Consider the following 62,505-nt stretch of genomic DNA (forward strand, 5'->3'; position numbering starts at 1 on the left):
AGCTTACTTAGATTGGAAACTTAATTTTGAGTGCCTCTTTGGAATCTACTGTGTGCTCTGTTCTGTGGTCGTGGTTTATGTTGCCCCCTTCCTCCTCTGAAGGGCCACGGGCATTTTGGGATCAGTTCTATACTTACTTGTCTATCTTTCACAAGACAGCCTCTGGGGTGCCTGGGTGGCTCAGTCGCTGAAGCATCTGACTTCGGCTCAGGTCATGATCTCAGAGCTCGTGAGTTTGAACCCTGAGTTAGGCTCTGTGTTGACAGCTCAGAGCCTGGAGCCTGCTTCAGATTCTGTCTCCATCTTTCCATCTTTCTCTGCCCTCCCCTGCTCTTTCTCTAATATAAACAAACGTTAAAAAAAAATCAAAACAACAACAACAAGAAGATAGCCTCTGGAAGCTACTAAGAGAGGGTAGCTGTGCCAGGAAGTCCAAGACTGTACGTAAAGTCCCCCTCAAAGTGCACATAACCTTGTGATTCACTTATGCTGACAGTGGCATAAAATACATCTTCCGTTATTAATTTCTCTTCAGCTGACATGCTTAAAAGTGGATCAAGAGAATAGAAACTAGCATCAATATGTGCTTTTGACCAAGTGGGAAAATTCTGTTCGAAGATACCTGTGTTCTCCAAGCATCCAAGATGTACAATTAGTGAGGATTGCTCTGCCCTTATTACTCCCAGCCCAATACAACCCAAGATGAAGAGCTTATCTTCTCTTCAAGGCCAAGGGCTTTGCTCAGGATAGCAGATAAACCTCAAAATGAGAACACCTGGATTTGAATCCCAGCTCCATTACTCTCTTGGGCAAGTTGCTGGGTCTCTCTGAGCCTCAGTTTCCTTATCTATAAAATGGACATATCATTTTCATCATCACTTCATACAGTGATTGTGAGGACCAAATAAAATAATTTAGGTAAAATACTGAGCAATATACCATGCATACTAAGTTCTCACTAAAAGTTAGGCTCTGGGTCAGAGCCTAGCACAATAATGTGCCATACAATAGATACTCAGTAAACACACACACACACACACACACACACACACACACACGTTCTGTGTCTGAAGGGAAAATCTCAGTAGAAATGCTGAGGTAAAAATTTGTTACTACGTTCTCAACGTTAGTTTTCAGACATTAACGATGTAACCTGACTTACTTGCTATTTAATCTTGCTCATGAATTTGTCTCTTGTCTCTCTAACTGATGACTTCTCCTAGGACCCTTGCTTTTCTGTGGTAAATTCCTTTTTTTTTTGAGTTTACTTGAAAGAGAGAGAGAGAGAAGCAGAGAGAGAGAGGGGGAGAGAGAGAATCCCAAACAGGCTCCATGCTGTCAGTACAGAACCCAATGCAGGGCTCAAACTCACAAACCATGAGATCATGACCTGAGCCAAAATCAAGAGTTGGACACTTAATCGACTGAGCCACCCAGGTACCCTGTGGTGAATTCTTAGAGCAGACTATATGAACACAATCTCTTCTTTCCATGACAGTGCCCTTCTCTTCTTTATAGATTCGGATATTTCTCAGACCCAGAACCTCATTTCCTTGCTAGAGTCCCGAAGCAGCAAAGCATTTTGAAGGAAAGCTTTTAGAAAACTAGATATTTGCACCTGTGCCCCAAGGAAAAATTGGAATGAACTTTTCTATGATTCCAAATCATGGATTGGGAAGAAAAGGAGTTAGGGGGACAGGCCCTGATGGTTGGTCTAGGGCACTTCATATTGACACAGAACCCAACTCAGTTCAATATTTTATCCTGTTACATTAACATTTTTCAAAATCTATTAATTACCAATAAATACATATATGTTCTTCTTCTGTCCACACGCCTCTTCAGCCCCCACCAAAAACGAAAACAGAAACACATCAAAAAATGCACTTCTCAGGTTGCTGAAAATCTGCCATAGGAGCCAAGCCTGTTTCTGAAACTTTCAACTCATCCAATCAGACAAAAGGCTGAGGAAAGGGGAGGCATTTATCAAGTTACAGGGAGGACTCCATCTGTTATCTTAGACCTTTGTTACCAAGTGACACAAGAGGAGATTGTCGAAGGCAGCATGAAAGAGTTTTATTTTACAGACTCTTAGTCCAAAGCTTCCAAATTAGAGAGAAGCAGCAGCAGAAAAGAAGTCAAGTAAGTATGATGAAGAAGTCTCCATATACTGCCATTCTACTGACGAGAACCACCGTTGAGGGTGAAGGTGCCTCTGTGGCCGGGATCTGTCCGTTCAGCTTCTACAATAAATGCAGCCAAAGGGGCAGTCACTTCTCATCAGTCACAAAAGTCTCCTCTTTAGACCTCACTCTCACAAAAGCCATTTCTCATCATGCCAAACCAACAAAAGAAAGTCATTTTTTGTATGGCTGGGGTGTTAAGCTTCGTGTGCGCCCTTGGAGTTGTGACAGCCCTGGGGACACCGTTGTGGATCAAAGCCACCTTCCTCTGCAAAACAGGGGCTCTGCTCGTCAATGCCTCTGGGCAGGAGCTGGACAAGTTCATGGGAGAAATGCAGTACGGGCTTTTCCACGGAGAGGGTGTGAGGCAGTGCGGGCTGGGAGCGAGGCCCTTTCGGTTCTCACGTAAGTAACAATTGCATTTGAATTATTTAATACTTTAGGCGCGCTCTCCCAATTGTTACAAGGACTTACTTTTAAGAAGGAATTATTTTTAAGAGCCTTGCCCTGTCTATTACAAGCCTCTTAAAACAGACGTGAACCATTTGAAATACCTAGGACTCTTCTGAGCAATTTCTTCTTCCTAGTTTTTACTATTTTGTTCTTATTATTTCATTCTGTTTTTATTATGACAATATATAGTTAATGAGTTGGTATGGAATTAAGCTTTTTGAGAAGGTAAGCAATTAAATTCTCTTAAAAATTAATATTTATGCTAGAAATTTTGGTATCTTTTTAAAGGGGGGGCAACTTGGAGAAATAGAAAGCTGTAAGAGACGATCTTCTTTTTGTTCTTAAAACAAAACAAGAAGATCAGTGTCATGGGCTCCTTAAGCAACTCTAACTTCTTTTCCACCTTCCTCATGACTTTGTACCCCATCTATCCCTCTTTTATCCCTGCTAGCACCTTTCCTGCTGCTAATATTTTTTTTTTTCTTTTTTCACCAATGTGAATCACTTGGCTTTTGGAATTTAAAGCGGATCTGCTATGCTAACTGGGAAAGAAACAGATGCCTATTTAGGATAGAAAATTTGCAACTGATTGACCTTCAAATCATGTAGAGAATATGAGATGGGTTTTCTGTTCGATTTTTGTGAGATGGAAGTGTTACCCACAGTATTTATAACCTGTTTATCTTAAGAAGAGAATTTTTAAAAAATTACCATGTGAATAGGCAACTCATTAAATGAAAATTAATAAGAAGGCATTTGTTATATCTCTCACAACACACATTCAGAAATTATTATTATTTCAAAAGGGCTGGTTTGGAACAATCTTATGAAGAAACAGCCAGTAAATTACTGCATAAATCACTCTTCAGGAAAGGAGGTTACCAAGTGAGGCATTTAAAATGAATTATTATTTTGCCTGGGTATTTTTTTTTCCTCTAGCATAGGTAGAAAGCAAAATTAATTGAATTTATTATTAACATATGCAGTGTCTAATTAAATTTCAGTGCTGGCCTATTTATATTTCTGCAACATTCCTTCTATCTTCTTCGCAGTCACTGGACACCAACTTTCACTCACATAGGTTATTAGGTGATACAAATTGTCACAGGGCTCCAAAAAATCCTCAAGAATTAGTCTTTAGCTTTTCGGAAAATTATCATCCACTAGATTTGATGAAGTGAATAACCAACTCTTTTCGCTGAATGGCTTCAGTTCATTAAGGTAATGGGGCTGTTAAAGTTGCTTAGCTGTCCTTGGGGGGAAAAAAGAACAAAGTAGATCACATGATTTGCAACTGTATTAAAAAATAAAAGAGGAAAAAAGATGAGTGGAATTAGGTAACTCTCATTCATTGACAGCTAAAAAGCGAGAGGAAAGCTTCTCACACATGAATTTAGACAAAAGCAGGGACCATAACAGTGAGTTTTCTGGAGCCTTTGCATTTTGTACAGTGAAACAGAGATCAGCTTTACTCATACCATAGGACAGGTTTCAAACGATAGGTTTTGTGAACACTTACAAGACATGAAGCACGAAGCGTGTTTTGTCTTATTTAATCCTCACAAAGCCACATGCCTCAGCGGTTTGATGAATAGTTTTCATGGCCGTGTCCTCTGTTAGCTCTGTCTGTGACGCCATTGTGCTAGTCAGGTGGCCTACCCTTTGCTTTTGTGCGGACTCATAGAGTCGTGGGGTTTAGACAATACCTTCACCTATGACAGAATTTCATTTGTCCTTGTGATACTTTGAACATTTCCCCCCACCCTCGTTAAGAAGATCTTACATTTGTTAGTCTGTTCTGTGGTGACAGCCTCTCTGTGTAACCTATCTCTACCCCAGATGTGTTAAAACCTCATTAATTTCTTTTTTTTTTTTTAATGTATTTACTTTGAGAGAGAGAAAGAGAGAGAGAGAGAGAGAGAGCTGGGGAAGAAGGGAGGGAGGGAGGGAGGGGGAGGGAGAGGGAGAGGGAGAGGGAGAGAGAGAGAGAGAATGAATCCCAAGCAGGCTCCACACTGCCAGCATGAAGCCCGAGGTGGAGCTTGAACTCACAAACCATGAGACCATGACCTGAGCCAAAATCTAGAGTTGGATGCTTAACTGACTGAGCACCCAGGCACCCCAAAACCTCATTAATGTCAATGAGACCCTGCAAAGCATACCTACAGTATCACTTTTTCTGCCTAAGCTTAGAAGTATCTCTTTCAATGGAACACAAGAGAAAGTTAGGAAAAGTGAATACTGGATTCCCTAAAAAAGCATAATGCTCATTAATTTTCTTAAATGTTTATTTTGAGAGAGAGAGAGAGAGGGCAACAGCGGGGGTGGGCAGAGAGAGGGAGAGGGAGGGAGGGAGAGAGAGAGAGAGAGAGAGAGAGAGAGAGAGAGAGAATCCCAAACAGGCTCTGCACTGTCAGCACTGAGCCCGATAGGGCTCCATCTCATGAACCAGGAGATTATGACCTGAGCCTAAATCAAGAGTCCGGCGCTTAACCGACTGAGCCACCCAGGTGCCCTGCATAGTGCTTATTGAAACAAGCAGCCCTCTCAGTGATAAAAACTTCCTCACCAATATGCCTTTTGAACATCCTGTACTACAGGAAGGCTTCACGGTCCATATCTTCACGTTCAAAATGCCATCACCCTGTCAGTGACGTTCTAACAACACATTCTTGAAGGAAGAGAGCCCTCAGATCATTTGCCTGAGAGAAAAGTGTAGTCCTGTTACTGTAAGAGAATGGGAGGCCTAACCCTGTTTTCTCAATAATGGCATCCTTCCAGCCAAATGTAGAGCCCCCAGAGAGCTCAGGGTCGATGATTCTTTCCTGTTTCTTCCAGAGCCCAAGTTATGATTAGGGCACAACTCACTTCCCAGAACTTTTCCCTTTCTCATATTCCCCTTAGAAAAGTTATTAAGCAAACATTTGGATTGAAGGAACTTTCCAATGTAGGAGGAATGGAAAAAGCAGCTCGTCCAACTATCAATCTCTTTGTGACCCGGTTCTTCGCGCTGTGGAGGCAGCATCAGTTAATACAGATTTACATTTCGGTACTGTGGGATTGCTAAATGCTACCTCGCTGACCAAACTTTTCATTTAGATCAGCACTGGTCAACAGAAATACAATGTAAGCCATAAACGCAGGCCACATATGTAATTTTAAATGTTCTAGTAGCCATACTAGAAAAAAGGAGTAAAGGAAACAAGTGAAGTGAATTGTGATGACATTTTTCTTTAACCCAAGAAACCCAGAATACTGTCATTTTAACATGCAGTCAACGTAAGAGATATTTTACTTTTTTTGTGCTAAGTCCTTAAAATCTAGTGTGTATTTTAACTTACAGCACGCCTCCATCCAAACTAGCCACATTTCAAGTGCTCACCAGCCATTTCAATGTGGCTAATAGCTATCACAACTGGACAGTGCAAACTCAGCTAGAGATTTACTCTGAGTAAATTGGGCGTTGACAGTGTCCATATTCTAAATGAATTTTTGCTTGGTTCTGCTGCACAAGTGTACGTGTTATTTTTACGGGCAGTGCCATGTGTCACTTTTAAAACCCAGATATATAGTGCAACATGAGGATAAGGAATGGAGCAGAAAAACCGTCAGGCAATGTTGTCATGTTTGTTCCTATTAAACGTTCCCTACTGACCACTCTATCTCTTTTAATTATAACAAGAATCTTCCCTGCCAGCATGCACAGTTATGCCGGGAAAACTTCTGCCTCGTTTACTCTGGCTGATTCTCATCCACTTATGGGTCAGCGCTTCATTTTCTAGAGGTCACTAGCATTCATACCTAGCACACAATTTCTTTCATTATGATGAAGGGCTGTTTTCCTTTCAAGGAAACCCAACCGGTGGGCTTAATTTTTCCTGATATGTCACCTGTAAAATTTTAATGATGATGTTTCAACTCTTACTGTAGCCATCAAGACAAAAACTGCCAGTTTTGAGCTTAGTATGTGCGGGTGGGTTTCTGTTTTGGTGCTTGGAAACAGTGTAGCGCATCATCAAAATAGGATACCCAAGAATCATATGGTATCAATCATTCCTAGATATGCTGATCTATTTATTGCCAAGATAGTTCAATGAGCTGGTAAAAACATATGGAATTTTTTTTTTTTTTTGGAATGTGAAAAATAAGATCTCACCAATCATGGATCACAGATTGCAACTTTAGTCATACTTTTAAAAACATTTTAATTGAGACCTTATGATTGAAAATGTGTTAAAAAGCTTAACAGAGATTTAACTTACTTCATATTTTTTTAAGTTTATTTATTTTGAGAGAGAGAGAGAAAGGCCACCCAAGTGGGGGAGGGGCAGAGAGAAGGAGAGACAGAATCCCAAGCAGGCTCCGCACCATCAGCCCAGAGTTCGATCTGGGGCTTGACCTCACGAACTGTGAGATCATGACCTGAGCCGAGATCAAGAGTCACATGCTTAACCAACTGTGCCACCCAGGCGCCCCAAAAAAATCTCATGCTTTTTTTTTTTTTTTTAAGTGGGCTTCATGCCCAGTATGGAGCCCAATGCGGGGCTTGAACTCAGGACCCTGAGACCATAACCTGAGCTGAGATCAAGAGCCAGACGCTTAACTGAGCCACCCAGGCACCACCAACCCCCCCCCCCTTCATATTTTTAGAAAGCAGAGTTTCTTTACCAAATGAGGCACATCACCCAGGTTACAGAGGGGATGTTGAAACTACTTGTGTCGGCAAGCAGGTGGCTTCTCAAACCTACTATCTTGGGGTAGAATAGTCGGGACTCAGTTTCTGCCACTGTTACTGAGAGTCGGCACTGTACCTTCATGGTTTCCTGCAAGTGTGGCTCCCCCACCTGGAAGGACCCAGGGGCTCCCCTCGTCACCATCCTGCACATCCCACATCTCTCCTATCACCCTGCCTGCCCACGGCAGAGCCGCAAAGGTCTTTGATGGTACCTCCTTCTAGTAACACTGCCTACCCACCCCCCCCCCCCTTCCTTAACGGATGGTCTGGTGGGAGGGAAAGCTATGGAGTTCAGCGGGGAAGCCTACCCGGTAGGAGGGCAGAGGGAAGACAGCCACTTGTACCATTTCGCCTAGCTTGCATGGGCCCTCCTGCCTTTTAGCTCAGGACCCTGTTGTCTAGTCTCATTCACTCATTAAAACAGTCCAGCAAATAGACTTTTTGTTTTCCTCCCATTCAACAAAAGTGATTGTTAAGCAGCACTGGTACGAAGGGGAAAATCTTCAACTTCTCTCAGCTTAATAATGGTTTCCCGATTTGTCCTTCCCAGACCTTGATAGTAGCTCTATTCAAGTCACCTTGGATTCTAAGTATTTGAGAAAGTGTATTTCTCTGCAAGGAGACCCTCAGCCCCCAGAAGGCAGGAGTTCGGTATCATTCATCCCGGAACTCCCTCAAGCAGGACCCACACGGTGCACGTCACAGAGAGGTGCTTAATAAATGCGCGGTAGGGGCGCCTGGGTGGCGCAGTCGGTTAAGCGTCCGACTTCAGCCAGGTCACGATCTCGCGGTCCGTGAGTTCGAGCCCCGCGTCGGGCTCCGGGCTGATGGCTCAGAGCCTGGAGCCTGTTTCCGGTTCTGTGTCTCCCTCTCTCTCTGCCCCTCCCCCGTTCATGCTCTGTCTCTCTCTGTCCCAAAAAAATAAATAAATGTTGAAAAAAAAAATAAATAAATGCGCGGTAAACAGACACTATCGGCATTAACCTGGGTTTGTGGCAGGTCTGTGTCACTCACCGGGGATTGGATTTGGAGCACATCACATTTCATTGGTTTTCAGTTCTTGCATCTGTAAAATGGGAGGTGAAACCAGGTGATTTCTAACATCTCTTCTAGTTCAAACGCTTTATGATCTATATAATGAGGGGCTGGCTGTTCTCGACAAGGTCCTTCTGGCTTTAAAATTGCTTGACCCTTCTATTCTGTCGCTTGAAGCCTCCACTGACACATTGCAGCCACCATTGTCGGAAGCTGTGAGTTTTGTGTGCCTGTACTCTTTGGTCCTCAAATCTCATGATTTTTAAAGTATTCTGAAATACCTACCATTTATCAGGACCCAAATGAATTTTATTATCAATGTGAATGCCCCTCTTCTTCCCGGTCAAAAGCTTTTACTTTTTGTGTAGAAAACTACGGGTTAATGAAGGAGAAAACAAAAAAATGGAATGTTTTGGAACTCTAAAGAGGTGCGTTGCTGGGGTTGCAGCGAGCAGGGGCAGCCACAAACACCCAAACAGACTAGATGGGGTTATTGAGAAAGCAAAAGGGAAGTCAAAATACAGTGAGAGGCTGAACTCCTATTTCCTCCACTTTTCCCTTTCTCTATTTTTCCTAGAAACTTCTCTGCCATCCTCCCTGAAAAACTCCTCTTTCTTGCATTTGGTTTCATCAACTGATAATGGCAAGAAATTAGGAACGACCAGTGTGTTTCGTACTCTCAGGGGATTCTTTACCCAAAGGAGGAACTGAAGCAGAAATCATCCTCCAATTGGTGAGAAATATGGGAAGATGCTGTTGAGGAAAGGAACTTCTCTCCTTGCCCAGGCCAGGAAATGACCCTTTTCCAGGCAAAGACATAGAAAAGACTATTTACCAGGAAAAATCCCTCACAGAATTAGCCTCGTTTGAGGACTATAGTTTGCACACATGCATGCATACAAGCGCATACACACCCACACACCCCTTTCTTTACTTTAAATTACTCTCTACTCTAATAGCCAGTAAAGTCATCACCTGGGCTCTCCTGAGCCATGAAGCAAAGGCTGACAGGGCTGCATCTGAAGCTCCGTGCAATAGGTCCCAGGTGGGGCTTCTGGAACTTAACCCTGGTGTGTGTGAACTTCACCTGTCGGAGCAGGACTCCAAATCATTTTTACAATTTGCTCCTGTGCTTTCTCTTTGACTAGCTGTGGGTATCTTCCCCAAGGACGTTTGGACAACACAGAATTAAAAACACTTATTTCCGCTGCCCATTTACTGGGTGCCTGATAGGTGCCAGGCATTTTGCATATATCACCTCTACCCCTTTGGGACGTGTTCTGATGCCATTCCCCCTTGAACAAAAATGGAAACTGTAAACTCAGAGAGGTCACAGGACTTCTCAAAGTCGCAGATCTAGTAAGTAGCCAACCTGAGACTGAAATTCAGATGCATGATAGATCGCGATCATTCTTCTGCCACATCTGTCTCCTTACAACGTGCAAAAAGAACACAAAGGAAGGAAGAAAATCTAAGAGCAAACTTCAGTTTCACCGTCCATTTCAACAATGACGTTGGGACATCACAAGAGCTAAATCTTGTATATCAGTATGATGATGGTCCTTGGCCTAGCGACTTGGGCTCATTCACTGCCTCTTTATTTCACATTCCAGTGGCCCTAATGTCTCAGCCTCGATCTCTGACCTTTGGAAGGTAAAACAGTCAAGCCAAGTCTGTTTAATAATCTAGGTTGAGCGGGTCACATGCTTATGGCTAATCTTTGGGTTATGAAATTATATTACATTAATGTTGATAATTTATGTTGAAAGCAGAGTGAGCTGATTGCTCCTGTGGCTGGCTGACTTAAGATCACCGCCAACGAAATGCTTCCTGGTATGATCTTCAGAATTACTTACTTGACCACAACAATTATTTCACCAAAATGGCAGGCTCTTTTCTGAGGTGTCTTGAGTGGTTTCAAAACAGAGGCAGAGATAAAAAGAAAAGCAGGTACATAGCATTTGGTTAACTTCAAAAACTGGTATTTTATTAGGAGCCAGTGGATTAGAATTAGAGCATAAATTAAAATCTCATTTTTAAAAAGTGAAAAATAAAAGCTCGTTTTTATCTCTGAAGTAGATCAGGGATTTCATAAAATTAAAGAATTTCTTTTTTTTTTTTTTTTAACAAAACGTATTTAAATTAAACAATGACAAATAAGTCTTTCACACGGTCACGCCTGTAAACACCCAGACTGGTTGGGAGATGATACACTTTTATTACAGGTAGGATAGAGCTGACTAATAGCAAACTGTACCTGGCAGACTAATTTATGCAGGATTCGTATTTCGCTCCCTCTCAGCGTGTTATAATTGTAGCAAAGCCATTCTCAGGAGTTATTACCCCAACATAATCATACCCTGTGGATTAGGAGCAGTCAAATGGGTTCTGTTATCAGAGACACATATGCGCCAAAGCAGCTGTCGTCCCTCAGCCACCGTGGGTGATTAAGACTCACTGACGGGGCTGCCTCTGAATTGGGTTGAGTCAGGTAGATACACTTCAGCTGAGAGGAATTCAGGCGCGGTACTGAAAAGATGGCATATTAGACGGTTCTATCTTACCGTGAGGTCTCCTCCTCTTAAGTGCTGGGGTCACGGATTTCATTCTCCCTGACCACGGCAGCTGTCAGAAAGCAGCCTGGCTCAATACCTAGGCGTGAGCTTATGGGGGATATTAAAGGAGGCGAATGCACTGAGCGTATGTCAAGGAATGCCTTTTACTGGATTTTCATAATGACCGGCCGCAGATGGGCTGAGGCGAAAGTCAGATCAAGAGCATTTCCAGAAGAAGAAAGAAACCTTCTCTCTTACTCCCTTTCAAGAAAATGAATAGCTGAGCACCAAGGGGCCAAATACAACGGTTTTTACGCACCTTTTATGTGGAGGAGGACAAGTTGAGAAGGAAGACAGGACCTCTGAAGCTACCCCATGGCTTTAATCTAGGAAGAGGTTGCTGCACCATGGCTGACATCATTATCAGAGCCTGCCTTCGTTCCCAGAGCTCCACAGATGGTGTTACCTTCATTCTGCACCCAGCCAGATAAAGGCGAAAAGGGTTGATGAAACCTAAGCCATCGGGTCAGTGATCCATAACCCTGGTTGCACCTTAGAATCACCTGCACCATAGAATCACCTAGGCTCCATCCTAGGCCAGTCGAACCAGGATCTCGGGAGGGGGTGCCTGAGAAGTGGGATGGCTGAGAAGCTCCCTGGGAGATTCTGATGTGTAGCCAAGGCTGAGAACTACAGAGGTGGCCAGTGGCCAAGACAGGTGGAAGCAGGTGAGGCATCAGAAGTCCCCCAAATTAGGGAAGGACAAGACCTCCAGAAGGAGGGCAGGGAAGAGGAACAGCAGTGTTTAGCATTGCTTGCATACAGGTGGGAGGCTTTAGGATCCTTAGTTTCCACTCCTTCAGCTGTTTATTTCCATGAAGGGTCTCACAGTTGCCCTACACCTGCCTGGCCTCAGCAAGAACGTGAGATCTGATTGATGAGTTTGAGTAAGGAACAGCATACTTGGCTCTCAGCCCCAGAGGCTTCTCGTCTTTCTGAGTCTGCCCACCACTTACAGGAGCCTGTTTTCCACCTGATCAGGATAAGGGAGCCTGCTCTGCCCTGGACTGGGAGGCTCTCAGGTGTCCAGCCCCACCTGTGACGAGGTGGGTGAGGCCGCCGAATTCAGCAGAACTTGGTGGAAGATCTAAGCCACATTCTCCAGCACTGTATCCAGAAAGAAAGCTAACATTCTGACCTTCACCTGCCTGTCTCTTGTGGAAGGGTTCTGCTCCTTCCAAAGAGACTATCAGGAGACTATCGCCTCCTTAGAGATGTGCCATCGGCCCAAAAATCATTTTAGAGAAGTCATTACAGAGAATGTGCAAGAAATTGCACAAGGGAAATAGAAATGAGAATGAGAACAATATATCAGATGCTGAGGAAAGTGTGTGACAGGTACCAAATAAGTAATTAGCTATAAATCTAAAGTTCCTGGATCATTTACAGGAATAGTCACCCACCTGGTCAGGGAGGGGGAGAAAAGTAAAAATGTGGGCTACAAGATAGAAACTTTGCCTGAATTCCATGTGTTCAGGGGTTCCATGTCCATAGGGACCCCTATGGGGGGGGGGAATCGTCCGTCTCAATGTACAGTTAAGTGCTCTGACCACCCGTGAGCCCAAAATTCCCACCCACCCACAATGCCTGATCATGAGACTTGAAAATGCAGACGCTCTCAAGACATTGGGTTCTTATATCCTCCACTCCTCTTCGTGGAAATATGACTGCCCTACCGTTCTCATCGTGTTAAAAAAAAATTTAAGCGATTACCTAAAATCGACATAGAGCATCTACGTAAGTGATCTCACTTGTGTGTCTCAAAAGTTCTTTGACTTATTTCTGTCACTACTCACATTTACACAGAAGGGAGCCAAGGTATCCAGACGCCCACATGAGCAGTGAATGGCCAAATGAGACTAATCCTAAACTTTCCTAACTACAAAAGCTATGCTATTTTCAACCTGCTAAGTTACCTTTCAGTTAAGGCCTGGCTATTTGTCACTCTTCCCAGCAGCATCTCTGTCCTTCTTGCTTTGGTGTTGGATGATATTCTAACTAATCTTCTTGGTAACGCCTAAATATAGGTTTAGATCGGACTTACTAAATTCCTGTTCAAGACCTGTAGGATAAAAGATAGGACTGTCAGACTGGAATCAGTAATAGATATAAAGGAGAACAAAGTTTCAAGATAAAATATAACGGAGGAAACCAGCAGATAGAAATAAATCTTAAGGCAACTGAAATGAAAGCCATGCATTTAGAGACAGCAAATAAAACACGAATTAATGGTAAGTAATAAAGGAACATACTTAGCAGTTGGTAAAAACAAATAGTTTTTTTATCTTATTCTCATTACTCTCCAATGATCTATTGAAAACAGCATGACTTTACACGTAAGACACAAATTCTCTGTAAGTTAGAGTCTATGCGCCCTCACCCCCATGCCGAGGAAAAAAAAAAAATCACTGGGGCCTATAATGTGCCTAAGCGTTCTTCTAGACTCTGCAGATATGAAGGAATGAGAGAGGGTACTTGTTCACAAACAATGAAGAATCTAGCAAGAGTGTTTTAAATAACTGGCAACGTATAAAAGTTGCACTAGTACGTCAGTCAAGATGGACTGTTACGTTTCAACAACAAGTAAGTTCAGACATCACAGGTCAATCAGCAAAGATTGATCTCTCGCTCAGAGAACTTATTTGTCAGAGATCAGCTGTAGGTCCATTCCAGGGTGCAGCCACCATCTGGAATGCCACCAGTTGTTAGAAAGAATTGTGGAGACTCTCACACTGGCAAGTAAACCCTCTGACCCGTAACTGACACATGCCACTTCCACTTAGACTTTGTTGACAAAGGTTGTTACACAGCCACATCTAACTTCAAAGGGGCCGGGACGTGCAATCCTATCACGAGCCTAGAATCGGGAAGAACCAGAATTGTAGATAGTTGAATAGCACTAATTACTATCACAATTATTGTTTTTATTCACACAGCCCCAAGAAGTAGAATTATTCTTTGTCAGGGCAAGGCACAAGGAAACTGGAAGAAAGTTCTTAAGAGTTAGAGTTAGATTTCACTAAATGGCATGGAGGAAGCCATTCTGAGCAAAGGAATAGCGCGAGCCAAGGTATGAAGAGCCTATTGAGGTCAGAGTAAAAAGGACGGGAGAGAAAGGAGAAGGAGGATAAGGCTGGAGAGGAAGGCAGTGACCAGAATATGGAAGACTTTGCTGTACCAATGCAGTTCATTTGATCTCGAAGGCAGTGGGAAGCCACTTAATGGTGTTAAGCAGGTATGTGACAAGGTAGAAGATGGACTGGAAAAAAACCAAAAGAGAGGTGAAGAGGCCAGTCCACAGGCTCCTTCATCCAATATTTGGTGGCCCAAACCAAAGCATTATCAGAGGGCTGCAAGTGAGGGGAAATATTTCCAAAATAATCTGAAGCAAAAATCAACAGACCTTAGCGACATGAAACGAACCCCAGACTTCTGCAGGACAGAGAGCTGTAGCAAGTCACTGAGAAAAGAAACACAGAGGAGAAGGTTTAGAGGGAATAGGACACTGTTTTTGGTCATGTTTAATGAGGTTCACTTATAGGCCAGCAACAAGTGATGTCCATCATTTGCACAGATGTGGAGGTCATGGGAGCAGGTCTGCAGTAGGGGTAGAGAAGAAGGAATCAGCAGATTAGAGGTGGTAGTGGGATCTACAATGGAAGGAAAGATTTCCAGGGAGGGGAATCAAATGAGAAGGTGAATAAAGTGGGTTTTAGAAAATACCAATACTTATGGGTAGAGAGGAGGGATTGGCAAGGCAGGCTGAGGAGGAGGGGCAGTGAACTGGAAAGGAAATGAGCAGAGGGGAAACCGAGAGAGGGGAAACTTTCAAAAGGAAGTAATGGTTAACAGTCCCAAACACCACACAGGTGCCAAACGAGAGGCAATTAAAATAGTCCTTTGAAATTTAATCTCTTTCTTTCTTTTCTTTCTTTCTTTCTTTCTTTCTTTCTTTCTTTCTTTCTTTCTTTCTTTCTTTCTTTCTTTCTTTCTTTCTTTCTTTCTTTCTTTCTTTCTCTTTCAGAGAGAATGAGCGGGGGAGGGCCAGAGAGAGAGGGGGACGGGAGATCTGAAGCGGGCTCCATGCTGACAGCACGGAGCCCAATGAAAGGCTGGAACTCATGAACCATGAGTCATGACCTGAGCCAAAGTTGGAAACTTAGCCACCCGCGTGCCTCAGTCCTTTGAATTTTAACACCACAAGGTCATGGGAGACCTTTCTAAAGCATTCCTGATAGAGTGGTGGGGAAGAGAGGTCCTTGTAAGAGCTGAGGAGGGAATGGGAGGCAAGGACTCAGAGAAGGGCTGCAGGCATACCTGCGTGCATGCCTGTGTGTGCACGAGCGTGTATGGGTGAGTCCACGAGTATGTTCACAACGGGAGAGGCTTGAAGAAAATGCTGAAGACAGGCGGGAGAGGTAGGTAATGGATTGAGAAAGGACCCTGTGAGGTAGAAAAGGATGAGTCTGACAGCACAGGGAGAAGGCCAGGCCTTGGGACAAGAGGAAGAAAATGTCACTCAGAATGGAGGGAAGGTTGGGCCCAAACCAAAGAAAACATGGCAATGGGGAACTGACAGGTGAGAGAATTGCCCTGATAGCCCCTGTTTTCTCTTTGGAATGGAAGAGTTCAATTCACTGGATGTTTTCAAGCCTTCTGTAAGCCAGGCACACAAACTGACAGAAACGGAGGCAGGGGGTGGGGGTGATACGTGCTTAAGAGTGAGGGAAGGGATGGAATATGTGACAAGGGCCAGAAGGGGAAAAGACTGGAAAAGACTCTGCAGGATGGCCGGGGGAGGGGGGGAGCCCACAGATCAGAAGCCCAAGTTGCAATGGGGGTACAGAGTCAAGGGACATGGCTCAAAGAATAGACCCTCCCCCCCTCCCCCAAATCATTGAGGGAGGGACAATTCCCCACAGAAAGCTCCCCTATGACTGTATTTTCACTGCAGATCCTCTGCTTAGGACTCGCTCAGCTCCGTTTTGTGATAGCAGACTGCACTAATGAGGGTATGACAGCCTTTCTCTGTTCGCTGAGCTAGTTATGCAGTGCGGATTTCCTTGCTGTCCCCCCACCCCATGACAGGTGCTTTCTATTCAGCTATTAGGACAGTGGCCTCAATGGCTAGTATCTTCTAGCTCTCGGTTTCTGACTAGATAATCTTGTCAGAAATCTCTGCTTACAGACTGCAGGGAAGAGAAACTGAGCTCTGAACCAGTAGTTTGACATGTATGTTACAAAACATAACTCACCTTCCTTAAGTTACCTTGGATCTATACATATACAGCATTCTTTTATTTTTTTATTATTTTTTTTAATATGAAATTTATTGTCAAATTGGTTTCCACACAACACCCGGTGCTCATCCCAACGGGTGCCCTCCTTAATGCCCATCACTCACCTTCCCCTCCCTCCCACCCCCCATCAATCCTCAGTTTGTTCTCGGTTTTTAAGAGTCTCTCATGGTTTGCCTCCTTCCCTCTCTGTAACTTTTCTTCCCCCCTCCCCTCCCCCATGGTCTTCTGTGAAGTTTGGGATACAGCATTCTTTTAGAAAGCACTCTGATCCAAGTCACTCCTTTCCTGGAAGTTCATCCAAAAAAGTTAGTGTTGCTCATCTTCCACGCCCATAAAAGAAAGAAGAAGGAATGTGCTTGAAGGTGGCCATTACAGCCTCAGCTGAAATGCCAAAACCATGGACGATAACCTAACAGACGGCAGTGCATCAGCTTGATGGAAAATCCAAGTTGTTATCTGTATGATAGTTGTGAAGACAACACGTATGACATGGAAAACGCTTCTATTCTGAATAAGACATACAGAATAGAACCTCAAAACTCCATTACGAGTATAACAACATAGGAAATAAGTATTAAGATGGACAAAGATTTGAAACGACTAAAATAAAAGGGAAAACCTTGCTTTTGTATTGGTAGGACTGTGGGTGAGATTTTTATCTTAATCTCCACTTCATTGTTATAATGTTGTTCATTTATTTTCAAAAATTCCTCTATAAACAGTTGGACATTTGAATAGAAACACAGTGAGGAGCAAGTCCATCTTTTCCTAATCTCCCCACCCTGCTAATGAAAAAGAGCTTTGTCATGTTTAGGATTGAGATGAATTCTTTTTTTTTTTTTTTTTTTTAACATCTATTTATTTTTGAAACAGAGAGAGACAGAGCGTGAGTGGGGGAGGGGCAGAGAGGGAGACACAGAATCTGAGGCAGGCTCCAGGTTCCGAGCGATCAGCACAGAGCCAGATGCGGGGCTTGAACTCACAGACTGTGAGATCATGACCTGAGCCGAAATCAGACGCCCAGCCAAGTGAGCCACCCAGGAGCCCCTTGGATTGAGATGAATTCTTTTACAAATCTCAGACTTTAAACCTTGCTATTAAGGAGCCATCAGTTTCCATGTAACAGGTCGACAACCCCCAAATATGTTGGATTAAAATTTTTCTTTTAATAAAGAGATTTGAGATTCCATTCCAGTTACCAACCAGGTCTTTCAACTTCTTTAAAAAAAAAAAAAAAAAAAAAAAAGGTTCCTATCATCCCTCTGGTGATTATTCTATTTTATCTCCATTGCCCCAGATTCTCTCCCAAAACTCTCTCAATCCAGCTTCTATTACCACCAGTAGGTTACATCAAGGTCAACAGCGACTGCTAAACTCCACAGACAAATTCAAGTTCTTCTTTTAAAAAAAATTTTTTTAACTTTTATTTATTATTGAGAGACAGAGCATGAGTGGGGGAGGGGCAAAGAGAGAGGGAGACACAAGATCCGAAGCAGGCTCCAGGCTTTGAGCTGTCAGCACAGAGCCTGATGCGGGGTTCGAACTCACAAACCGCAAGATCATGACCCGAGCCGAAGCTGGACGCTTTACCAACTGAACCATCAAGGCGCCCTGACAAATTCAAGTTCTTAACCAGAAACTCCCATCACACTAGAAGCTGCTAACCCCCCTCTTCTTCTCCTCTAGCCCTAGGGTCAGCAAATGGACTGTCTACTCTTTTTTCCTTCCCTTTTTTTGCCTTTGTGGAAGTAACTCCCTTCAGTATAAACCACTGACTTCTGCCAAGAAACCCCAGACCCGCTAACCACATCAGACTCAATCCCTGCATCCTACTCCAAGCAAAAGGTATCCATCCAACATAAACATGTCTAACAGCTACATCATGCATTCTTAATGGCTGCTATATTCCCTGTAAGGGGATGAAAATTGGTTCTTGGGAGCAGGAAAAAAACTCTTTTTAAGAAGTGTCTATGAAAATAATAAATATAAATAAAGTGTATGTGTATAAAGCAAATATATAAATATAATACTGAAATCAATACACAATATATCTGTGGTATTAAGATGTCATTGGGAAAGGGTGATTAGGAGAAATGTCTGAAAAGACTCCTGGGGTGAGGAGCAGTAATGAAAAAAAAAAAAAAGTTGAGAAATACTAATCTACACTGTGCCAGGCATTCTTAGGTGCTAGGGATATAGCAGTGAATAAAATAGACCAATGCACCTGCCCTTGTGTCAGGAGAGAAACAAACAAGTAAAAGTATAGACTTGGTCAGGTGGTGATAATTGCTAAGGAGAAAAGTAAAAGTAAGGAAAGGAGGAGAGTTGGAAGGGGAGGTGACTGGGCAGGAGATGACAACTTTAAATATGGTGGTCAAAGAAGGCCCTCTGACAGAGCATGTAAGTAAAGACATGGAGGTGAGGGAGCAAGCCATGGGACTATCTAGGGGACTGTCCAGGCAGAGGGAGCAGTATGTGCAAAGGCCCTGCGGTAGAAGTGCTCTTGGCATGTTTGAAGTACAGTAATGAGTCCAGTGGCTAGGGCACACTCCTCAAGGGAATGGGTAGCAGATGAAGTCAGAGGTCTGGCAATGAGTCCAGCCACATAGGTTCTAGTAGGCTATTATAATGACTTGGCTTATCCTCTGAGAGCAGAATCCACTGGAAGTGTTTAAGCAGGGGATTGATATGAACCAATTCACTAAAAAAAATTTTTCTTTTAATGTCTATTTATTTTTGAGAGAGAGTGAGAGAGAGACAGCATGAGCAGGGGAGGGGCATAGAGAGAGGGAGACACAGAGTCTAAAGCATGCTCTAGGCTCTAAGCTGTCAGCACAGCTCAAACCCTCAGACCACAAGATCATAACCTGAGTAGAAGTCAGGTGCTTAACTGACTGAGCCACCAGGTGTCCCAGAACCAATTCACTTTTTTAAAGTAGGTTCCATGCCCAGCATGGAGTCCAACACAGGGCTTGAACTCATGGCCCTGAGATCAAGACCTGAGCTGAGATCAAGAGTCAGACACTTAACCTACTGAGCCGCCCAGGTACTCCTGAACCAATTCATTTTTTTAAAGATCCCTCTGGCTCCTGGGTTGAGAGTGGATTGTAAGAAGGAGGGATGGAACCAGAGAGACCGGGTAGGAAGCCCTTGCAGCCATCCAAGTGAGAGATGACGCTGGCTTAGACCCGGTGGGGCAGTGGGAATAGAGAGAAGTGGTCAGATTCTAAAGGTAGTGCCCACAGGTTTTCCTGGTGGATGAAACATGAGAGTCAGAGAAGAATCAAGGATGATGCCAAGGAAGAGTGGAGCTTCCAGCCACTGAGATGAAGAAGGCTGAAGGAAGCAAGTGTGAGGACAGGAAAAGCACGGGTGTGGTTTGGGACACAATGAGACTCCTATTAAAGATCCCAGTCAAGATAGTCAGTAGGAAGTTGGGTGGAAACTTCCAAGTGTGGGGTTCAGGGGGAAAGTCTGGGCTGGAAATATCTGTTTGAGAGTGTTTCTAGTAAAAGCCATGCCACCGGATGGAGCACCAAGGAAGTGAGGGAAGAGGGAGAAGAGAAGAGGTACAAGAATAGAGTCATCCCCTGGATAACCCCAGGGATAAGGATGAACCAACATCGCAGATCCAGATAGCAGCCTGTGAGGTGGCAAAACCAGGAGAGTGTAGTGTCTGGGAGCCAGGGGAAGACAGCACTTCGAGGAGGAGGAGGAGGGAGGGAGCCACTGTGCCAAATGTAGACCAAGGAAGATGGGGACAAAGATTGACTATTGGGTTTGGCAGCTCGAACCTCTCTTGGGAAATGCTATATCAGTGCAGTGGGTTCAAGAGAAATAGTGGAGAGAGGGAGTTGCTGCTGAGAATATAGCCAACTCCTGGAGAGGTTTTGCTTAAGGGAAATTGAAAAAAAAAAAGGGGGGGGGAGGGGCGCCTGGGTGGCGCAGTCGGTTAAGCGTCCGACTTCAGCCAGGTCACGATCTCACCGTCCGTGAGTTCGAGCCCCGCGTCGGGCTCTGGGCTGATGGCTCAGAGCCTGGAGCCTGTTTCCGATTCTGTGTCTCCCTCTCTCTCTGCCCCTCCCCCGTTCATGCTCTGTCTCTGTTACAAAAATAAATAAACGTTGAAAAAAAAAAAATTAAAAAAAAAAAAAAGGGGGGAGTAATAGCTGGAGGGCTTAAGTGATTTTTTTTTTTTTTTTTTTTTTTTTTTTTTTTGAGAAAGGGAGCATGAGCGTGGGAGGGGCAGAGAGAGAGGGGGACAGAGGATCCAAAGCAGCTCCACACCGACAGCAGCCAGCCCTATGAGAGGCTCAAACTCACAAACCGGGATATCAAGATCTGAGCTGAAGTCGGACACTCAACCGACTGAGCCACCCCGGCGCCCCACTTTAGAGTTTTTTACGATGAGAAAATGACAGCATGTTTTTTGTGTGCCCAAGGGGCTGATCCAAAGAGAGGAGGAAATTGCGTGGCAGAGAGAGAAGAGAAATCCTCAGCAGTGTGCTTGAGGAGGTGAGAAGGGATGGCTATGAACAGTGGTGGAGCTGGCCTAGGGGCACAGCATGGAGAGCTTCTCCTGACCACCTACCTTGTGCTGGCTACTCCATACCCTGAGGTCATGGAGTCCTCACAGTTTTGAGAGAAAGGCAGAATTAGCCTTATTTTTCAGATAAGGAGATCAAGATTTAGAGACTTCACAGACTTAGGAAAGAAGCTGACATGTGAACCTCCTCTAATTTCAAATGCCTGGTCCCTTCCCAGGCTGCCTCACGGAACACCTCCATTTTGCAGAGAGAAACAGGGACTCTTCGACCTGCTCAAGGTCACATGGTGGACTAGAACCTGGCGCTTGGCTCTTGGCCTGTGCTCCTTTTCTTCCCTTCTACTGAGCTCGTCCTCCTCCGTGCCAAACCGTCACCTTTGCTGAGGCCCTTGCTCACGTCTGGAAGAGCCTACTCATTCCAGACCTTGCCCTCATGCTCTTTTTTAGTTTTAGGCAGGTTTATTGAGGTATAATTACGTACAGTAAAATCCATGCTTTTTAGGAGTACCGGCCTATGAATTTTGACTAATACATAAAGGCGCGTAAATACCACCACATTCAGGATATACAGCCTTCCATTACCCTCCAAATTACCCTTGTGCCCCCCTTTGTGGTCAATCTCCTCTCCCACTGCCAACCTTGGGCAAAACCTGATCTGTGTGCTGTCCTTATCATCTTGCTATTTCCAGAATGTCACGTGTATGGAATCATACAACATGCAGCCTTTTGAGCGTAGTTAATTTCAGTTAGCATAATGCATTTCAGATCCATCCGTGGTATTGTATGTAGCAATAGTCCATTCCTTTGTATTACTAAGAAGCATGCCATTCTGTGGACAGGCCAAAGCTTGTTTATCCATTCACCAGTTGATCGATATTTAAGATGTTTCCAATTTTTGGCAAATATGAATGACGCCACTATAAACATCTCCATACAGATTTTTGTGTAGACATATGCTTTTAATTCTCTTAGACAAATATCTAGAAATAGGATTGCTGGGTCACATGTTAAGTCTATGTTCAGCCTTTTAAGGACTGAAACTATTGGATATCCATATGCCAAAACAAACAAACAAACAAATTTAACCATGACCATATACAAAAAATAACTCAAAATGGATCACAGACTTAAATGTGAACCTAAAACTAAAAAATGTCTAGAAGAAAAACATAGGAGAAAACACTTGTGACCTTGCATGAGGCAAAGACTTCTTAGATTTGACATCCAAAACATGATACATAAAAGAAAAACAACTGATAAACTAGAACTCATAAAAATCAGAACTGCTTTTCAAAAGGCACTGATAAGAGAATGAACAGACAAGCCACGTACTTAGAGAAAATATTTGTGAATTACTTATCTGATAAAGGGCTTGTATCCAGCATGCATAAAGAATTCTCAGAACTCAGTAATAAGAAACAATCCAATAAAAAATGCACAAAAGATGTAAAGAGACGCTTCACCAAAAAGAGATATACAGAAGGCAAATAAACTCACAGAATGATGCTCATTATCATTAGTCATTTGGAAAATGCTAAGTAAAACTACAATGAGGTAAACGACACACCTATTTAACGGCTACAGTTTTAAAAAGCTGCCAAGTGCCAGCAAGAATGCAGAAGGCTGGGACTCATACTTTGCTGGTGGGAAGGTTGTGAAATGACACAGCCACTCTGGACAACAATTGGCAGCTTTTACAAAGTTACACATACAGCACGAGGGGGTGGGGGGTGGGGGCAGGTGGACTATAAAGGAGAAATGGGGAAGTTCTCGGAATGGTGAAATTGTTCTATATATTGATTGTGGTCGTGGTGGTTACATGACAGAATGAGTTTATCAAAATTCACAGAAGTATACAGTGAAAGGGGAGAATTCTTTACTGTGTTAATTTTACTTTAATCTAAAAAATAGCAGGGGAGGATTAAAAGCAAAGGCACAGATGCCCCTGTGTGACTGGGCTAGTTTACTTCTTTGTGCCTCAGGGTTTTTTGTTTTTTAAGTCTATACATTGAGAATAAAATGGCACCTTCCTTATGCTGTTGTAAGACTTAAATCTCCCTCATTTATGTTTTATGTTGTGACAATTAAAAGATTTAGATCTCTCATCTATGCTTCAATTTATTAATTTTTTTTCTTTTCAAATTAGTGGTTTTGCTTTTTTTCCCCATTAGCTCATTATTTATTTATTATTATTTTTAATTTATATCCAAGTTAGTTAGCATATAGTGCAACAATGATTTCGGGAGTAGATTCCTTGATGCCCCTTACCCATTTAGCCCATCCCTCCTCCCACAACCCCTCCAGTAACCCTCAGTTTGTTCTCCATATTTATGAGTCTCTTCTGTTTTGTCCCCCTCCCTGTTTTTATATTATTTTTGCTTCCCTTCCCTTGTGTTCATCTGTTCTGTGTCTTAAAGTCCTCATATGAGTGAAGTCATATGATATTTGTCTTTCTCTGACTAATTTCGCTTAGCATAATGCCCTCTAGTTCCATCCACATAGTTGCAAATGGCAAGATTTCATTCTTTTTGACAGCTGAGTAATACTCCACTATACATATATATATGTATATATATATATATTATATATATAGTATAAATATAATATATGCATGCATATATATATACCACATTTTCTTTATCCATTCATCCATCTGTGGACATTTGGGCTCTTTCCTTACTTCGGCTATTGTCGATAGTGCTGCTATAAACACTGGGGTGCGCGTGTCCCTTTGAAACAGCACACCTGTATCCCTTGGATAAACGCCTAGTAGTGCAATTGCTGGGCCATAGGGTAGTTCTACTTTTAGTTTTTTGAGGCACCCCATACTGTTTTCCAGAGTGGCTGCCCCAGTTTGCATGCCCACCAGCAGGGCAAAAGAGATCCTCTTTCTCCGCATCCTCGCCAACGTCTGTTGGCAACATCTGTTGCCTGAGTTATGCTTCAAATTATGTTGTAAGAGTTAAAACACTTAAGTTTCTAATTTATGCAATATAGGTAAAGTACCTGGAACATAGCAAATGCTATGTAATTTTTGGTTGTTGATTTTAGTCCTGTTGGTACTACTCATGTATTGCTCTTTGAGGAAGTTCGGTGACGAAATAACGGTGAAGAAGGGCACTTGGGGGCTGGGGTGGTCTGAAGATGGGGAGAGGCAGGCACACAGACTCGCGCACAGAGTGGAGGAAGTCCGTGAGAAGAGAACGAAGGACAAGGAGAGTGATTCTGAGTACAAGCCTGCAGTACTAATGTGGCATCAGCTGCGGGCTTTAATAAGTAACTCCCTTTCACTTGCAAAAGCTAATTAAGTAATTTCTGGAGGCCAGAAGTGACTTGGGCTGGATTTAATGACAGCCCCTCCACAGATCAAAACGTTCAAATCCTTTGTCTGTGTCACAATCCCAAACCTAAAAGGAAGGAAAGACCAAACATACCTACCTCCTAGATACACAGTATCCAATCTCGCTGAAGTGACACCTCCCGGTATTTATTTGAACGGTCTGCTCTCAGCTTCAGCCACGCAAAAGTCCTGTGAACATTAGTGTGAAATGGAACGATGTTACCAGAGTTCTGGCCGATTGTTACAGACTCAGGGAATTTTCATCAAAAACAGAAACCTGAGAAAATGTAAATAACTGTGTAACTTGCAGGGATTAGTGCCCTGCTGGGTGACTTTTCTCACAAGGGTGGAAATTGTAAGAGACTTCATAAGAATTAGAATGCTCCATGTGACAATTTATTTTAGCTCCTAGCTTTTCTTTCCAGGGGGCAAATCAGTGCAACTTCTTTCAGCCTTTGTTCCATTTGGGTCACAAGCCGCAATTTTCAGACAGGCTTCACCTAGCTACCCTATCTGAGACAAGGAGGTTGCCACCTCGTTGAAAGGGTAGGTAGATGGAGGCAGATTTTTTGATAACTGCTAGTAAAAACCAAATCAACAGCTGATCGAGCTAAGCACAGCAGGTTGGATCGATTGTGCGGTCTCAGCAGTTGGAGGCTCAGGAGGGCAGGGCATCCGCAGAATAAGGCTAGCTGGTTCACTGTGTGCCCCTAGAACACAGGGCAGGGTGGACCAGCAGAACACCTGTGAACTTTAACATCCATATTGCCGCTACGCCACGCACATGAGGAATTGTTGTACTCTATCAACCTACTCACCCATATCGTTTCTAAATGATGATGACTTTCAAAGGTACAACCGCAACACCATTAACACAAACAACAAAATCAATGATAGTTACGTAATATTACCTAATACCCAGTCCGTGTTCAATTTTCTCCGGTTATCTCAAAAGTGACTTTTATAAAGTGTTTGTTCAAATCACAAACAATATCCATACCTTGTATTTAGCAACAAGTCTCTGAAGTCTCCCTTAATCTAAAACAGTCCCAGGAGTTTTCTGTCTTTATCTATCTACTATTTAGGTTTTCACTGAATAGAAAAGGCTTCCAAAGAAGTAAAAAAGAAACAAATCCAAGAGTTTCATGATAAAATATCCCTCAGTCTCTTTCTCCAGAAGCAATGTTACCAGTTTCATGTGTAGCCTTCTAGAAATAGTGTGGGTAAGCATGCCTGGCCCTGAAGCTACTGTAGCATGGTGACTTACAGTGAGGACAAGAGTTTGAATCTCCACCACTTACTAAGTATAAATCTTGGGTATGTTACCACACCCCTGAGCTCTAGTTTTCTCCTGTGGCAGGTGGGATGTTGAAAGAATTAAATCAGATAAGCACTTAAATTATTTGTTATTATATACATTCCCCTTTGGCTTTTTCCCAAATGATAGAATGGTGCACACTTCTATTTGTTTTTTCCATCTAACATACTTTGATAATAACTCCATATCTGTTCTTTTTTAAATTGAGAGAGAGAGAGAGAGAGAGAGAGAGAGAGAGAATGTGCAAGCAGGGCAGGGGAAGAGGGAGAGATCTCAAGCAGGTTCCGCATTCAGCACAGAGCCCAATGCAGGGCTTGATCCCACGACCCTGGTATCATGCCCTGAGCCAAAATCAAGAGTCGAACCCTCAACCAGCTGAGCCACCCAGGCACCCCCATACCTGTCCTTATAGATTCACATCATTGTTTGGAACATTTTCTTCCCTTGGCTTCTCTGCCATCCCATCCATGGATTTGTTCCTAAGTCACAAGCTCTCTTTCTCAGTCTCCTTGGCTGGTTTCTCCTCTCTCCTGTGCAGGGAAATGTAGGGGAGTCCCAGGGCCCTCCCCTTCTCTAACTACAGTTTCTCTGCAGGTGATAGCCATCCCTCTGGTTTTAAATACCAGGGCGAGGCCGTGGAGGCCCCTAGTCATAAAATTTAAGGAGACATTCACTCTCAGGCTCATGAAAGTGCAGGGTTAGCCCCAGAGAGTGATTATCCCCTTAAATTGCATGCCCTAAGCACTTTGCTTCCTCCCCCTTGGTTCCACCTCCCTAAATACCTCCACCTTCTCCCCAGACCTCCAGACACATGAATCCTATTTGGCACCTCTAATTGCAGATTTTAAACAGGACTTCTGCCTTATTTCCCACACCCATGCCCAAACCCACACCTTCTCCTTGTCTATGTCAGTTAATAGCATCACCATTTATTCCGCTGCTTATCCTTGAGTCCTTTCTTTCGACAAGTCCTATCTTCTGTCTCCAAGATATACTCCAAATCTGATAACCTGTCACCACCCCCAGCTGCTAGCCTCCTGCCTCTTGCTACTGTGAACACTCCCTGCCCTGGAGTCTCCCTGCCTCCACATTTGCCTTCTTTCCTCCCCCTACCCCCTTATACACACTAATCGGCAGCCAGGGTGACGTGAAGGAGATTGTGCCACTCTCCCATTTAACCCCTCTCCCCTCCCAGTGGCTTCCTAATGAATTTAGAATTAAAAACCCACACCTTACCATAGTCACATGGTCAGGAGACCAAGACCCAGAAGGTGCAACAATCTGATCCCAGCCTAGCAATCTCACTTCTGCCCCCTCTTGCTTGCCAGGTTCATTGCTGCCCCCGTGGTGTTCCTTCTCCCTGGAATGTTCTTCCCCAGATCTTATTATAGCCACTTCCTTCTCAGCATTCAGATGCCAGCTCAGGTATAACTCTGCTGACCACCCACACCCTTTCACTCAACCACTCAAAATTCCATTACCTTGTTTCATTTCTTTATAGCATTAGCACTACTATCTGAAAGTGTCTTATTGTTACCATTGCCTAATAGCCTCCCAAAGCTCAGGGGCTTAAAACAAAAATTTATTAGTTCAGTTTGGCAGTGCTTGATTGGGTTGCAATTAAATAGCACCTGGGGCTGGAGTCATCTAGAGGTTTTTCTGGGTTGGACGTCCAAGACTCTTCCCTCCCATGTCTGGTGCTCCTCTGGGTCGCCTTATTCTCTAGCAGAGTAACTTGGACTTCCTGCATAACAACTCAAGCCTCCAAGAGAAAAAAAAAAAAAAAAAAAAAGGAACGGCTGGTCTTCTTATACAGGCTAGGCCTGGAATTGGCACGCTGTAGTTCTGCCATATTCAGGAGGTCAAAGCAGTCACAGGCCAGCCCAGGTTCAAGGGAATTGAGGAAGGAATTCTACCTCTTAAAGGAGAAGTGACATGTGTGTAGAAGGAGAGAAGGAACTGATGGCGGCCATCTTTAGAGATAAGCTATCACATTTGTTTGTTCACTTGTTAATTATCTGTTTACTCCCATTAGGTTATAATCTCCATAAGACAATGGGGACCCTGCCTATCTTATTTTATGGCTCTCTTTCCAGCAGCCAGAACAACGCCTGGCACATACTAGGTGCTCAGTAAATAAATTAAGAAAGCACTTGATAAATGTTGGGGAAACTTAAATGGGCTGCACTAAACTTCCCCAGATTGGTCTCGCCAGGTTTGCTGATGCTGAGCATACTGATGCTTCATCGGATAAGAGAAACCTTACATTTATAAAGTATGTCATTTCCTCTGCAAACAAGAAAAACTTGCCCTGAACACAAAATCTAGAAATAGATTTGGCATGTTTTCTAAATGGAAAATATTTCTCGTATCACCAGAAATTATTTTCCCACAGCTTGTACTACATGAAAATATTGAAGCTGACTGAAAATACCCCATTTTTTAATCTTGGTGTGGACTAGAAACAATTTTTTCTTTTTTGGTAGTAAAAGAAATAGAAATACTTCCTGATGTTTGAACTCCCCCAGATATTCCCAAACCAAAAATGTCATTTCAAGATAGATTAAAAAAAAAAAATGTCTACTGAGAAATGTCATTAAAAGTTTGATCATCAACATGCACAGTTTTTGGTTGTAAAGCCAGCACTTGTTTATTCAAATAATTACATATGACCAAGGGTAGAAAAAATTCCTTCAACTCTCCTCTTTGTTGGTCTCCACTGGTGAGTTCTACAAAATAATCCTGTGTTTAAACCTTTTTCTAAATCCCTTGTAAATTAGTAAGTGAGAATGTATTCATCGGAAGGATTTTAGTGATTTTTGAGGTTAAAAAGAAGAAGGATTTAATTTTTGAAATTACATTTGCAGACTATCACTAATGAAAGTTCTTCTAATTTTTGTTTTATCTTTAGTTTTCCCAGATTTGCTCAAAGTGATCCCCTTGAGCATCCACGTCAACGTCATTCTCTTCTCCACGATCCTGGTTGTTTTAACCATGGTGGGAACGGCCTTCTTCATGTATAATGCTTTTGGCAAGCCCTTTGAAACCCTTCATGGCCCACTAGGGTTGTATCTTTTGAGCTTCATGTCAGGTGGGTACAAAATTCTCCTTCTGAAGACAAATGTGCCTTCCAGTGTGTCAAAAGACAGGTCTACCTAAATGTAGAGTTATAGTGCATATAGATGGATGTCCACTGTAGTGTTATGTATGATTATGAAGGTAGAGAAAAATATAATTATCCAACAATGGGAAATTTGAGATACACATTATGATACTCTGTATGAATAAATGATGGTGACATTAAATCACATTTTGAAGATGTAATCAAAAGGATGCATGCTTGTATCAAAAGTGAATAAAACAGTGTATAAGATTTTATAACTATATATAAATATGGACAGTATATAGGAGTATATATATATTGTACATATACTCTCTCTAGCCTCCATACAGATACACAGAAAGAGAGAGAGAGACCATTATATTTGCGGTAGTTACCTCTGAGCAGGGAAATTATGTGTGATTTTCACTTTCTCTCATGCCTTTTAAGGTTTCCAAATGTTCAATAGTGTGCATTTATTTATTCACAATCAGAAAAACAGAAGCACCTGGGTGGCTCAGTTGGTTGAGGGTCTGACTCTTGATCTCAGCTCAGGTCTTGATCTCAGGTCATAATCAGAAAAATAAATACAAATCATGCAAAAGAAGTGAAGGGCCAGTGTTCTGCCCCCATGAGTTGTAATATTCAAGCCTTTAGGTACTTTGTGTAGCCTAACGATGTGTGTATCTGGGAAAAAAATAAACTCTAAACTCAGCAATCAGTTCATCAATAAACATGTCCTACTCAATAACCAAGGCGGATGGAAAAGAATACAAAGTCAAGGTAGTGCCTCAGGGTGCTTAGGATATAGTTACAAGGAGAAGAGAAAGATGAGAAAATAAAAAATGTATACATAACTCGTATGTAGCGTTTCTATGGAAGGCCTCTCATTTCACCACATTTCAGACTTGCAAAAAGACGTAGTACTTTGTCATAGTCCCAGGAAGCATCCATAGTTCTGTTAATGATTCCATGTAGAGATGCGAGGTTACAACTCACACCAGCCAACAGTGGGTTGAAAATCCCTGTTAGAGGGGTCCCTGGGTGGCTCAGTTGGTTAGGCATCTGACTTGATTTTGACTCAGGTCATGATCTCACGGTTTGGGAGTTCAAGCCCCACGTTGGGCTCTGTGCTGACAGGGCAGAGCCTGCTTGGGATTCTCTGTCTCCCTCTGTCTTCTGCTCATGCTCACTCTCTCCCTCTCTCAAAAATAAATAAATAGGGGTGCCTGGGTGGCTCAGTCGGTTGAGCGTTTGACTTCGGCTCAGGTCATGATCTCCCATTTTGCGGGTTCGAGTGCCTCATCGGGCTCTGTGCTGACAGCTCAGAGCCTGGAGCTTGCTTTAGATTCTGTCTCCCTTGCTCTCTGCCCCTCCCCCACTTATGCTCTGTCTCTTTCTCTCTCTCTCTCTCTCTCTCTCTCGCGCGCGCGCGCGCGTGCTCTCTCTCAAAAATAAATAAACATTTAAAAAAATAATAAGTAAATAAACATAAAAAAAATCCCCATTAGACTGTTTCCTTCCCTGACATTGCCCTTTAACTGTTGGCAGGCCCCAGGCCCTTCTTTGTCTGGACACGGCTCCCTTCCCCTAGCACAAATCAACTCTGGCCACAAACCTGCAAAGCTCCTTCTCTATGAAGCAGAGCCTTGTGGTTAACTGGGGCTCAGTCACCTTGCAACAACACCCCAGGCCCTTTCCATCGGTACTTGAGCGCCCATCTCAGAGTCTTGCCTCATCCACATCTTGCTAATCAAATAATTCACTTAACCAGAGCAGTTCTCTCTCTTGTGGGGGTTCTGCTAATATTTTCCCCACGTCTTTCACCAGCAGATAGGACAGTTCTAAACTGTGCAGCAACAGTGACCCTAAGACGGCAGAGACCAGTCTTTCTCATCCTGGCATCTCCAGCAAGGGCATCCAGCGTGAGGCTGTGCGCACAGTAAACACTTCAGTACGTGTTTGTGGACTTGAAACATCAAACCCAGAAGGAGGTGTTAGCTAGGGCACTTAGTACCCGTTAGAGAAATCGGAATTCAAATGGATGGGATTAGCAGAGCAGGCCCACAGAGGCAGAGGAAAAGGGCCGGGGAGAGATGGGGTGAGATATGTAAAGGAAGGCTGAGGGCCTCGAGATCAGGGCAGAGGAGCAAACACACAGGGGCAGGGTGGGGACAGAAAGACCGACAGAGTGATGTAATCTCACAGGTAGGGCCAGGTGAGAAGTGGATGTTGGCTTTACCTCCGTGCTCCCCCAGCATAACAAACCAAACTGGTAGATCTGGGTGGTGTTCTATTTTAGTGAAGGCCATTAAATCAATCAGAGGCTAGCCAGAAAACAGAACACGCGCTATTTTCCCGGAGGGAACATAATGTTCAGCAGTGGTTCTTAGAGTGGGGTCCCCAGACCAGGAGCCTTCCCTTACCTGGGAACTTGATAGAAAAGCAAATCCCCACCCCAGACCTGCTCCTGCACCGGGAACTCTGGAGGGGGAGGGGTGTGCCCAGCAATGTGTTCAACAAGCCTCTCAGGTGATTCTGCTGCAAGCTCTTGGGGACCAGGGCCGTCAGGGACTGATTGCACAGGTGTCAGAGGACCAGCAGCACAGAAAGGAGCCCCTGGGGTAACTCCGAGACGGCGCTCTCAGAAAGCAGCCGCCATTCCCAGGGCTTAAAGATCTGAAGAACAGTCTGGAGTTACCAGAACCTGGTGGCTTGAGAGAGGCTGGGGCGCTTGGTCTCAGCCCTCTGAGGAGATGACAGTGTCACGGGACACCCGCAGCCGCTCTGGGAGGGTCGAGGGGCCTGGGAAGTCCCCCAGTGCTCCGTCCCGCTCGTGTCCCCTCCCCACAGCTGTCTGTTGACAGAGCATAACGGGAAGCAGCTGACAAGGCAGACTAGAGACGGGGGAGTCTTGACCCAGCATCACAAAGCAGAGAAAAGACTCGTATGAAGCCCAGACACGGCAGCTTATTAACTGGCACAGCCATCTCGCACTCGAGCCTCTGAACGGAATTCAGAAGAGCAGCCCATTTGGAAGACAAATTATTTGACAGTTCTAACGGACGACCAAACTAACGGTATTTGAAAAGCGAGATGACTCCGAGAATGCAGCATTTAATCCAAGTCCCAGATCTTATCTCGGCCCTTGGCCAAGTCTGATGCGAAGAAAACCTGAGCACAGAAATATATGCGGGAACACACAGACCCTGCGCTTACATTATATCTTATTTATCTTTGAACTTGTTGCAAAAGCAGGCCCTCAATAAAGGTTTGTGGATGAGGGAAGGAAGAGACGGGGAGGAAGGGAAAGAAGGAGCTAGCTCCAGATCTGTCTCGCAGAAGGTAAAGGACAGGTGTTTTGCACATCGTCTGCTTTTTAAAGCCCCCAATCCGTATTTTTAAATAACAAAACTTTCCATCACTTTTTAAAACAAAACTCGTGTCAGGGTCAAATGGACTGATGGTTTGTGACCTTTGGGGGTAAACAGATCACTCTTGAATCGCAGACTACCTCATTCAGTTTCAATATACATACAGTAAGCAGAAGCCCCTGGAGTTTTGGAAATGCTTATCCGAAGTTATAATATTCATGGAGATCCCAGCTCTAAACCCTCATCGTGGAAGGATGGGGATTACGGTCTTATCGCAAACACTCTAACTATGAGCCAACAGATAAACACACAAAGAGGGGACAGCTCTCTTGTGTTAGGAAGTCATTTTGTTCCCGTGTGAGTCACACTCCATTAACAACCCCTCTGCTGGCCGGCAGTGGGGGGTGTGGGGAAGAGCAGCTCTTTTCCACTGAGTCTCCTCCCCTGTTCCTCTGCCCAGGCAGCCCTCCTCATAGTCAGCAGAGAAAATTTCTTCCTCCTCAGACCTCCTTTCTCTTCTTCTCCCACTCAGCCCTGGGTTCCCCAAGATGCCCCCTGTCCTCGTACCGATATCATTTGGATCTGTCTACTCCCTTGCTGGATGGGGACCCAAGGCTTGGCATCCTGAGGCATGAAGATACGGGAGAAGGAAGGAGAAGAGGTCTTCCTTCCACACTGCCGGGGTAACGGAGCCATGAGCCTTTCCTCATGTGTCCCAGCACACATGCCAGACCCTGGAGACAGAGAAGGAAAGAGAACAAACCTTTGGATTAGGCCACCAAAGGTTTCAGGCACCAGCACTTGCTCATGCCATGGCCTGATAGCCTGTCGCCCTCTCGGACCAGATGCTCCTTCTACTACTTATGGCTTCCAGTTTGGTTCATCTTATTCCTCAGCCCTCTTCATGTAGCATCTCTGTCCACCATCACTGTGCATGAAACACAGGCAACGCAGTTCACGTGCTCTTTCTCATCTTGTCAGTTATAAACTAGATTTGAGAAACCATTCCCCAAGTTTGGATTTCAGTAATACCTCAATGGGTTCCCTTAGTTCATTTTGGGCAGTGATTCTCTTTCTGGACTATACATTAAAATCACTCGGAAAACTCCCTAAAAGTGCTGATGCCAGGCCCCGTGCTACACTAATTAAATTGGGGTCTCTGGGGGTGGGGCCTGGGTACAGGTGTTTTTATAAATCTCTCTCGGGTAATTCTAATGTGTGACCAGTATTGAGAACCACTGATTTAGGTGCATACGTGTCCCTTATTTAACAAACCCTGACTGAATGCCCACTATGTGCCGGCCATCATAATAGGAACTGGTGATGCCACAACCAATCAGGTACACAAAGTCTTACTTTCGTGGAACCTAGAGTCTAGCAGGAGAATCAAACAAAAGCGTACATAAGCAATTAGAGATGACACTCAATCCTGTAAGGGTGATCAACATGCTGCTATAATAGAGAATGGAAAGAAAGAAGGGATGGGGCTTTGATGCACTGGGCAGCAAGTAGTTCTAAGGATTCAAAGGAGCTGAGGACCCCTAGAGACTTTCCCAAGGAGAGGAGAAAGCACGCATGAAGACTCTAAGGAAAGAGGTCGGCTTGCTGTGGGAACTGAAAGAAGGCCCAGGTGGCTAGGGGTAAGTAATGAGGGGGAAATGAGAGAAAAAAAACAAAAAACAAAAAACACCAACATTATTATCAAGACCTGTTGATGGCAGTTAATGTCAGACCTCAAAAGTCAGCCAGGGTAAATCTTTCAGAATTGATTCTCATTACATTGAGAAACTTGTGAAAGAGTTTAAGGAGACATGAGGTTGCTGATTTACCTTTTAAGAAATGTCTGGTGAAAGACTAGGCTATATTGTCTTGGACATGGAGAGAGATGAATGGATTCTAAAAACATTTTGAAAGTAGATCCAAAAGTAAAGCCTTTTGCCGGTGGCTGAAGCAAGTCGACAGTGGTGGCATTTACCAAGACGAATAAGACAAGGGGAGGAATAGACTTAGAGTTCAGGGCAAGAAAGATGTGGAAGGAGGAGCTTAGCACTAGAAATCAATGTTCTATTTGGGGCATGTCAAGTTTGAGACCCTAGGAGGTATGTGAGTAGAGATGGCAAGTAGCCAGTGGGATATATGAGTCTGGAGCTCAGAGAAGAGGTCTAGACAAAAGACATAAATTTAGGAGTTGTCAGGATATAGATATTATTTAAAGCAATGGAAATGGATGAGATCATCTGGGGAGAGAATGTAGATAGAGAAAAACTGGCCTAGGACCAATCCCCGAAGAACACCATCAGTTCACTTTTGGGTTGAGAAGGAGCGGCCGGCAAAGGACACTGACTAGGTGTGTCTAGAGGGGAGGAAGGAAAACCAGGAGGTCATGATGTCCGTGAGGCTATAAGACGGGGGTTTTTCAAGAGTACTGCTGAACAGTGAGCTTTGTGGAAGCTCACTGGGAGAGCAAATGGGAGGGGAAGGCAGAATGGGGAAAACAGGGTCAAAAACACTTCCCTCCAGGTTTCTAATACAGTGGGGGAGAGAGAGAGAGAGAAATGTACACAAATTAGGGAGGTAGAGAAAGAGAGGGAGCCAAAGAAGAAGCGGCTGGGCATGGAAGCGACTGGATCCACAATTTCACACTGGGGCACTGATACATGAGTGTCTGCCTTTCTATACTGCATTCTAGAAGTTTCCCAGTTGATGGCATAGTCCCAGATCTTCAAGGAGAAGAGAAGATGCCAGGTAGAAGACTTTCCATGGATCATGCATAGAACATTCTAGATAGTTCAGTGAATACTCTCTGAAGGTGATATGAGAGGTATTGGCTCAGGCCTTTTGGAGGTGGTGAAAACCTCCAAAATGTGGGCTTATTGCAAATTGTATTTATTACGTCTTCTCTTACACATAGTATCATGTTAGGAGTTATACCAAGCAAGGCAAACAAATACAATGGCTGCCTTCATTTAAAAGGGAGATGTTCCTGATACGGGCCTAATTAATTATGATAATTACAACTATGGCATGGAACATAAACAAGCACAGTCACACATGAAACACTCAGACAGGAAAATAAAGAGCAGTACAAAAATAGATGAAGGCTTACATTACATATCAATTTCCATACTCCAAATATCCTGGCCTCTGTAATATGTCTAGGACATATTATTCTGTAACTGTGGTCAGAAACTCTCTGGGTCTTGTTTCCACTTCAGTCCTTATGGAGGAGCTGTTATCTAAAGTCTGAGAAGGGAGATACAGGGATATCCAGGCATCAAAGCCGCCGAGCCTGAGCCAAGCTGAAGGACGGGATTGTGGTAGGAAAAGTCGGCAACGACAGTATTCTACTGGCTTCTCAGCATAGACTTTAGGAAGGAGGCCACAGAAGGAAAGAAGTAGTATTAGCCAGCCCGTGATGGCAAAGGACCAGAGATTCTGATTTGAGGTGCCGGTGGCAGCAGGGCAGTGACAGGATTGCACTCCAGGTTACTCATGTCGAGGGTGCTGGAAAAGGTTAACGCACTTTGCCCTGTACCCGGCCATGACCTCGTGCAAGGAGATGTTCAATCTTGTTCTATCACAAGTGCAAACAGACTCCCTTCCTATTCAGAACACGCAAGTGTGTCTTCCTTTCTGTTTGTTTTAGAGTCTCAGCACAAGTCCTTGCTATGACCTCTAAAGCACCACTTGATGCGCCTACCCCAGGACCCCGCCAGCCCCTGCCCCCACACGCGGCTCACCTCTTACTCCTCTCTGCATGGCTCTCTGCCTCTCTCTGCCCAAACCGCCCGGGTCCTCTGCGCACACTGTTCCCTTACCCCAAAATGCTCTTCCCTTCACTTACCTTTCTCATTCCTTGACTTTCTTCAAGAGGCACTAAAACATCATCTTCTCCCTGAGGCCACCCTGGCCACCCCCTTCCCTGCTTTATTTTATTCCCCTTAGTGCAAATCACACTCTGATAAGTGACAGAATGTCCTCGCTTATCTAGTTATTGCCTCTTCCCCCACTGTCTCCACCACTGACAGCTCCATGAAGACAGGGATTTCTGTCGGCTCATCCAGGGCTGTATCCCCAGGGCCCAGAATGCTGCAGTAGGCACCCAACAAATATTTGTTGAATAAACGAATAGAGCAGAAGTAGCTGTGTATTTGCTGAAACAAAGGATATTCTCCTTTTCTGAGAGTCAGTTCAAATTAGAAAAAAGATCGCGTTTTTAGATCATTTCTTCTTTGCACAAATCACTGCTCTACTGACATGACATTTGTAAAACTTAAGTTAGATGTGGGTTCTTCAACTCTCCAGTACAGGAGATGAGGAGAAAAAGCTGAACCTAACTGGTGGTGTTCTTTCATCCACACCTTCTCTTTGGAAACACGTGACCAAATTTCTCCCCATCAAGACCTCAAAATCTACTCTTAGGTATTAACTTGTTTTACTTGTCCTGCTGTCCCTTTTCTAGATAGCAGCCACTGGTCTCTACAGCAGGGTGAAGACAGAACCGCTTTCATTTGCGGAAGAAATTATTGCTGGAGACCTCACCTTTGATAACTGGCTTTCTACTGAGATTGCATAATTTCACAGAAAATTAGTACCTACACCTGCAAAGCTGTGGCTTTTCCACCTCCATTTATCATCTTTCAAGACTCCTTAAAGAAGGAAATTATCAATTTATCATTCTGCAGAGGCAATGGAATGCCTCTAGTATTTGTCATCTGTAAGAGAGCTTAAAGATGACGTGCTAGCTTTCTGGAAACGTTGGCCATTACTTTAAATGGAATTGAAATTCTAATTTATTATTTCCCACAATACAATCTTAGTGATAATAGGAGAATGTATCAGAGCTTTTTTTTTTTTTTTTTTTTTTTTTTCACCTTTGAGGACACATTTCCCCTGAAGCCCACGGTACCCTGGACTCACAGAGATCCTGGCAGGCTGTTCTCACCCATCACGGCACAGTCACCCTCACGATCAGCCAGGGACGAAGAGGCAGCTCTCTTGTTGGCCGTGACCTTTGCTCCCTATATTGTAAGGACTGGAGGAGAGAGGCGTCCAGCTCTGCAGTCCCAGAGAGCTGCCAGAGGACAGTCATGAGTGTGCAATGTCTAGCACATTACAAATGTTTGTTAATTGACTGGTAATTCATTGTGTGACAGCTCTATAACTCAGCTATCCTTTTCAGTCAGGGATTAACTCAGTAATCAGTCATTAAAGGGGGAAATAAATATTACAGTACCAGCCAGATGGCAGGGCAATCAAACACATAAAGGAAAATGGCTGGTCTCTGGGTAAGATGCATGACAGCAAAACGTGGGTCCTGTGCCTGGTTATGTCCCAAATTCTAACTGGAGCACGTCTTGGCAGGCTTTCCTACATCTAATGTACTCGAACCTTCCTCATGAGCAGGAGCGGTGTTGGTCAGACAAACACGTGAGGCATCTGTCCAAAGGGCCCCGGCTGAGTTTGGACTCCTGGGGAACATGGATAGCTGGGAAAAGGAAGAAGGAAGCACGCAGGCCTGATCCTAACATTTGTGAGGCCTTGAGCAAGACTATTAATGACAGTCCACATACCACATGTCTGAACATTTGAAAGTCATAAGCTAATAAACTATTCAATGAGACATGCTCTATCCTTCTGCCTTGACAACATCTCTCCATAAGGACCTGGAAGGCCACATTCACATTTAAAATTCTGGACCTGAATGCGGTGACAGAGAAGAGCTGGCCCCTGTCTGTCCACTTCCCTCCTCTTGCTTGGTTCTATCCACACTGCAAAGGGCCCCACGTGTACACTCTACTGTGTATCTGAGCTCTGACTGCACCCTCACAGTAGCTGTTCCTTGGCCATCTTCAGGCCTCAGGGCTGTGCAACACCAGCCACAAAGTCTGCCCTTAGAGCGACTGCTCCAAAGAAGACAGATACCCATGCAGCCCTGGAAATGCACTCAGGGCCGTTTGGGGAGGGAAGTCCCAGGTCCCAGGAGCACGAGCTAGAATGTGGGTGAGGGACTCAAGATGGGCTCATCCCATTGACCCTCACCGGAGGGTGAGGAAGGGTCTTTCTAGAAGAGAGAGAGCAGCACCCTCTAAATGTGGGACCCAGAGCAAGGAGCCCCCTTGCTGGGGACTAAGGGCCATATTGGAAAAGTGCTAAGCCCTATTCCCACCATCACCCCCATCCCTTACACACCTCTCCCCGTGTGCCTGGCATCCAGGCCACAAAGAGAAGATACGTTTCATGTGTATCTTTTGGTCCATAGGTTGTGGTTATCCTTGGTCCCACATCTCTTTTAGAGCCATGGACAGAGAGAAGCAAAGATACCCTAGCATCACAGTAAGTTGTTTCCCTTCACATCTCTTCACAGTCACAGGGTTGGCAAAAATTCAAGCGAGGTTATTGTGCTCCCACTCTGAAATGACAAAGTTGACCCCATGGTCAACTCCAGAATCCAGAACAGAGTCTCAGACCATCCTCTCAACTACTGGACCGTGCGCTCTGTTTTGGGAGCTTGCACGCTTGGATGACTAGCTATGGTGAAAGGCTGCGAGTCTTAAGATACCCCAAGCAACCTTTACTTCAGGAATTTGAAATGCAGTCTCACTATGATGCTGTCTCCCTAACAAAGTAATACCTCTAAAATATTTAACAACTCGAAAAGGAAACCTAGCTTGAATTTTCCTTTCAAGCAGGAAGGAAATAACAGTGTTTCGCTTCTGTCTGAAATTCACCATCTCCTCAGACAAAGAAAGTTCTTCTGGTAAAAGCAATGGCATTTTCTCCACAATTTTCAAATGAAACATAAAGAGAAAACAGCATTGCAGCCTTTTTGTTGGATCTAACAAGAAAGGAATAATACGACTTTGCCAGGGGAGAGCTCTGGTTTTAAGCTCCGAATACAAAAATAGGCTGACGAATTTTACAAAGGAATACTCTCAACTACTGCGCTGAGGCTGGCGAGAAGTGAAGTTTCAAGAGAACTGCATCATTTGATTATTTGGGGGTACATTACGATGATGATCAAGCGGATGGGCCAGCCCTATGCAAAATTCTAAAATGAAAGAAATGGGATAGCTCCTTCCCTGCTCACCCCACCCTTCACCTCTTACTCCCACAAGATCCTGTCTCTACCTCGATCCCAATGCAAACCCGACCTTTGGAAAAGGAATGGGGGCCATCATTTGCATTATAGCTCCTCATGTCCAGACCACTCCCCACACCGGTCCAGCCTCCCTTTGCTCAGCTAACTTTTCCTACAGCTACTTCCAAGGAACCTTCCATGATGCTGCCCACCCTCTCAGTAATAGCCACCTGTATCTCCCTTGCTATTACACTCACTGAAATCGGTTTACAATTGTCTTATGTGTGTTCCCTACCCTATTCTATTCTCTGTTAGAGCAGAAACCATATGTATTTTCTTTAACGTTTACATATCCACCATTATCCCTGAGCTTGGCACATAGCACGCCGAGTGGAATCAATGAATGAGTGAATTAATGAATGGGTACCGAAGCCAGTATATTGCTGCTCCTAGGGTATCTGAATAAACTTTAACTGAAGGGCAAAAAGCACTTACCCATTCTAAAGGAGTCATAAACCTATGGGAGAGTATTTGGAGGAATAACAGCCTGTACTATATTCTTTTGGGGGGCTTATCCGAAACAGTCAGGGTTTTTTGGGGTGGGTGGGGTGGGGGTGGGGGGTAAGGGATTGTGGCAAGGACTTGCAAGATGAAAAGAGAACATAAAAAGCATAGGAATAGCTACTGATAAGTAAGCATTTATGTGTGTCAATTCTAATGACAAGTGCTAATCGTGCATCATCTCCATTATTCACATTTTAGAGATGAGAAAATTGAGACTTGGAGATTAAAATTGCCTAATTTCACAGAGTAAGTGGAGGAATCAGGGTCCGAATCCAAACTGGTTTGACCCAAGTTAGAAGACCATCTCAGCAAGTCTCCTATTAACTCGACCCCCACTGAGGTGGCCCGGGATGCAACACTAGCTGTGGAAGGCCTGGGCACCTTGCTATCCACTTGCCACCTGCTTCTGTCCTCTGTGCCACCCACCCATCTGGGGGTCTCCCATTCTCCATCTTCAGGGAGAGGGCCTCTCAGAACTTCCAGGCACCACTCAGTATGGAGTGCCCCTGTCCTGCAGGGAGATCACCCACACCACAGCTGCACCTTTAAGATTAGATTAGGCTACCAATGAGTAGTACATGAGGGAAAAATAATAATAGTGAATTAAACAAAATAGATATTTATTTTTCTTCCACATAAAAACCTAGAGTTTGAAGTCTAGGGTTGGCCTGGTAGCTCCAGGTGTCTGAAATCCATACTCCTCCATTCTTGTTTTTCTATAGTACATGGCTTCCATTTCTGAGGCCACCTGGTCCAAAATGTCTGCTGGAGCTCCAGCCATTGCATCCATATTTCAGCTACAGGAAGGAGGAAGGGGGAGAAGACAGGGCAGCCATCTGATACATGCATACTTCAAGGAAACTTTCCTGCCCTCACCCCGCCCCTCTCAACCAAACAGTGAGGCCTTTATCCAAGGCAGCCACACACACCCAGGTAAAAATCCTGAGTTTTGTTAGACACAAGGAGAACAGATACTGTTGCCTCAATGCTTTATGTATGGCCCCCTTTGCTCAGGGACTCCCCTGGGCAGCTGTGGCCAGGTGGGAGCTGGAGGAGAGAGGAGCCCTTCTGAAGGAGAGGTCATGGAACTCTTCTAAAGGAAGCCCTAGGCCCTTTCATAAGGGGGCTGCATGGCTGGAATTTTTTCTGCATGGTCTGTGAAGTACAGAGAAATTTGTTCTCTTAAAGTCACATCACAGCAGTGGCTGCTTTGTAGCTGGATCCCACCATTGTGCTTTGAAGGTGCCCAGCCAGCCATTCAGCCCACTCATCACACAGAGAGGAACATCTCCCAGTCTTCGTGACATCAGCTAGATTCTACCCTCCCCACATCCACCAAATCTTCTTTGCTCACAGACATAACTCAGGCCCCCCGCCCATCACTTGGAGAATCAGGCTCATGATTACAAATGTGAAATGCTATATTTTTGGAGAAGGATGCCAATGAGGGTGATAGTAAAGGCTTTCTTTAGTTTCGACACTGACCCTCTTCCCTGCCGCTTACAATCGGGAAATATTTGTGACAACACATTGTTTGCTCCTTCTGTTGCAGGCTCCTGTGGCTGTCTTGTCATGATACTGTTTGCCTCTGAAGTGAAAATCCACCACCTCTCAGAAAAAATTGCAAATGATAAAGAAGGGACTTACGCCTACAAAACGCAAAGTGAAAAATACACCGCTTCGTTCTGGGTTGTTTTCATTTGCTTTTTTGTTCATTTTTTGAATGGGCTCTTAATACGACTTGCTGGATTTCAGTTTCCTTTTGCAAAATCTAAAGACACGGAGACGACCAATGTAGCTGCAGATCTAATGTACTGAAAGGCAAATATTCCTGTGATCTGCCAAGTAAGTGAGTCAACTTGCTCTGGTCACTTGGAAATGGTTAATTTTGTCCGTCCTTTCAGATGCACAAATGAAAGCATCCAAGCCCTCCATGGCAATGTTTACAAATGAGGTACTAAGGATACAGGCTCAGTAAGGGGAGCAGAAGGAAGGTTTGAGAAGGTTGTTTTACTTCATGGGAACTGCGTGCTTAAAACTCTTGACTAGAAGGGACAAATTGTTACCCTATGTACGCATCAAAGTGTAAAATGCCTGCTCCATCAGGAAGGAATGAAGAGGCATGGAGACTATGTTTTAATACAAACAAATACAATTTCTGATACATCCACACATTTGTTGCCAGAGATACCAGGAAGTAAAGCTGGAATCGCTTTCCTAAAATGATAGTGCACTAAGTGAGCATTGATGAAAAGTATCCACATGCTTTTTTTTTTTTTTTTAAGTTCGTTTAAAGCACAGTCTTATTATCCATGCCTGTTGGTCAAAATTTGCAAACCTCTAAATGGAAAAAAAAAAAAAAAAGGCGGGTGGGGAAACACAGTACTTTAAACAGACATACTTGCTGGGACCACTGACGAATCATGCAAAATGACTCTTCTTAGTAAACTTAATGCAAATGACTCACTGGGGCTGTTGTTTCTAACTTTAGTGTCTTTAAGCACTAATTCCCACTTATGAAAATTACATTACATTCTGGGATTGTGATGGTATCACTACATCTCGGTTTTTGGCCTGGCTGTCACAAAGCATGACCCAAGCCCATTTTCTTTTTCCTTAATTACCCATGAAATTGACCTGCAGCTGACCAAAGACCACAAGTGAGTCCAAACAGACACTTCCTCTGTCCCTGACCTGCTGCCCTCAAGAAAGCGCTCAGGAAGAAGCAGAGAATGACAGAGAATACGCCACCAGGCCCCTCGCCACAGCTGCTGGGTACTTAGCCGCCATACAAGAGGTTCTGAAATTGCTCACTTAAAAAAAAAAAAAAAAAAAAAAAAAAAAAAAAACTTTTTCCCTTTTGGAACAATTTACAAGAAACAAATGACTGCTTATATCCCTGATAAGTAACTTGCTCTGTTGGTGATCCGTGGCCCATAGGCTGACATCAGAATACACCTTTACTTTCCAGATGCCTGTCCTCACGCCCGCCTTCATTCAGGAAACATACCCGGAGAATTTCTAGAAGACCACAAGTCGGTCTGGCAATGAAAGGATGTTAATTCTAGCTCAGGCTAGCGGAGCCCAGTGCTGGAAGTCTTCACGCAACAGTTAAACACAGAAGCCTCCGTAGCTGGGAGGGGGCAGGAAGGCCCAAGGACCTTCCCCACGTGGTAATTGGCCTGAGATCCTGGAAAGCCAGGCCCCCACATTCTCATTTGACCTCTCTCTCTTCTCAGAGGTTTGAAAAACTTCTAACACCATGCTTTCTTCAGGAAACAAGTCCCCAGTTGTTCTCTCTTCTGTAAAAAGAGAAAAGTCGGAGCAGCGGCTGAAAATCTAATGAGAACCTAATAGGCGAACTAACAATGGTCCCTGGATGGGAAGTCGAGGCAGGGCTGCTGGTCCCTGCAAATCGTGCCACACACAAAAATAAAACAAGATACAATCTGGGCCCTCAGAAGAGTGCGCTTACATTGTGTCCCTTTCTTCTCTCCGATGAAATGTGTGGTTCCAGTGGCCTGTGACCCTTAGAAGAGGGATCTGGCCAGGACTCCTTTTGTGGCTCCCTCTATGGGGATCAAAGGCGCCGAAGAGTGACACTCATTATGCTGTGTCCGACCTCCCTCCCCAGGTGGCAGCCAGCATCCTCACATTCTCTCAGGGATGCGGGGCCCCCTGCTGGCTCTGGGGCTGCAAACACAGTTCCACGGTCTGTTGGTCGGTTTCCTTTCCACTTGTCTGCAGCCGCCCTCATCAGCTCGGAGAATACCCAGGCTCATCACGCCGGGGTGGGGGTGGGGGAGGGGGGAGGAATGGGGAGGAGCTATGAAAGCCATCCCAAGTCGTTCGGGGTACCCCCTGCAGTGAACGTGCAAGACACGTTCACGGCCATAGGAGGAAGCTTCGGGACTAAACAAGTGCAGACAGGGCGGGCTACAGGAGGAGGAGGGCGCCTCACCTCTGTGCGCTTTCCACAAAGGTCTTTTGCTCTCATGGCCCCATCTGCTCCCTCAGAACAGCTGCTCTCAAGTCACTTCACAAGCATTCAGGGCAGATCAATCTGGCTGGTGGCTCACACATTACACAGTCTTAGGGTGATTCCTCTCCTCTCCCTCTGCATGTGTTTGTTTTCTTTTTTTTTTTTAAACGTTTAGTTATTTTTGAGACAGAGAGAGACAGAGCATGAATGGGGGAGGGGCAGAGAGAGAGGGAGACACAGAATCAGAAGCAGGCTCCAAGCTCTGAGCCATCAGCCCAGAGCCCGACGCGGGGCTCGAACTCACGGACCGCGAGATCGTGACCTGAGCTGAAGTCGGACGCTCAACCGACTGGGCCACCCAGGCGCCCCTCCGCCCGTGTTTTTAGGGAGAGTCTGGTGGGGGGCTGCCCCCTCCCAACTCTGGTGGAGGGAGGATGGGTTCGCCGGGGCAGTATCAGGGTGCACCAGCTTCGAGGGAAGCACGAGTTGCCATTAGAACGGATATGGTCCGGACCATTTACTGATGGAAACCTGAGCAAGAGGCAAGGGAGAGACTCTGGGGGCCGGAAATCAGGGCGCTTTAACCTCTCTCTCAACTGTCCCCAACTTCTCCCCTTCCAGCAAGATCCAGTACAGGTAAAAGTGTGGTTGTTACAGAAATGCTTCGTCAAGGCCAGCCCCAAGCCATCGGCCTGGTTTTTCTAACTCCCTTGCCGTCCCCCATCCTTCTATTTAGATGTTTGGAGCCTGCACTGTGTGTTTGATCTGGTGGCATGCCAGTTCTCAACCCCTTTCAACATGGCAGTCGTTTCTGGATCAGGGGTGATGGCTGGTTCAGCAGATAAGCCGCCTCCTCCAAGTGGCAAGGGACAAAGCAATGCTGGTCAGTTTAGAGAAACAGGTACCTGCTCCTTGAAACGAGAGAGAGAAAGACTGGGCAGGCATGGGGCCCTGGCTTCTGGGATGAAGATCCCCCTCAGGAAACACCTTCTTGCTCCTAAAAGTGCTACTGTAAATTTAGTAAGTGTATGCTCTGATTTACAGACTTCATGACCATCCCTCCCCACCCCCCCCACCCCCACCCCCACCACCACTCTCCCTTAGATAACATCTAAGTGTACATCTACAGATACGTCTATAGTGTCCCGCCCAGAGCTGGGACTCACCAGCCTATTTGGAAAGGCTGAATGAGTCCGAGGCTGAGCGGACGACCTAAGTTAGAAATCTCCAGAGAGCGTTGCCTACAGACCCTATCTGACAGTATTCGGCAGTGGTTGTAGAGACCCCGTGGGAATAGCCGTGCTGTGGTGAAAACCACCCAACAATTAAAAGGCAAGTGTCTCAAAGGATTATGTCTCTTTGCTAGAATCTTGGTGTAAGGGGCCTCGATCTGCTCTGAAAGTGACCAGAACGGTAGATGTGTCCTTCCGCTGGGGGCCGTGAGTCTAATTCTGGAGGAGAGTGAGACCCGGGGGGCTCCCACTAGCCTCTGTCCCCTCTGTCCTCCAGTTGGCGCAGTAAGCAGGTGCACCAAGCGGTGGCCTGGGCGTCTCAAGTAATTCGGGCACCGGCCCTATGGGAACATGCAGTCTCGGTGCCCAAAGGCGGCTCACCCCACACTTGCCACGTCCCCAGGTTCCGATTTGTCACTAACTGTACCTATGCAAAAAAGGGTCTCCTATCTAATTCGCAGGTATGGATTCCAGGATGCCACAGCTCACTAATTTGCACTTAAGTCGCTATCCTTCCATTTAGCCGAGTAGAATGAAGGATGGTGTCTGTTGCACATCCCAGGCCAGAAGCCCCTCGAGAAGCGGGCATGTACACTTAGTTCCCATCCCACAGGTGCTCTTTCCATCCCACTCCTTTGCTGTCATTCTTTCCCCCGGATTCTCTGTGGCAGACAAATGCTACGTGTCCTCCCCCACATTCTTCGTAGGCACACAGCCGAACCACATTTCCCAGCCCACTTTGCGGTTGCGGTCAAGTAAGTGAGTCTGGATGGATAGGGTATAGGCTGAAGTGACTCATGCCACTTTCAATCCTGGCACTGAAGAACATCCTACACCATCCTCCAGCTGTGTCCTTGCCCGGTGCCGTAGCCTCGGGGGTCATGGGATCCAGGCAGCGAGCCTACAAAACAGAGGCAGGCTTCAGGACCTGTACCGGAGTGTGACAAGACTGGTAGAGAAACTTCCTATAAAGCCACTGAGTTCGGATGGTTATTCGTTGCTGCAGCCTAGCTCACCTTGGCCAGGCCACCAAGGCTCTCTTTTCTAGCAAAGCTCTTCTGCTTCAAGCCAATGAAACATTCTCCAGGCCTCTTCATTGGTAGCCTGGGGTCAGGAGCACCCTCCACCACTACCACTAGGTCCTGTCTGGCCACTATCCTTTGTGAAGCTGTGACCCTGTGGCCATATTACCCACCACCAGCTGAAATGAAGACTTGAGAGTGAATTTTCTGCATAAATATCTAAAGAGGAAATGAACACTTTGCTTATGCCGATATCCTTCAGGATTCTTTCCAAACAATGATTAATAAACCCTTTTTCAATCATTCAAAACCATTTTTATCTCACATCTACAATGGATCTAGCTGTCTATGAGGCACTGAGGATTGTGGGGAGGAAATGTAAAAAGAATCAGAAAAAAACATTAAAAAAATCCTTTGTTGAGAGAAGAATATCCTTGAACACTTCTCTATCCTTATTTTTCTTTTTAAAGCTTCAATTTATTATTAAAGACAGAGTTTTAAGTTTGCCAGTAAAAAAAAAAAAAAAAAAAAAAAAAAAAAAAAAAAAAACCCAAGTAGTCCAATGATATCCCTTAACTACATTAATTACCAAAATTCAACAATTATCCTAGAGTTTCAATCTTCACAAAATGGTAAACAACTGCATACCTAATCAAAGAATGCCAGGGACCCTTGGGTGGCTCGGTCGGTTAAGTGTCCAACTTCAGCTCGGGTCATGATCTCACAGTTTGTGAGTTCGAGCCGCACATCGGGCTCTCCTCTGTCAGTGCAGAGCCTGCTTCAGATCCAATGTCTCCCTCTCTCTGCCTCCCCCCGCCCCCCACTAGTGCTCTCTTTCTCGTTCTGTCTTTCTCTCTCTCTCAAAAATAAACATTAAAAAAAACAAACGCCAAGTGAAGTTCTTTAATGTATCTGAAAGAGCTGAGAGGGCAGTTCTGTCACTGTGTGCATTTGGAGCTGTTATGTGGGTGATGGTTAGTCCGGCAGCCATTTTCCCTTCCACACCACTACTTCCCCTCGCTCTCCCCCTCCTGAGGGGTCAGGGTATTTGGAGGAAGTATAGTCCACAGTTCTGGGTCAGACAAAGCCTTAGTGAAGTCTTGGAGCCCAGAATAGTGTCCGTCCTGCAGGTCGGTTGGCAGGAGACCTCCTCCTGGCTGTCATCTTGGGCTTCACCTGAGCAGCAACGAGGATGACAAGTAGGCACCAACTCAGTTTCCCCAATGTTCTCTGGTGCTGGAAGAAGACGGTATGTGCTCCAGCACAGATTCTAGATTTAATCTAGGAAGATCTCCTTTCTCCCTCCCACCCATTCCCAACCCTAGGAACTTTCTAGCTAGTTTGGAGACAAAAGCAGACATATTCCACAAGAATGTCTCAGACTCTATTTCCCATCTGAACTAGTGACTCTTGAACTTAGCATCACCCTTGAAGTTCACCATAGTCACCCCCTTTCCCCGAAGCTTATGTGCTTAGATTGGGCAGAGGTCTCTGGAGTATAGATGAAGAAATGAAGTGAGCACAGGGGAGCAGAAAAATACAGCAGACAGAAACAGTGAAATATCCCTCCACACATATCAGCACTAAACCGGAAGCTCTTTGCTTCAGATTTTTTTTTTTTTTTTTTACTTTGTATCAAACTTCATGGCTGCCCCCCCCAATATTTCCTTGGGGCATGGCTGCCCCTCCAATATTGCTATTTCCTTTTTCAAATACATAAATATATAAAATATAAAATATATTTATGCTATATCCCCTAATCCTCTATCCTGTACATCAAAGGAAAGAAAATGTTCCTAGTTTACTTAGTATCTTGATCAGGGAGCATTTAATATGAGAAACAAAAATCACCTAAAACATCTTTTTTTTCCTAATGTTTTATTTATTTTTGAAAGAGAGAGAAAGAGAGAGAGACAGAGTGTGAATGGGGGAGGAGCAGAGAGAGAGGAAGACGCAGGATCTGAAGCAGCTCCAGGCTCTGAGCTGTCAACAGAGCCCGATGCAGGGCTCGAACTCATGAACTGTGAGATCATGACCTGAGCTGAAGTTAGATGCTTAACTGTCTGAGTACCCGCCCCCCGCCCCAACCCAGGTGCCCTGCCACTTAAAACATCTTAAGCAAAAAGCAGGAGAGTGAGAGCAAGAGTGCATGGGGTTGGGGGGGGGGGGGGTGGTGCGGGAAGAGAGAGAGAGACAGAGTCAGAATGGTGCAGTCCAGCCTCTCGATCCCCTCTCTTGGTCAGATGCCCACCCATGCTCTGCACAGCTGAAATGAGGGAGGGATGAGTCACAGCCGCCATGGACACGTATGTGTGCACACGTGCGTGTATCAAGGGAGTTCTAACAGAAGAACGTGTGAGTTTGGCTGGTACCCGAAAACTACCCGCCATGATTGGTTATGTGATTCTGTATCCTATATATTAATCTTTACTCCTACGAGTCCTTTACTCTAGTTTCTTGCTTTATGAGTGACCATCATTGCTAACCCATTTTACTGTTTTCTAAAATCAGAGACAGACACTGAGATACACTGAAAGAAACACACGGAGGCCCAGCTTAACTTTTTCTGTGTATCTCATGCACAGACATCCAGTTGACTGAACAACACTTCCTTAAAAACAAACAAACAAAAAAAAAACACTTGATGATTTTTACTGACGAGGTAAAGTAGTTTCATTTCTCGATTTAGTCATCCTACTCAAATACAACGGAATGTTTCCATCCTTCCTCCCTTTACGGATGCCTAAGGCCAAGCCCATACACATATAAGGAGCCGTATAAGCAAAATGGCTTGAGCTGAGATATTCTGATTATGTTTACAAACACACATTTCTCTGCAAGGAGCTAAAGTCAAACCTTCTTATCTCCATCCCACCTTGCTTCCAGCTATTCTGGGAATCACATTAAAGTTCTTTATCTCATGAAACACGTGCAAGATCGATAGCCACACCTTTCCCGCGTGTCTAATATCTGCTGAACAAAACTGCGGGGACTGACTTACCGCGGGCATCCTTGCCCCTAGCTATTGCCTGGAGATGGAATATGAACTCCCAAAGACTCAGCCATTCAATCCAAGGTGGCAGCTCTCCCAGTCTCCTGAGTCATGTTTTGCTTGTTACCTTAGTCCCATAGCTCAGCCACAGAGTACCCTGTTTGGGAAAGATTCTTAGAGAGAAGTTTCTTTCTGGTCTTTATTAGGATTCATGATGCTTTCTCCAAAGAACTGAGGATGTTTACTTGTTTCAATGGTATCATCACCCACTGCAGGTTAGTCACTGGAAAGCCTAAAGCTACATCTGTGCCTCATTTGGTGCTGTTTCTGGGATTTCAAGGGTGCATGCCTCATAACTAGCCTTGTTCCTGCTGGGTTTGGGGTTCCAATGCTTTTTAAATTTTCCAAAGTTATTTACCGATCTCTTCCACTTCCATTTGAATCTTGATGAGTTTTATACTACTTTATAAGTTGCTTCAAGTTTTTAGAACAAGGCACATACATTTTACAAATTCAAGACTTTTTCTTATCCTAGGACTACAAGGCTATGAAGGAGAGATGTAAATAAATATAATCCCATCCTCAACATGCTTTCACCTTAAATCAATTCTGTGTTGTCCACTGCTAAATCCTCGGTCCCTAGAATAACCACCGTTGACGTGCACTAAGCAATTGATAAATATTTGTTGAATGACTGTGGCCAATTTTCAATCCTTCTTTCTGCTCCAGAAAGCTGACTGCTTCTAATCTTTGCTGATGTCCCTAAACTGAGTCCCCCTTCCTACCATCATGCATATACGCTTCTTGGTTTCAGTCTAATCATAAATCTAACAGGGTCTTCACTCCTTCATGTTGAAGGGGGTGATGCTTTTGAGACATAAGGTCTATTGTACTGCCATACCTTCCCCATCTCTTGCCAGCAACTGCCCACAACACGCAAGAGAAGAAGCTGATGTCCGTTCTAACGAGTGGATCAAATGATTCATAAGCTAATGATTACGTTTTGGCCCTGTGCCCCATAGGAAGGAGAAGCACAGGGCATGGTCCCTGTGCTTAGAACTTAAACCCGTTTTCAATAATCGCAGAAGGTATGCTGCTGCTAAAATACAGATCATTTTCTGAGTAAGTGAATGCAAGTTGAACCAGTTACTGAAGGTGAAGAGAGACTTGGTTCAAGCCCAAACTTCTGTTCTCACCAGTTCTGCCACAGCAGAGCATGCCTAATTTTCCTGACCTTTGTGGGCTTATCTGAAACTAATCTAAACGTCCTTGGACTTCCCCCAGTAGATTACCATAAATATAATCATACTAGATTTAATTTCCAAATCTTGATGGCTGTTTTTAAATGTTTATTTATTTTCGAGAGAGTGCAAGTGGGGGAGGGCAGAGAGCAGGGGACAGAAGAGCTGAAGTGGACTCTGTGCTGACAGCAGTGAGCCCGATAAGGGGCTCGAACTCACGAACCCCCCCCCGCCCCCCGCCGAGCCGAAGTTGAACGCTCAACTAACTGAGCCACGCAGGTGCTCCTTTGATGGCTGTTAATAGTCAGCCCCCTGCCAAATAAAGAACCAAGGCCCTCTCTCTCACATCCCTCCCGTTTCATTCTGGGGGCGTCTAAGTCCTACTGTTTCCTCAGAAACAAGTCTGTCTACACCAAGACAGCTCACAGCCTAGCTGCCTCCAAGGCCTCCAAGCAAAGGGATTGTTCCATGAAGGGTACTCTGCGACCCTAAGGATCCAGAGTGCACTCAGGTCTGTAACAGACTGGGGGTGGGGGTGGAGAAGAGCCCCTCGTCAACCCTGTGACACACTTCGTCATCTGTTCCCCCGACCAGCCTTTTTTGTGTCTGGGAGCTCACGTATCTTCCAAAAAATCTTAAAGCCAGACCCACAGGCTGAGTATGACACAAAAATGCCACACACATGGCTGCATCCTTTCCTGTCACAACCCCCTTTTCTCTCCTCTCCAGACACCTCGCTATAAAGTTTTCTTCTCCAACCCAAAAGGAGAAGCCTCATGCGCATCAGCTCTCGTCAAAGTCGTACCCATGCGTCCAGAACACGCCTGCACCCCCCCCCCCATGTGCTATAGAGTCAGGATTCAATCCACAGCTGGAGTATTTGCTACATGAAAGACGATCCCCCTGAAAGATCTCTAGGATCCCTCACAACTAAATCAGCTGAAGACTCAAGGGAATCTGGCTCTTCTTGAGGGCACCAGTACTGCCAGGCCGGGCAGCGCACATCATTGCAAGCACCACTTGGCGGGCACAAGGGTGAGCAGAGGGTACCAGGGCCTGCCATAACCCGGTGGCCCCACCTCGTGGTCATTTGGGAGTCTGTTCTGTGCAGGGTTCCTCCACACAGACCACAGAGACAAGCAGATGGACAGTCAGTGATTTAAGCCGTTGGTATTCCTTGCTCATCCAGTCCTCGAGGTTTCTTCTTCCCTTGTGCTCCTTCTTCCTTTCTGTTAGTACTACTTGCCATTTTTCTTTAAAAGGCTCACTTTGGAAACCGGAAGTTTCTGTGTAGGGCACCTTGGGGGCTTTCCAAATCTGTTCCCTGTTCAGAAAGTTTAAAGCTGTCTCTTCAGCACCTTGTGAACTGTAAACACCCCGGATTCCCAGTCAAATTAATCACTGCCTTGAGCCGAGGTTTCATTCACCCGCTGAAGGGAGGGAGGATCGTGTCGGTTTAGCAAGCTGAGGTAAGAGCGCGAGAAGACAACCACAGTACTGATTAGATGCACCCTGTGGCTGTGGTTTGGGGGTGCGCAGTGTCCCTCGGAGGCCAGCTGCACAGGGGCGGCGTGGAGGAAGCAAGCCCTGATCCTGGTGAAGGGCCACGCGTGCTGGCAGTTTCACCGGCCGGTCACCGAAGGGAAAGGACAAAGTTGGATTTCTACGACAGAAGAACCACCTGCAGGGGCCGTTGAGGAGGGATAGACACAGAGATCGGTCAACTTGCAACAAGACCATTTTGCAGAAACTCACCCAGGAGGAGAGAGGCTGATACAGATAGTGGAGGATGCAGAACTGTTTATGAGGCAAAGTAGTTGGGACTCAGCATTTGGCCAAATGTGAGGAGTGGGGAACTGGCTGTCACTGCCGTGTTCAGACTTGAGCTCAGTCTCTTTCCCTTTCTGCAATAGCTTGAAGAAACTCTCCTGTCATTGGGTGAAAGTCTGTTCTACTGTACCTCAGACAAGCCACCTGAATGTCAGGAGGTGGGTGAGGGGTGAGAGGCCAGAATGCAGGACTAGAGCCTCAGAGGTGGGGCCCACAGGTCAGTGGGGGCAGTGGGAGAAGCCACAAGGAGGTCTAGATGCCTGAGGGGCGCCTCAAAGGGAAGCCGAAATCACCCAGTAAATACATGAGGAGTCAGGTCACCTGTCTTCAAACGCAGGATAGCTGATCTTGCTTGTGGTCACACAGTGTGGCACGGATGTGTGCAAGTGTGGGGGTGCACACATGTGCACATGCACACACAGTCTGATCTTAAGGAGAAGTGGAGAGGGCTCAAAGATCTTCCCTTTCTCCAGAAAGTTCCACCCTCTTCTCTTTTCTGATACATAAAATCCCTTTATTGGGGTGTGTGTATGTGTGTGTGTGTGTGTGTGTGCATGTATATGTGTGTGTGTGTGTGTGTAATATACTTAATAAATAAATAAATGAACTTAAATATATATATATATGTTTATTTATCTATTATTTGGAGAGAGAGAAAGAGTATGCACAGCAGGGGAGGGACAGAGATAAGGAGACAGAGAATCCCAAGCAGGGTCCTGACCATCAGCATAGAGCCAGATGTGGGGCTCGAACTCATGAATAGTGAGGTCCTGACCTGAGCCGAAATCAAGAGTCGGACGCTTCACCTAGTGAGCCACCCGGGAGCCTCAGGGAAAAATATATTTTACTATGTAATTAGAATTAAGGATGACATGGTCCCTCTAGGGGAGGTGTATATCCAAAACCTCTTCATGTTTTTACAGCGTCAGTGATTGCTGTTGGAGCCTTTTCTAAATGGCTGATTTTGACTGGGGGAAAAGCATGACCCCAGGAAGAACCAAAACTGACCTTTGACTTTGTGAGAGGATGAAAGGGCACAGATTTTTAAGATGAGGGTGCCAAAAGTTAAATTTTGCCAGATTTCCCAATAATCAAAATGCTTAGTTAAGAAGAGAAACCACTGTAACAAATTTAAGCAAAGAAGTGAAATGTATTGAAGAAATAAGGTATCTCCCAGAGTACAAAGGCTTGCTGACTTTCAGGGCTCAGAGAAGACTCCGGGACCTGAGGGACTGTGGAAAGTCCCTACACACCTTGACCACTATCACTATCACCTGACCCTTGAGTCCAAATGCATGTTTCCAAAGGAAACAATCAAGCCTATTCAGGACAAGATTCTGTGTCAGGATCACCCAGCTGTGACTGGGATGTGTCATGTGCGACATATGGCCCCTAGAGTCTCCCTCTGTGAGAAGGTCGGTGAGATCAGATTCAGGGAAAGTACAGTGCACAAGGGTTCCCTCCATCCATTACTTTCCAGTAATGTGGCTTTTTCTTTATTAAAGCCCAGGCACTTCTTGGGGCGCCTGGGTGGCTCGGTCGGTTGAGCGTCCGACTTCAGCTCAGGTCACGATCTCACGGTTTTTGAGTTCGAGCCCCACGTCAGGCTGTGGGTTGATGGCTCAGAGCCTGGAGCCTGCTTCCGATTCTGTGTCTCCCTCTCTCTCTGCCCCCCCCCCATTCATGCTCTGTCTCTCTCTGTCCCAAAAATAAATAAACATTAAAAAAAAATTTTTTTTTTAAATTTAAAGCCCAGGCACTTCCTCATGACGCTTCACACCCTCAGTCATCACAGAAGGGAGGCTAGGCAAGGGTTCTTTCTTGTGACGCGATGATGCTTTCTTCCGACGCGATGATGCTTTCTTCCATGTGAGGAAGATGAGGCTCACAAAGCTGAGGAGACCTACCCAAGGTTACACACGGACTAAATAACGGAGGCAGGACTAAAAACCCATGCCTCCTGAACTACAACACCAAATATGTGCCTGTGGGTGAGGGTGTGGGTGTTGGGGGGTGGCGGCAGGGGAGATGAGTGACTGCACGGATAGGAATGCATGAACAACGGGAGGGTGGGTGTCTGGATCAGAACCACCAGACCTGAAGGAATGTGGTCACATGGATTCCCACACCAAGCTGTTTCCAAGAAGATAGGGAGGAAAAGGGAAGAGAAGCCAGAATGCAGATGGAGGTGAGGGAAAGGCAAAACATTAAACTCAGATCCAGAGGGAGATTCCTGGAGTCTGCATACAAACATAAATGTAAACATAAACAGCCATGGCAGAAGCTAGTCACTGTGCCCCAACAGCTATTCTGCCCTAACCGTGTAGTAAAAACATTCCTAGGAGAATGAATGGCTGCCCAGCTAAGGACTGTATTTCCAAACTCCCTTCCAATTAATGGCCACATGATTCTGGCCTGTGGAAGAGAAGCAGAAGTGACACAGGGCAAAATCTGTGTCATCCCCTTAAAGGGCATGTCCTTTACCTTTCTCCCTCTCCTACACCCTGGAATGCAGAGTCAATGGCAGGAGGCGAAGCAGCCATCTTAAACTATGAGGTGCAAGCCAAGCATGAGAATGGCAGAGCCACACAACAGAAGTAACTGTGGCCTGAGGCCCAGGTGCCTGATGATTGAAAAGCCACTAGACTAATCACAGAGAACCCAGATTTATTTTCAGGTCCAAGAAATAATTTTACAACAATTATATTGAAGAAATAATAAAATGCCATGTATCATGCATAGTATCATAGTAGATGACATTACATGGTACATGGTAAATGTTTCCATGATGGATGCATAGGCTTAAAAAAAAAAAGTTGGGGGGCGCCTGGGTGGCTCGGTCGGTTAAGCGTCTGACTTCGGCTCAGGTCATGATCTTGCAGTCCGTGAGTTCGAGCTGCGTGTCGGGCTCTGTGCTGACCGCTCAGAGCCTGGAGCCTGCTTCGGATTCTGTGTCCCCCTCTCTCTCTGCCTCTCCCCTGTTCATGCTCTGTCTCTCTCTGTCTCAAAAATAAATAAATGTTAAAAAAAATTTTTTTTTAAATAAAAAAAATAAATTAAAAAAAAAGTTGATTTGACTAGGGAATTAGTGGTAATTTCTATGTCTTCTTTATTTATCTAGTTTGAACTTTCATTTTTTTTTTTCAACGTTTATTTATTTTTGGGACAGAGAGAGACAGAGCATGAATGGGGGAGGGGCAGAGAGAGAGGGAGACACAGAATTGGAAACAGGCTCCAGGCTCTGAGCCATCAGCCCAGAGCCTGACGCGGGGCTCGAACTCACGGACCGTGAGATCGTGAGCTGAGCTGAAGTCGGACGCTTAACCGACTGCGCCACCTAGGCGCCCCTAGTTTAAACTTTCAAATGATCATATATCAATAAAACGTTTATTAATAAAATGTATTCCATTAATTGAAATTTTTAAATGCTTGGAACTTTTAACACAACCATTTCTCCCCAAGGAGTTTTTTTCTCATAGGAAAGTTTGCTTCGAAGTATTTCTATTACAAATTACAGCTACAATGGCTGTAATTATATACTTTTGGCACTTGTATGAGATTTTTCATAAACGAAATTCCTTTTAGGTACAAATTTTTGATCACTGGTTATAAACATTAAATATTTTAAACTTTTATTATAGAAAATTTCAAATAGATCCATGATTAGAGAATGTAATATAATGAATCCCTATGAACCTATTATACATTTTCAGCTACTGACTCCTGACCATTTTTTTTTTTTTTAATCTATACGCCCTCACCCACTTTCAACCCTCCCCAACTGGATTGAGGCAAATTTCAGACATCACATCATTTCATTCATAAACATTTTGGTACAGATCTCAGGATAAGGACTCTTAAAAAAAAATGATCATAATACCATTATCACACCTAAAAAAATCAACAATTCTTTATTATATTTAAACATGCAGTGTTGAATTTCCCCAATATCTCATAAGTGTTTTTTGCAGGATCCAGATAAAATCCATAGATTGCAATCAGTTGATGTCTTTAATGTATCAGTTACCTGGAGTTTTATGGAAAAGACCCTTGAGCTTCTGGTTCGTTTAAGCCACAATTACTTGGGTTCTCTGTCATATCAGGGACATCCTAGAAGCCCATCTCTTCACTAGGCCTGCAGGAGTCTTTGTCCAGAACCACTATAGGTCTCAACTCCCAGGACAAACCTGTGACTCCTTACCCTGTCCCCAGACCTGGACCGATGCCGAGTGAGGGCAAGGCCAGAGGCCAGCGCCCCATCCTGTCTTGGGCCAAGACGTTTCTAGTTTTTTCAGGGCACCCATTATCTAGGGCAGTAATCAGAATTCATTGAAAGTGCCAGATTTCCTGTAAGAGCAGCCCAGGCGTGGTTTACCTGAAGCCTGGAGTTCCCTTCCCAGGATAAGGGGGAACTGTGCTAAGAATTAGTCAATTTACAAAATGGAGTTACAGGGACCTAGGAGACAACCTAGCTCAGGGGTCAGCAAACTTCTTCTGTAAAAAAACAGATAGTAATTACTTTAGGCTTTGCAGTCTTCATGGCCTCTGCTGAAACCATTCAATTCTGCTACTGAGTGTGAAAGCAATCACAGAGGGCAGGTAAACAAGTAAGTGTGTTTGTGTTCTGATAAAACTTTATTTGTGGCTACAAATTTGAAAATCATTATTGTCATGAAATAGTTTTGTATATCATTACATATTACATCTTACAACTATATATTGTTACATTATACTATGATACCATATGTTTTGTGTCATGAAATATTATTCTGTTCATTTGTTTTCACCCATTTAAAAATGTAAAACCACACTCTTAGCTTACAAGCCACACATAAACAGACAGCAGACCAGATTTGTTGGCCAGTGGGCCATAATTTGCCAATCCCTGACCCAGCCGACCTTCCCATCTCTTTTACTGGGACTTCAACTGAAGACCAGAGAGATGAATGGATTCACCCAAGCCACACAGCATGCTGTTGACAGAGGCCAAATTAGAACCCGAGCTTTCGTCTCTTAAAAGGCACAAAAGAGTTGAATAATATGCACGAATAGTATCCTCAAGAACCATTTGAAAGGCCAAAGACAGAGAACCAAAGCTTACATTCAATGCCATATGGATACGTAATGACAACAGCTAGCCTGACAGCAGTGCCCGTCTCCTAGTAACCACAGACTCTCTGATGAAAGATTGCTCTGACTTGTTATTTATAACTTATTTCCCAATAGGGAGGGTGAGTGATTTGTTTATATTTAGTTACAAGAGCCAAGGAAATCCTGATCTGCCATCTTCGGATAGACACAAACCTTATAGCCACAGCTGCCAGGAGATGGGTGAAAGCAAAGAAAACTGCAATGCACAGTGTTGTCCCTGTTACCAACAACAAGGGTCACATATAGCAATTACTGACTGCCTGACACAAATAACAGATGGTGTGAGGGGAGACGAGGAGGGAAGGGATGCGTTCCTATTTATACTCTACGGAGGCAGTCATTATGAAAAACCTTTCTGCACCTTGCTCATTACTCGGAGCATCTGTTAATTTTGCCTGGCTTTTGATTTCGTTAGCATTGCTTTGCTTCTGGTTCCTGGAATCACATTCCTGAGAATCAGTTCTGCTGTCTCTGACGGGGTTTTCTTGGTTCCATAGAAAACTGAATCATCCCGAGTCCAGGGAAAGAGTACAAAGTATCACCAAACCCCAAATAGCCTATAAATAAAGAGGGCTCATGGACCGGAGTCAAGAGATTCTGGGTGGCGTTGTGTAGAATTGACAAATCAGAGAAGGTAAGCACTGAAGGGGTTATCAGGCGATTATCTAGTGTTGTCCATCATCTTATTTTGCCTCCTCAGGCCCAGGGAGGGGTAGTGACTTCCATAAGATCACACAGCAGATTCAGCAAAGCCATATATCATTATTCGCTGTTCCATGACCTTTCTGACCCTGAGCGGCCTCTAAAACAAGACAGAAAATATCTCAAAGCAGGCAAGTGTGAAACACCAACAAGATCAATTGATGTGGAACCTCTACTTCCACAAATATAAACAGACAATTATGTGTCATTGCACAATCGTAGGAAAGTAGGTGAAAAGTTATGTTTGTTAAAGAATGAGGAAAACAAGGGGCACCCGAGTGGCTTAGTCGATTAGTCATTCACCTTGGGCTCAGGTCATGATACCATGGTTCATGAGTTTGAGCCCTGCATTGGGCTCTGTGCTGATAACTTGGAGCCTGCTTCAGATTCTGTGTCTCCCTCTCTCTCTGCCATTCCCCTGCTCGCACTCTGTTCTCTCTTTCTCTCAAAACTAAATAAACATTAAAAAATAAATTAAAAAAAAGAATGAGGAAAACAATAATCCATCTCATTTGTAGGTGTTTTTCAGTCTACAGAGATCTCTCCTCGCCCTGAGTTTTGTAACAACCCTAGCCAGGCGGCCAGAGGTACTAGAAATTGGCAGCAATCGGCCCCATGGGAAGAGAAATGGCCCAAAGTATTAAATACTTGCTATGTGGTGCTATTCTAAATGCTTCTTAGGTATTAATTAATGAATCCTCATCATGAATCAGTGAGATAGTTAATATTGTACCTATTTTACAAGAGTAGAAACTGAACACATAGGTGAAATGATTGACCCAAGACCACTGCCAGCATGTACATGTAGTGGACACACCCTAGCATGACCCTCTCCCCCCTTACAGGTGTATTGTCCCTCCCTTGAGTGTTGGTGGGAACTATGACTTGTTTATCAATGGGACATGGGGTAAAAAAGGCCATAACATAATGATATAGGGATCAGTTCTCCAAGAAAACAAAAATAGTTCTTATGCACCTAACAACAGAACATCAAGCTATGCAAAGCAAACACTAATAGAACTGTAAGGAGAAATAGATGAATCCACTATCATAGTTGGGAATTTCAATACCTCTTTCTCAGAAATGAAAAAATCTAGTAAGCATAAAATCAGTGAGGACATAGTTGAACTCAACAGTACCATCAATGAGCTGGATATAATTAATATCTATAGACTGCTTCATCCAACAATAGCAGAACACACATTCTTCTCAAGCTCATATGGAACATTCACCAAGATAGGCCACATTATGGGCAATAAAACACTCCTGCTCAGTTAACTGGCTGACCTCTCAGAGTTGTTACAAAACTTAACAAATTTAAAAGAATAAAAATCAGGGGCACCTGGTTAGTTCAGTCAGTTAAGCATCCGATTTTCTCCCACATCGGGCTCTCAGCTCTCAGTGCAGAGCCTGTTTTGGGTCCTCTGTCTCCCTTTCTCTCTGCCCCCCCGTGCCCCCCCCCAAATACATAAACATTTGAAAAAGAAAAATTATACAATGTCTGCTCACAGATCACAATGAAATTAAACTAGAAATCAGTAACAGAAAGATAGCTGGAAAATCCCCAAATATGTGGAGATTAAACAATGCACTTCTAAATAACACATGAATCAAAGAAGAGTTTTCAGGGATGCCAGTGGGTTGAGTGTCCAACTTCAGCTCAGGTCCTGATCTCACGTTCATGGGTTTGAGCCCCCATCAGGCTCTCTGCTGACAGCTCAGAGCCTTGAGCCTCTTCATATTCTGTGTTTCCCTCTCTCCCTGCCCCTCCCCTGATCACACTCTGTCTCTCTCTGTCTCTCAAAAAATAAAATAAAATGTTTTAATTTTTTTTTAAAAAAAGAAGAAATCTCAAGAGAAAGAAAAATATTTTGAGCTAAATGAAAATGAAATGTAACTTACATGTGGGATGCGGCAAAAGCAATGCTTAGAGGGAAATTTATAGCACTAAATATACATATATCAGAAAACAAGGAAGATCTAAAATCAATAATCCAAGTTTCCACCTTAGGGAATTAGAAGAAGAAGAGCAAGTTAAATTTAAAGTAAGGAGAAAAAAACTAAATAATAAGAATTAGAGCAGTTGAAAACAGGAAATCAATAAGGGAAAAAAAATCAATGAAACCAAAAACTGGTTCTTTGAAAAGATCAATAAAAGCAATAAATCTCTAGCCAGGCTAACTAAGAAAAAGGGAGGACACAATGGCTGATATTAGAAATAAAAGAGGCGACATTACTACAGATCTCATGGACATTAAGAGGATAATAAAGGAAGACTATGAACAACTGTATGCTCACAAATTTGATAATCTAGATGAAATGGACCAATTCCTTGGAAGATACAACCTGCCAAAACTCACAAGAAGAAAGACAATCTGAATAAGCCAACAGAATATGGCAAAGGTGATGGGCTACCATCTCCATGATTATGATACCTTATACAGCAAAGGTGAAAGGATTTTGCAGATGTAATTAATGTCCCTAATCAGTTTGACTTTGAGTTAACCAAAAGGGAGATTATCCTGGGTGGGCTGAACCTAGTCAAGTGAGTTCTTTTTAAGGAAGCTGGGACTTTCCCCAGAATCAGAGACTTGAAGCAGCAGAGACTCCCTTTTTCTGCTTGTCTGGAAGAAACTAGTTCTATAATCACAAGGAAATGGGTTCTGCCACAACTATATGAACTTAGAAGAGGAACCTGAACCTCATGGGAACTGGAGGTCACCTTGATTGCACCTTTGTGAGACCGTGAGTAGAGCACCCGTTTATGCCATGATGGGGCTCCTGATGCATAGAAACTATGAAACAATAAATGAGTGTTGTTTTAAGCTGCTAAATCTATGCTCATCTGTTAGTCAGTAATAGAAAACTAATATAGTGAAGAAGCAAAAATTCCTACCCAAGCAGCCCGACTCCAGGATATGTACTTTAAATGCTGGTTGCCAAGTTGTTTTTGACACCAGGTGAAAGTTTTTTTTTCCCCGACACCAACCAGTTCTCCAATTCTCCAACTAGGTGAACCAGGTGTCCAATTATAATTAACTCAATTCTGATATTAACTAACTAGAGTTCAAATCTGTGGGTTGAAGGGCTCAGTTCCACAAAAGTGTTTTTAGTTCAGGCTCCAGTCACAAGTGTCAGATCATTCTGATTAACTGGCTATAACCAGGGCTTCTCATGACTCCCTCAACAGAATCAGTAATTTGCTAGAACATCTCAAAGGACTCAGAAAGCATTTTACTTACATTACTAGTTTATTATAAAGAATATAAATTAACATGTGGGTGAAGAGGTACATAAGGTGGGGCTCAGAAGGGTCTCAAGTACAGGAATCTCTGTCCCTAGTGGAATTGGGGTATGCCACCTTCATGGCAAATGGATGCTTAGGAGTTTTACAGAAGTTTCATTACACAGGCATGATTGATCATGTCCTTGGCCATTGGTGATCAACTTGATCTCTGGCCCATATCCCCTCCATGGAGGTTGGAGGCTAAGGTGGAAAGTCTTAGACTTCTCATTAAGGCTTGGTCTTTCTGGTGACAAGTCTCCATCCCAGAGCCATCTAGAAGCCCAGCCAAGCCTCATTAACAAAAGATGGTCCTATCACTCTTGTTACTCAGGAAATTCCAAGGACTTTAAAGAGCTCTGTGCCAGTAACTGGAGACAATGACCAAATATGTATTTCCCATTACACTACACTGGTCTTTAAGGTCTTTCAGATGAGGAATGGGGCTCACACCAGTGACTAAATGACCAATCAAAGGCCACACGGACTGAGGGACTGTTTGGGACCAATATCTATATTTTCTCACTTTAGGACTTTGACTTCTGGCTCTATGATGCCCATGATGCCACTGTCAAAATATATAAAGCCATGAAAAAAGAAAATGTTTAAAGGAGAATTAGTTTTCAATTTTTTATTTAAATTCTAGTTAGTTAATATATAGTATAATATTGGTTTCAGGAGTAGAATTCAGTGATTCATCACTTGCATATAATACCCAGTGCTCATCCCAACAAGTGCCTTCCTTAATACCCATCATGCATCTAGTTCATCCCCCTACCCACCTCCCTTGATCAACCCTCAGTTTGTTCTCTTATTGTTAAGAGTCTCTTATGGTTTGTTTTCCTCTCTCTCTCTTTTCCCTTCCCATGTGTTCATCTGTTTTGTTTCTTAAATTACACATGAGTGAAGTCATACAGTATTTGTCTTTCTCTGATTTGTTTCGCTTAGCATAATCAATGCTGTTAGCCTCATCCATGTTGTTGCAAATGGCGAGATTTCATTCTTTTTGATGGCTGAGTAATATTACCTTGTGTGTGTGTGTGTGTGTGTGTGTGTGTGTGTATCACACCACATCTTCTTTATCCATTCATCAGTTGATGGACATTTGGGCTCTTAGTTTGACTATTGTTGATAGTGCTGCTGTAAACATCGGAGCTATATGTACCCCTTCGAGTCTGTATTTTTATATCCTTTGGGTAAATACCTAGTAGTGCAATTGCTGAGTCATAGGGTAGTTCTATTTTTAATTTTTTTTTTTAAAGAACGTAATTTTATTTATAACATATGATGGTTGTGGTGGTGGTTTTTTTGTTTTGTTTTGTTTTGTCTCCCTTTCTCTATTTTTAATTTTTTGAGGAACCTCCATACTGTTTCCCAGAGTGGCTGCACCAGTTTGCATTCCCACCAACAGTATAAGAGGGTTTCC

At 44.3% G+C, this 62,505-nt stretch overlaps 1 protein-coding gene across 1 annotated transcript; it reads left to right on the plus strand.

Annotated features, from left to right (window-relative positions):
- Positions 1 to 2,225: 2,225 nt before the first annotated feature.
- Positions 2,226 to 42,036, plus strand: CLRN1 (clarin 1). Its single transcript, XM_045503279.1, has 3 exons — positions 2,226 to 2,588; positions 28,437 to 28,616; positions 41,197 to 42,036. Exons 1-3 carry the CDS (start codon positions 2,336 to 2,338, stop codon positions 41,460 to 41,462), a joined length of 699 nt encoding a protein of 232 aa, XP_045359235.1. The 5' UTR covers positions 2,226 to 2,335; the 3' UTR covers positions 41,463 to 42,036.
- The last annotated feature ends 20,469 nt before the right edge of the window (positions 42,037 to 62,505 follow it).

Source organism: Leopardus geoffroyi, chromosome C2, assembly GCF_018350155.1.
Source record: "Leopardus geoffroyi isolate Oge1 chromosome C2, O.geoffroyi_Oge1_pat1.0, whole genome shotgun sequence".
In the NCBI taxonomy this organism is placed as follows: domain Eukaryota; kingdom Metazoa; phylum Chordata; class Mammalia; order Carnivora; family Felidae; genus Leopardus; species Leopardus geoffroyi.

Coding starts and splice junctions, on each gene's coding strand:
- CLRN1 (XM_045503279.1), top strand. CDS start 2,336: ATGCCAAACCAACAAAAGAAAGTCATTTTTTGTATGGCTGGGGTGTTA. Junction 2,589..28,436: donor GAGGCCCTTTCGGTTCTCAC/GTAAGTAACAAT, acceptor TTTTATCTTTAG/TTTTCCCAGATTTGCTCAAA. Junction 28,617..41,196: donor TCTTTTGAGCTTCATGTCAG/GTGGGTACAAAA, acceptor CTTCTGTTGCAG/GCTCCTGTGGCTGTCTTGTC.